This window comes from Aegilops tauschii, chromosome 6 (assembly GCF_002575655.3).
Source record: "Aegilops tauschii subsp. strangulata cultivar AL8/78 chromosome 6, Aet v6.0, whole genome shotgun sequence".
Lineage (NCBI taxonomy): Eukaryota > Viridiplantae > Streptophyta > Magnoliopsida > Poales > Poaceae > Aegilops > Aegilops tauschii.
Window position 1 is genome coordinate 114,149,821 of NC_053040.3, and position 71,163 is coordinate 114,220,983.

The following is a 71,163-nucleotide window of genomic DNA, read 5'->3' on the forward strand; positions in this document are numbered from 1 at the left end:
GAACTCCTTCTTTGCTGATCTATTTTGAACTCCTTCAAAATCTTGTCACGGTATGTATTCATTTGAAAGTACTATTAAGCGTTTTTGATCTATCCTTATAGATCTTGATGCTCAATGTTCAAGTAGCTTAATCCAGGTTTTCCATTAAAAACACTTTTCAAATAACCCTGGATGCTTTCCAGAAATTCTACATCATTTCTGATCAACAATATGTTAACAACATATACTCATCAAAAATTCTATAGTGCTCCCACTCACTTCTTTGGAAATACAAGTTTCTCATGAACTTTGTATAAACCCAAAATCTTTGATCATCTCACCAAAGCGTTCATTCCAACTCCGAGATGCTTACTCCAATCCTTAGAAGGATTGCTGGAGCTTTGCATACTTGTTAGCATCTTTCAGGATTGACAAAACCTTCTGGTTGTATCACATATAACCTTTCCTCAAGAAAATCGTCGAGGAAACAATGTTTTGACATCCTATCTGCAAGATTTCATAAATAATGCAGTAACTGCTAATATAATTCTAACAGACTCTTAGCATCGCTACGAGTGAGAAAGTCTCATCGCAGTCAACTCCTTGAACTTGCCGGAAAACATCTTAACGACAAGTCGAGCTTTCTTAATGGTGACTCTTACCATCATCGTCTGTCTTCCCTTTAAAATCCATCTGCACCCAACAGCCTTACGACCATCAAGTAGTTCTTTCAAAGTCTATACTTTGTTTTCATACATGGATCCTCTCGGATTTTATGGCCTCGAGCCATTCGTCGGAATCCGGGCCCACCATCTCTTCTCCATAGCTCGTAGGTTCATTGTTGTCTAGCAACATGACTTCCAAGACAGGATTACGTACCACTCTGAAGTAGTACGCATCCTTGTCGTCCTATGAGGTTTGGTAGTGACTTGATCTGAAGTTTCATGATCACTATCATAAGCTTCCGCTTCAATTGGTGTAGGTGCCACAGGAACAACTTCCTGTGCCCTGCTACACATTAGTTGAAGTGACGGTTCAATGACCTCATCAAGTCTCCACCATCCTCCCACTCAATTCTTTCGAGAGAAACTTTTCCTCGAGAAAGGACCCGTTTCTAGAAACAATCACTTTTGCTTCCAGATCTGAAATATGAGGTATACCCAACTGTTTTGGGTATTCTATGAAGATGCATTTATCCGCTTTGGGTTCGAACTTATCAGCCTGAAACTGTTCCACATAAGCGTCGCAGCCCCAAACTTTTAAGAAACGACAGCTTAGGTTTCTCTAAACCATAGTTCATACGATGTCGTCTCAACGGAATTGCGTGGTGCCCTATTTAAAGTGAATGCGGTTGTCTCTAATGCCCAACCCATAAACGATAGTTGTAATTCGATAAGAGACATCATGGTATGCACCATATCCAATAGGGTGCAGTTATGATGTTCGGACACACCATCACAATATGGTGTTCCAGGCGGTATTAGTCGTGAAACAATTTCCACAATTTCTTAATTGTGTTCCAAACTCGTAACTCAGATATTCATCTCTATGATCATATCACAGACATTTTATCCTCTTGTCACGACGATCTTCAACTTCACTCTGAAATTACTTGAACCTTTCAATAATTCAGACTTGTGTTTCATCAAGTAAATATTCTCAGCATCTACTCAAATCATCTGTGAAGTAAGAACATAACGATATCCACTGCGTGCCTCAGCACTCATTGGACTGCACACATCAAATGTATTACTTCCAACAAGTTGCTCTCTTGTTCCATCTTACTGAAAACGAGGCCTTTCAGTCATCTTGCCCATCTGGTATGATTTGCATGTCTCAAGTGATTCAAAATCAAGTGAGTCCAAATGATCCATCTGTATGGACTTTCTTCATGCATATATACTAATAGACATGGTTCGCATGTCTCAATCTTTTCAAAAACGAGTGAGTCCAAAGATCCATCAACATGGAGCTTCTTCATGCGTTTTATACCAATATGACTCAAGTGGCAGTGCCACAAGTATGTGGTACTATCATTACTATCTTATATCTTTTGGCATGAACATGTGTATCACTACGATCGAGATTCAATAAACCATTCATTTTAGGTGCAAGACCATTGAAGGTATTATCCATAGTCAGGAAACCATGACTATCTGTTGATCAACGAGCTAGTCAACTAGAGGCTCACTAGGGACATGTTGTGGTCTATGTATTCACACATGTATTACGGTTTCCAGTTAATACAATTATAGCATGAACAACAGACAATTATCATGAACAAGGAAATACAATAATAACCATTTTATTATTGCCTCTAGGGCATATTTCCAACAATAACGTATGTTGTCATTACGATACGACCGATAAAAATCTTCGTAGAATATGTGGGAACCAATATGCGCATCCAGGTTCCGCTATTGGTTTATCGACCGGAGAGGTGTCTCGGTCATGTCTACATAGTTCTCGAACCCGTAGGGTCCGCACGCTTAACTTTCGATGACGATTTTTTATTATATGAGTTATGTGATTTGGTGAGCGAATGTTGTTCGGAGTCCCCGATGAGACCACGGACATGACGAGGAGTCTCAAAATGGTTGAGAGGTAAATATTGATATATAGGACGATAGTATTCGGACACTGGAAGTGTTCCGGGGGTACCGGGTACATATCGGGTCACCGAAAGGGGTTCCGGGCATCCCCCCGGCAACTACATGGGCCTAATGGGCCAAGAAGGGGACAGACTAGCCCCTAGGGGGCTGGTGCGCCCCATGTAGGCCGAAATAAGGGGGGAAGGAAAGAGGATAAGAGAGAAATGAAGGGGAGGGATTCGGCCTCCCCCTTCCTTTCCTCCTCCTTCCTTCCCCCTCCGGGAATTATGGTAAGGAGGCGAATATGATTAGGGCCCCAAGTAGGATTCCTCCTACTTGGGCGCCCCTTGGCTGCCCCCTCTCCCTCCCACCCATATATATATATATATATATGAAGGGGGAGGCGCCTAGAACACACAACAACATCTGTTAGCCGTGTGCGGCGCCCCCTCCACAGTTTACGCCTCTGGTCATATTCACATAGTGCTTAGGCGAAGCCCTGCGTGGATCATTCACCATCAACGTCACCATGCCGTCGTGCTGACGGAACTCTCCCTCGGCACTTTGCTGGATCAAGAGTTCGAGGGATGTCATCGAGCTGAACGTGTGCAAAACTCGGAGGTGCTGTACGTTCGGTACTTGATCGGTCGGAACGAGAAGAAGTTCGACTACATCAACTGTGTTGTCAAACGCTTTCGCTTTCGGTCTACGAGGGTACATGGACACACTCTCCCCCTCTCGTTGCTATGCATCTCCTAGATAGATCTTGCGTGAACTTAGGAAATTTTTGAAATTGCATGCTACGTTTCCCAACAAGGGCGCCATTTGGCCCGTGTGGTGGTGCGTTAGGACGCGGATGTCGAGCCGCGTCGAACCGTGGCGGTGGCCAGACCGGGGCTGTCTCGCAGACAGCGCCAACGTCGACTGCGGCAGGCACCGGAGCTTGGTTGAGGTCGAGCAGGTGGCTAGGGGGCTCGGGAGGACGAGCAGATGGGCCTGTCGGGCTCCTGGGAGCACCAGGAGCATGCTGTTGTTCACGGATGAGGACTGTGACGGCTGCGGCCGTGCCGGTGGAGCAAGGCAATGGCGGCGAGCTCGGGCTCCTACGGCGGGAAGGGCAACGGGCACAGATCTGCGGTGAAACGCGGAGGCTCACCGGGTGGCACACGGTGGCCGATGGGGGGCTTAGTAGCTGCAGAGGGTGCCGGAGTTGAAGATGACGGTGGCGGGGCCCGAGGAGGAAGAAAGGTCGGAGGCGGCATTGTAGTGGTCTCCTGCTCAAACTCGTCGGCGTGGAGGACGTAGGGGAGGACGGCGGAGCCCGTGGACGTGATGGCGGGGCATGGGGTCGACGGTGGCCGCGGCTACGACATGGCCACGGTGACGGTGGTGCTCGGGTTTGACGGATCTAAGGAGGGGGAGAGGCTGAGAGGGCGAGGGGGGGGGGAGAGGAGAGCGAGGGCGTGGCAGAGGAGGGCTCGAGGCGGCCAGGGGGGTGCCTTATTCTCTCGGGGCGTCGCCGGCGAGGTGGTCGGGGGCGACCGCGCCCCTGTAGCGGTGCGGGTCGGATGAATAGGGGGGGAGGGAAAGTAGGTGGGCCTACCTGCCTGGGTATGCCGTGGTGGGTTAAGGCTCATGGGGCAGGGGCCCCCTTTTTCCTTTTTCTTTTTAAATTTTGTTTTACTTTTATTGTTCTGTTTTCTATTTCTTTTTATAACAAATTAGTTTCATAAAATATAAAACTAGCACCATAAATAGTGTTGTTACTTAAGTCACTGCCACAAACTGTTTGACACTTAAATAAATTAGTTTGCAAACTTTTATTACTTTAAAAAACATTTTAAATTATTGTTTTGGCCCTTGTTTTAATTGATTTAGGGCACTTAAGCACTTTAGAAAATGTTGGTTCCACCATGACATTTATCCAGTGATTATTTGCAACACTTTGAACATTTTTGTTTTCATATTTGTGAATTTATTTATTTCACTTATGATTTAAATTTGAATTCAAAGTGGAATTTGAAATGAGATATTGATCAAGCACTGTTTAGCTAAATGATTTAGCTTAAACAGAGAAGGTTACGGTAGCTCATTACATAGGGGTGTTACATCGGTGTGGTAGGCGAGGACGGTGACGGCTTGCAGTGATGGAGGAGCTCGGTGGCTGGTTCGGAGACGAGCCACACGTCTTGGACGGGGGCGTGTCCGAGACGGTGGCGTGTTGGACGGCGGCGGACGGTGCGTGGCCGGAGCTAGGAGACGAAGGAAGGTGTCGGCAAGCGGTGGGGTTGATCTGGTGATCCAGAGGAGGTCTAGGAGGAGCGAGGGAAGCAACAGGAGGGCGGCAGCAGCTCGATGCCAGCGGCTGCAGTACGCGCGCTCTGGCCGTGCTCTGGGCACACACACCATGTGCTCGCCCGAATGCCTGGGTGGGCTACAGTGGTCCAATCAAGCTAAAGTTTGGCAGGGTGATGATTAAAAAGATGGTAAGGATACTGGACATGCTGGTTTAGCTAGACGAGTAAGTTTCCAATACAGTTTAGAAAGTTGCAAAATTTCTTTCATGCACACAACGTGTTCGACAGAATGCAAGGTCTATTTAGAAAATTCTTCTGTAAGTGAAACTTGGCAGGATGGGGTCTCTTTGGATGGTAGAGATTATGGTAAGGTTGGTTTGGCAGGGGAAACAAGTTTCTAATGCAAGTTTTGAGATAATTCAGTTCTGACCCAAAACTTCAGGGAACTATTTGATGGACTTAAAAGATGCAATTGGAGCTGATCTCCTGAACTTAGGAGGTTTGTTGGGAGGACTATAATATGGAGAAGTTTGAGAATTATTTGAGCAAGGAAAAATGATGTTTTGCTCAAACTTTTCAAATGACCAAGGTGGGTTTTTGCATAAAAGTGATCTATAGGCATCAGAGGACCACTCAATTTTTTTGTGTAATTTTAAAAGCATTATTTAAAATAGGTGCAACAGGGGCATTCTAGAGTTTGAAATGTAAATAAAATAATTATTTTGGGACAAATTTATTACGTAAATATTTCCTACTGAATTTTAAAAGTCAAATGAAAGGGTTCACGAAAACTTTCAAAACCCACAATATTTTCAAAAGTTTCTATATGGAGGGAAGGATTTTTGAAAACAGAAAAACAGAAAGGTTCTGAAATTAATACAAGACCTAATGTAATGCAAAATTTTACTTCTGTCAAAATTTTACTTAATAAAAACATGGTTTAAAATTTTGGGGTGTTACAATCATACTACCATATGGTATCATTATCTAAGTTGTTGGTCTACCTCGGTATTGGTGCACATAGTTGTATTGCGTGATGTATTTAGTTTGGTGGCATCAATATGGAAGAATGCCTCTGTCGTTTGTCCATTGTCAATTACTGATGTGACCAAAAATGGTCTTGTATGGTCTCACCGTTGGCAATTTTTCCTGCACCGGAATCATGATCCAGCTCGAGCAGGGTCACAAGTTGTATGTCGTAATTCATTTAATTCCTTATCTCACCTACCCGCACACACTTTGCCCTCCCCCGATCCCCTTCTCCTCCTACTAATCCTTCATCGGCATCCATGTCAGCCTCTTTCTCCTTCAAATCCCAAGCTGGGAACATGGATCTTCTCCCCTTGATCCCATGCCCTCAATGCGGTCCGAAAGTGCTCAGCGACACATCCACTGGGGTAAAAAGGCCCGACAATCGTTACTACAAGTGCATCCTTTTGGAGAAGTGTCAGATCTTTGAATCCAATCCTCTATATGAGTTTTGCTTCAACTATTGCGGGCTCATCGTGTTTCTGTTTTTCTCGATTCTCTGCAGTCATAGTAGTGCCACTTCTTTTGAATGGCGGAGCACATACCCTGCGGGAGGCTGTTCGAGATCGCCGCCGGCTTGCACCACCTTCACCGGCGTTCGTTCGATCTCATCAACTCGCAAGAGGATGGAGGGTGTGTCGGCACAATTGTCCAGCAAGATCCACTATGACGAACAATCGAGGATTGTCCAGCTCCTAACTGCTAACAGGTGGGTCTAGGCTTGCCAGCAAGAGAGAGAGGGGGGGGGGGGGGGGGGGGGGGGGGGGGGCGCTCGAGCACCCGCGTTGGCCTTGTGATCTGGACCGGGTGGCCATGATTAGACGGGCGTGTACCGGTTCGGCATTTTAAGTGCGTTGCGAGTGCTGCTGGGCGAGGCTGAGCAGGCTTAGGATTTCCTTTTTCTTTTATTCCTTCTATTTATGTTTTTCCTTTCCATTTTCAATTCGTTCAAAAACCACACATGCTCTAAGTTCCTTTAGGAATATTTACAGAAGTTTTAACATTGATTTAGGGCCATATGGTAATTTATTTTCTGACAAATATTCCATAGCCTTGTTTTAAATATTTTCAATCTATTTATGGGTTTCAATTGACTCTGAATTTTTGTCAAACCCTTTAATATTTGGATTGCCAACTTATTTATGAATTTTAATTATTTCCTAACTTTTCCTTTTAGGGTTATTTTTAATTTCAAAGGTTTTATTTCGGCCTTACTTTTAGAATAAAACAAACAACTCCTAGTCAAACTTAACTAAAAGCATTCAAACAAAAGTATTTTAGGAAAAAAATTAATTCCTAGTGAAATATTTAAACAATCCGGATTTGGGAAAAATTCTGCTGCCCATCGTATTTCTAAAGGCTATGCAGGCTCAACAATGCTCACAAACAACTAAACAAGCCAAACTAGGATAACATTGTATCGCAGGGGCCTTTTTCACGAATACGCAAAATTGTGTATCATTCCTGAGATGCAATTACAAATGTGCAACTCGTAGAACCACGTATACAAAATTTTACAAACATACGATTAGAGTGCAAATGGAAGGTTTTCTGCACCAGATATCTCCAGTGCACGCTTCGAGAAGAGCCGATGGCAAAACATCAAGTACATTAGCTGATGCTGTATACAGTACAAAATTTCACAAACACAATAGCTGATGCTGTATAGATAATCAATAATAGATGGCATAGGCTTGAGTGCATACGTGCTCTGGTGTCTGATCTAACACTTGCAAGATAAGATGATTTGGGTAGCTCAAGTACAAATGTGATATGCCCTAAATAAAAAGTACAAATGTGATATGTTTAATTGCATCCGGTTAGCACATAAACTAGTTAGCTGCACATATTCTTCAATTCTGAGATAGCTAACAAACACCTAAAATTTGTGATATCTTTAGTCAGAACTTCAACTTTTCATTGCAAGCAATACTTGTGATAAATTGATTGACCCAATAAAAACAAAGGCCACTAACTTCTGGTACAGTCTACAGTGTCCATGCAGAATGGAACTTCCTAAATGTTGTAACATTATATAGGCTGCCAAACCAGGTTATGTGTGCAACGATCAGACGACAGGGCAGCATAATGGTTTATGAAAGTGCAGTTGCTGATGACAATCACAATCAGGTGAGCAACATATATCTGAGAACATCAGCGGGAAAAAATATGCGTGCAGGACAACTCAGTTTGGGGATATCTCAAAAAACTGATAAAAAAAAGCATAACACAAGAATATGGATTACATCGTTTTATCCTTAATTACTTACTCAGGGAATTAACTCTAAATGGCATAAGAAATCTCCCGCAAGAGGTTGACCATCCACCAAAACCGGAATGTACCGGGCTAGACTGACCTATACGGTGGAGGTTTCCATGACAAGATGGGGGTGAGGTTCAGTATGATTCAAGCACAGGTGCATTTGGAACAAATAGACAATGTATTGCCTCCTGATGAGGTTTAGCATAATAGCAGAGTTAAACAGAATAATGTTGTAGGAGCAATATTCTCCAAAGAGATCACAAAACTGATCTGCACTACAGATAGATAGTTGCTGATCTGCACTACAGATAGATAAAGCAGCGCATAATTATGAATTATACATATCGCTGCATAAGAAAGGATCACAGGAAACAATCTTTCATGATCTTTTTTCAAGGCATCTCCAGGTAGTCCCCCGGAAGTTCGTGGCTGCAGACTGGGCACAGACGGTTAACACTGAGCACCCTGAAGATACAGCGCTGATGAAAAGAGTGGGCGCAGGGCATCGCCCTCAGCTTGTCCCCCTCCTCGAAATCATCATGGCAAACATGGCAGTAGGTCTCCCTCGTATCACCCACCCTTGGAGTGGCCAGGAGCGCGATTGCGCTGGTCGCTGCGGGGACAAGTTCGCGCATCTCGCGCTCGAGCGCCTCAAACTCCAAAAGTCCAGCAAGTCCAGCCTCATACTCATCCATCATTTTTCTGCGCCCGTTTTCCAGATCATCGCAAGATCCAGACTTGAGCCACGAATCGAAGGAAGAGTGGAGATCTGCTCGGAGTTGGTACCACCGGCGGAGACGGCCGGATGGGGATTTGCCGCCCTTTTCGCCGAGGTTAGATACTCCCTCCGGTCAATGTAAAAAAATACATTTTACATCTATATAAGAGGTCGCTAACAGTAATCAAGACAAAAGTAGAAGAAGGCGCAGACAGCAGGCAGTTTTGTCTTTTCCTCTCGGGCAGGCGACTAAAAGCCCTAGCTGCCGCCAGGAGAGTCTCTCTGCCTTGTCCTCTGGCGTCTCCCCTCCACCGGCGACCTCGATGGTCGGTAGTGAGGGGGGACGCTGGATTTACGTGTGTGGATCGTGCAGTATTAGGTTAGGCCCTAGTAGCTTAGGTTTTTCGGCTGTTCGTCGTCTTTGTTTCGGCGGCGACGATGTCGACGCTGATTAAAGAAGATTCAGATATGCCCCAATGAGGCAATCAGTCCTATGGTTGGGGACGGATTTGGAAATCAGTCTGTTCAAATAAGGATGGTGTGGCGGCGGCGGCATCCTCCTGGTGGACCTGTGTCCTCGAGCTCCGCCGTTGCGACGGCGTTTGCTCCAACGTTGTGTGGAGCTTGGGAGGTAGTTCAGGAGCGGATGCAGATTATGGTCTGCATCGACGACATCTGAAAGACGGAGCGTGTGCTGGATTCGTGGTTGATGGATGGCGGGCATGGTTTCCTCCTTCGGCGTCTTAGTCGTGGTAGGATGCTAGATCTGGAGTTTGATGGCGTGTCCGGGGTGTTGCCCCGGTCTGATTCATTGAACGGCAATGGCTTCACTTTTGGTGAGCCACCTTGGAGGTACCAAAGTTGCATATCAGCGATGGACCGCGTCGAGCTCGGGTGAGGAGGCGGTCCATTATTTTTTTCCTTTAGTGGCTGTTGTGGTGGTGTCGGAGGTAGGTGACGGACGTTGGTGTAAAGCTCAGATGTCCTACTGTTTTTTCAGTTTTGTCATGTCGGTCTTTACGTGAGTTGTACTTTGATTTTTATGACATGAATGAGACACATATTACCATGTAAAAAAATCAAGGAGAAATTAATGATGCTTTCTCGTACTATCAACTTGTTTAACACATGAATGCATGTAGTCATAATGATACTATGTTATTTCTTTCCCATCCCCTCCTTATATGCATGCGGGTGTATTAATGATTTCGGTTAACAAAAAAAGTTTACTTGCAAAGCAATTATTAAATTTTACCTTGGTAGCTATTATATGAGTTTATGGCCTTGTACAAGGAATGGAGGAAGTATTTAACTAGTTTTAACTAGCATCCAACCCCGGTGTCTCACGATCCCTGGAGTCTTTGTGTGCCCGAAGTCTCCGGCTTGCGGGATGAGTTCTTCTCCCATTCCATGTTCGACTGACCATAGCTCGGTCCTGATAACTTTCCCGGTTTGTCGAGGTGTCGTAGCGCCCACAACACCAATTCTTCGCACCGGGTTAATGACACCCCTCGATTTCTGTGTGCCAGAACGAGTTGGACGGTCCAATAATCTTTAACAGAAACGCCCCTCATGGGACATGGGAAAACGCATATTAAACAGGCCAGGAGCATGACGGGTAGACCATTCCATTCCCAAATTGAGAAGCCAAAACACCAAAAAATTATGGAAAAAAATGGCAAGCGCCCCAAGCTCCTCCTCACGTCCCCATGGCCCTCTTCTGGGCGACTGGGCAAGCTGCTCAGTCTCCCATCTTCAACTTAGCAGACTCGAGACGCAAGGATATCTTCCTGCTTCAGATCTCGTATCCACTCGTCTCGGATTAACTTCCGTGAATGGCGGAGCCCTTGTAGAGAACTTCCATGTTCCACACAAGGAAGAGAGGGTATGTTTCGTGCCCTTCCTCTTACGAGGCCTGGGCTTTCCCATTCACCCTTTCCTAAGGGGTTTGCTAGAGTTCTACGGGATCCAGCTCCATCACCTCACCCCTGGGCCCAATCTGCATATCTCAGGCAACGTCGTCCTTTGCGAGATGTTTCTGGGCTGCGAGGCCCAATTCGAATTATGGAGAAAGTATTTCTGCCTCGTCCCCCGTACCCTGGGAGGGACAATCTCTGAAGTAGGCGAAGCCGAAGTATGGCGCATAGCCGGGACGGGGTACCCCGTTGGGACCCCAAAGAAGGACTCCGAAGAGAGTGGACCTTGGAGTGGTTTTATATTGAAGACGCCCCCCTATTCCAGCCGGCTCGAAGGGGTCTGCCCGAATACTCAGATGCTCCTTTAAAGAAGCGGTTTAATTGGCGGCCAAAAAACCCCTCTAAAGAGGAGAGTGCCGAAGTACAACGTTCGATCGCTAAGGTGAGGCTGCTAGCTCACAGTAAGTTAACCATCATTGACGTGATGGTCACCACCATTACTCGATGCGTGCAACCTCTTCAACAAAGGATGCACCCCTGTGGTGTTATAATGGGACAAGCGACGTGACCTGTTACAACCGGAAGGGGCCCGACAACCATGCAGCAATGGCAGCCATACTGGCCGATCTCTTCAATGGAGAAGAAGAAGAGTTTGCCCGCCTAAGGAACAGGGACGGCTATTCGAGCTATTACCCCATTGGATGGGTAAGTTCGACTTTCATTTTCATAGTCCGGACGTTACGTCTGTAACTACTGATCGGATCTTACATTTTTTCGAACAGAATTGGAGGCATTGGGTCGACACCATCAGCTGCCCTCACCAGAACCAGAGAGCCATCCTGTGATGATGACCTAGGTTTCCATGACGATCCACATACGCCAATTGATTTTGAGGACGGGCTCTTTTACCAGGAGAGTCTTGACGGCTCTAAGGTGGCCCTTCTGGCTGATCACCCTGGGACCCCCCCTCTTCCGCTGTAAGTAGCAAGAAGGCCTCTTCCCAAAAAGGGAGTTCGCCTCATGTCATTCCGAGTATGCTGACGTCTACGCCGAACACCGACGAGAGCGGCGCCGACTGTGTCGGCACCAATCCATGGCAGAGCTCCCAAGCGCATGGTAGCCACGGGAGCTACACCGGCCGCACCCCCGACCAAGAGGTGATACATTTGAGCTTATAGTTCGGTCATTATTGTGGCCGCTGCTAGTACTCATAATCTTTGCTGAGACTTGCAGAAGAAGTGTACCGCCACCACTGTCCGAAGACGTCAAAGAGGTGCCAGGGGGTAATCCCGAACGAGATCTTCGACACGGGCCAGGGTCAATGCGGAGTGCTGCAGACCAGCCTCCAAAGGATCCTGGGGATGTCTCGGTTACCAATTCCGAAGTCGAAAGTGTGATGAATCGCCGACGGTGGAAGGAGTCACTACGCCATCCAGTGTTTTCCAAACAGGAGTTCAATGCACTTAGTTCGGTGGATGCCTACCTCAGAGCCGCATGAACTGGACTTGAGGGAATCGCCCATCTTCTGTTGACCAATATGCAGGTTTGTGATTGGTTTTGATAATCGAACAAAAATCCTGACCCAGAAGCCCCCGAGCCTTAATTTCGGCGGTACGGCGGAGTTAAGGGTCTTAATATGCATATGGTGCGACATGGTGCAGGCCTTGAGGGAACAAAGCAACAAACTGGCCGAGGACCTTGAGATAAACCAGACATAGTTGGTGGTTGCACAGGCCGAACTGGAGGAGGTCAAGAATTTCACACGGGAAGCACATGGTGAGTAGAAAGTTTTACCGTGCATAACTTGTTTGGGGCATTTTTTGTGACAAAAGATTGCCTTTTAGCAGCCGAGTCCATAGGCCAACTGGAGAAATACTTGAAAGCCGCCAAAGAGTCCCAAAGGTACGCCGAATCACAGCATGAAGCCGGCCGCCGAGTACTGGCCCGAAGCCATGAGGATAAGAACAAGCTTAAAGCGGAAAATTAGTAACATGTCGAAGACATAGAGAGATTAAAATCCCAGCTGGCACAAACCCTCGAGGAGAACCAGAGATTGAAAGGTGGCATGTTCAGTAAGTTAAATTTCAACTTGTGATCATGTAAAGCATGTGTATGATGTAAAAAAACCTGCCACATCTCTTGTTAGGTCTCCTGACCGGGCGTCCCGAAGAAGAGGCTGGCTCTTTCGGAGGTAACCTGCTAAAGGAAATGTCCATGATGCACGAGCGAGCTCAAAAAGCTATGAGGAGCATGATCAAGGCGCTATGGCCAAACGAGACGCCTCAAGAAGGGATGGTCGAATTGGCCAATCGATTTAAAGGAGCTCGGCGTCGCTTCAAGCTTTGGAAGATTTCGGCTTGCCAAGGAGGACGGGAGGCATGGGCAATGGTTAAGACCCACTTTACCAAGCTGGACTCGAATCATTTAGCTTAGGTTGGGCTGGTAGGGCCAAACGAGGGGGAAGTGCCACTTCATTTGGTGTATGACCAAGTGATGTGAGCCGCTCGGTTATCTCAAGAAGACTGTGCCCTAGATACTATAATTGATAGTCTTGACCAAAAGCAGGGTGTTTGATTCTATGTATCTATGTACTTTACATCAAACAATCTCCATCCGTGTTGTAAACGTTGTCTTAACCGGCCATCGGCTTCGAGCTCCCCCGCCATTGGCTTGGGAGTGTTCTGAACTGTCTAACCTGTTGTAACAGAAAATCACTTTGGAGAACCAGGCAATCCGGCCATTTGGTACGAACAGATTAAACACGCAAAGGGAGTTATGTTATATTACTGTTTAACGTAAGAAACTTCCAAAGAAAATAGTTCCTCCAAGGGTTCCTTTCTTTGGGTTGTTATGTTGACCATAGGTGTTTTAACCAGACAGTCGTAGTATGCGGGTGATGGTTACTTCGGGAAAATAAATCCGGGTGTTTGGTGATGACCACAAATAATTTTCACTTCCCTCATAGCCGACCAATTATGTTCTTAAGAATGCTAGCTTTCGACTTCACCCGTCTGAGGTACGTATCCAGATAACCCGGTTGTAACAATCGTAGAGGTGCTCCCTTTACCCTCTAGCCGAACAATCGAGAACGTAGAGGGTAAGCATAGGAGCGAGGCAACCCAGCTTGGCCAAAACTTAAGTCAAATCTATTCATATAATGGCTTAAAAACGATATTGGAAGGGTGCAAACACGACAGAGGCGAATAAATGCACGAAAGATATATTAATCGGCTTCATTAGAGAAGCCCCCAGGTATAGTCAGGTTGTACATTTAAAGATGCATGCACGAGGAAACTTAGCATAGTTTGGTTTAGCCGAACACAGACTGGGAGGTGCTATCCACCCTCAAAAAGTAAAAATAAAAGAAAAACTCTAACAAAAGAAAGGCTAGTTGGAGTGGCGACACCAGACTCTGCGTTCCATGGGTTTGGTTTGAGGCGATTGTCCGCTGGGTTGTGGAGACGATACGCTCCTCCTGCTAGTACTTCATCGATTATGAAGGGACCCTCCCATTTGGGTGAGAGCTTATTCTTCCGCTTCTGAGGGAGACCTAGGACGAGTTCACCTGCATTGTATGCCTTCGCCCGAACTTCCCTACTCTGGTAGTGCCGGGCCTGCTGTTGATAAAACGTAGAGCGGGCCCGAGCTATGTCACGCTCTCCTTGCAGGGCGTCCAAGTCGTCTTGCCGATCTAACTCGGCTTCCTTTTATTCATACATGCGCACTCTAGGCACGTCATGAATGAGGTCGCAGGGAGGACTGCTTCTGCGTCGTACACCATGAAGAACGTGTGTATCACGTTGATCGATCAGGGGTTGTGCGCAGTCCCCACAATATGGAGTCGTGCTCCTCCACCCAGTGGCAATCGGATTCTTTCAGGGAACAGGCTAGGCAAGGCTTTATGCCGCTCATGATTAGTCCATTGGCCCGTTCGACCTGTCCGTTGGTCTGTGGGTGATATACCGAAGCATAATCGAGCTTGATGCCCATGTTAGCGCACCAGTCCTTACTTCCTGGGCTGTGAAGTTGGATCCATTATCCGTTATTATATTGTGGGGGACACCGTAACGATGGATCACACCGGATATAAAGTTGATGATCGGCCCAGACTTAGCTGAAGTTACTGGTTTCGCCTCAATCCATTTAGTGAATTTTTTTACCATGACCGGTAGGTATTTCTTCTTCTTGGTCCCCCCTTTAAGTGGTCCGACCATGTCCAGTCCCCAGACCGCGAAGGGCCAGGTAATTGGTATCGTCCGGAGAGCCGTGGGGGCATGTGGCTTTGATTTGCAAAGAGCTGGCATCCGACGCAATGTTGGACTAGTGTGTGTGCGTCCGCGCGAGCGGTGGGCCAGAAGAATCCAGCTCAGAAGGCCTTGTTGACCAAGGCCCGAGCTGCCGCGTGGTGACCACCCATGCCAGCGTGCATATCGGCCAATAGTTGCCACCCCTCCTCTTCGGATATGCATCTCTGGAGGACTCCGGTAGTGCTTTTTTTGTACAGTTCACCATCGTGGACCTTATAAGCTTTAGAGCGCCGCATTATGCGTCGTGCCTCGTTCTGGTCATCGGGGAGCTCTTGACAGAGAAGGTAGGTGAGGAAGGGCTCGGTCCATGGCGCGATGACTGCCATGACTTCATGAGCCGAAGTTGTTTCGTCGAGTGTCGAGCCTCCGATGATTTCTTCGTCTGGTTCGATGACAGGAGGGATGATTTGTTCTCGGCCATTGGCTCCAGCGTCCTTGCCCTCATCCTGCCACACCACGGATGACTTGAAAAGCCGTTCCACAAAGGCGTTCTTAGGGACCGGGTCACGCTTGGCGCCCAATCGAGCAAGGACGTCAGCAGCTTGATTGCTGTCTCTGGAGACATGGTGAAATTCTAACCCTTCGAACGGGGCAGATATTTTAAGGACGGCATTCCAATATGCCGCCATCTTGGGGTATTTAGCATCGAATTCGCTGTTGACTTGGGAGATGGCGAGGTTAGAGTCTCCCCGCACCTCGAGCCGTTGTACACCCATTGATGTTGCCATCTGAAGCCCATGCAACAGGGCCTCATATTCGGCTACGTTGTTGGAATCAGTATACATAATTTGTAGTACATACCAGATGTTATCGCCAGTGGGGGATGTAAGGATCACCCCAGCCCCCAGTCCGGCTAGCATTTTGGAGCCATCGAAGTACATTGTCCAATGTGAGTATGTACTATATTCCCTGGGGAGCTCGGCTTCTGTCCATTTGGCGAGAAAATTGGCCAAAACCTAAGATATAATAGCTCGGCGTCCCTGTTGTTGATGATTTCAAAGGGAAGGAGCTCTATAGCCCATTTGGCAATGCGGCCAGTCGCGTCCCTGTTGTTGATGATGTCCTTCAGTGGTACTTCGGATGCCACCGTGACCGAACACTCTTGAATGTCGGAGTTTTCGGGAGCCATAAAATCCATATAAGCTATCTTATGGTAATGTGAATACCGAGATTTGGACGGGGTAATCACTTCTGATACGTGATGTCTAATATGCAACCTTCTTCTTGTAGACTCGTGTTGGGCCTCCAAGCGCAGAGTTTTGTAGGACAGTAGCAAATTTCCCTCAAGTGGATGACCTAAGGTTTATCAATCCGTGGGAGGCGTAGGATGAAGATGGTCTCTCTCAAACAACCCTGCAACCAAATAACAAAGAGTCTCTTGTGTCCCCAACACACCCAATACAATGGTAAATTGTATAGGTTTACTAGTTCGGCGAAGAGATGGTAATACAAGTGTAATATGGATAGTAGATATAGGTTTTTGTAATCTGAAAATATAAAAACAGCAAGGTAGCAAGTAACAAAAGTGAGCAAAAACGGTATTGCAATGCTTGGAAACAAGGCCTAGGGTTCATACTTTCACTAGTGCAAGTGAAAGGATCGATATAGTTGACTAGAGGGGGGGGGGTGAATAGGCAACTAACAATTTTTAGCTTTTCTTTACCAAATTAAACTTTGCATCAAAATAGGTTGTCTAGATATGCAACTATGTGAACAACCTATATGATGCAATGACAACAAGCACGCAAGCAAGTAAGATATATAACTCGAGTAAACTTGCGAAAGTAAAGGAACGAGATAACCAAGAGTGGAGCCGGTGAAGACGAGGATGTGTTACCGAAGTTCCTTCCTTTTGAAGGGAAGTACGTCTCCGTTGGAGCGGTGTGGAGGCACAATGCTCCCCAAGAAGCCACTAGGGCCACCGTATTCTCCTCACGCCCTCACACAATGCGAGATGCCGTGATTCCACTATTGGTGCCCTTGAAGGCGGCGACCGGACCTTTACAAACAAGGTTGGGGCAATCTCCACAACTTAATTGGAGGCTCCCAACGACACCACAAAGCTTCACCACAATGGACTATGGCTCCGCGGTGACCTCAACCGTCTAGGGTGCTCAAACACCCAAGAGTAACAAGATCCGCTAGGGATAAGTGGGGGGAATCAAATTTCTCTTGGTGGAAGTGTAGATCGTGGCCTTCTCAACCAATCCCGAGAAAATCAACAAGTTTGATTGGCTAGGGAGAGAGATCGGGCGAAAATGGAGCTTGGAGCAACAATGGAGCTTTTGGGGAAAGAGGTAGGTCAACTTTGGGGAAGAAGACCCCTTTATATAGTGGGGGGAACAAACCAACCGTTACCCCACTTCTGCCCCGCAGAGAGCGGTACTACCGCTGTGCCAGCGGTACTACCGCTTGCCACTATAAGCGGTACTACCGCTCCTCAACGCGGTACTACCGCTTGGCCCACAGCGGTACTACCGCGGTGGGAGGGCAGTACTACCGCATACGAGCGGTACTACGGCCCCCCACAGCCGCGGCCAGTACCGTAAAAACCCGACACGAAAAAAGAGCCCTCGAATCGAGGCGGTACTAGCACGAGACCACCGCGGTACTACGGCTGGGGGCTACTAGCGGTACTACTGCTCTGGAGCGGTACTACCGCTTGTGGCACCCAAGCGGTACTACCGCTCCGTCCCGTGGTACTACCGCTGGGACCAGAGAGAGCACACAGTTGGGGGCTACCAGCGGTACTACTGCTCTGGGCGGTACTACCGCTCCAGAGCGGTACTACCGCTTGTAGCACCCAAGCGGTACTACCGGTCCGGCCCGCGGTACTACCGCTGGGACCAGAGAGGGCACACTGAGAAGAGAAACGAGCCCATCATCGAAACGGAAAGGCTCGGAGGGAGGGGCAAAGGAAGTGTACGTGATGATTCCGCCCTAGCCTTTCCAAAACGGACCCCCTCTTGATAGTACGGTGATCCCTATGAAACTAGTCCACCAAACTAATCTGAAAGGACTACACCGACTTCGCTTCAAGCTCCGAGGGGAGGGAATCGTCTCGTGCCAAAAGGATGAATCTCTGAAAAACACTCAATGCACACGATTAGTCCGCAAAAGCATTGTCATCAATCACCAAAATATCTTAGGGATAAATATGCCCTTACAGCAAGTTCTCTCAACAATGATAACATAAATAGATCATATGGCAATCCCTCAACGTGCGACAAAAGTCACTCCAAAGTTCCTATCGCAGAGAACATAAGATGAAATTGCTTGTAGGGTACGAAACCACCTCAAAGTTATTCTTTCCGATCAATCCATTGAGCTATTCCTATAAGTGTCACAAACAGCCCTAGAGTTTGTAGTAAAATAACATCTTATGACACACATCAATCAACCCTAATATCACCTAGATACTCCAATGTCACCACAAGTATCTGTGGGTCAATTATACGATATGCATCAAACAACTTCAGATTCATAATATTCAATCCAACACAAAAAGCTTCATGAGCATCCCGAGATTTCTACCGGAGAAAGGAATATGAAAACGTGCATCAACCCCTATGCAAAGATTACCCTAATGTCACCACAGGAATCCGCAAGTTGATAACCAAAACATACATCAAGTGGATCAACAGAACATCCCATTGTCACCACGGATATCCCATCGCAAGACATACATCAAGTGCTCTCACATCCAAAGATTCAATCCAACATAACAAAACCTCAAAGGAAAAGACTCAATTCATCACAAGGTCGAGAGGGAGAAACACCATATGATTCAACTATAGTAGCAAAGCTCGCGGTACATCAAGATCGTGCCAAATCAAGAACACGAGAGAGAGAGAGAGAGATCAAACACATAGCTACTGGTACATACCCTCAGCCCTGAGGGTGAACTGCTCGCTCCTCGTCATGGAGACCGCCGGGATGATGAAGATGGCCACCGGTGATGGTTTTCCCCTCCGGCAGGGTGCCGGAACGAGCTCCCGATTGGTTTTTCGTGGCTACAGAGGCTTGCGGCAGCGGAACTCCTGATCTAGGTTTCTTTCTGGGGGTTTCTGGATTTATAGGAATTTTTGGCGTCGGTTTCACGTCGGGGGATCCATGAGTCAGCGACAAGGTAGGGGGCGCGCCCTAGGGGGGTGGACGCGCCCTCCACCCTTGTCGTCGACTCGGGACTCTTCTGGCCCAACTCTTGTGCTTTGGGGGCTTCTTCTGGTCCATAAAAAATCACCGTAAATTTTCAGCTCGTTTGGACTCCGTTTGATGTTCCTTTTCTGCAAAACTCAAAAACAAGGAAAAAACAAAACTGGCACTAGGCTATAGGTTAATAGGTTAGTCCCAAAAATAATATAAAATAGCATATAAATGCATATAAAACATCCAAGATGGATAGTATAATGGCATGGAACAATAAAAAATTATAGATACTTTGGAGAAGTATCAATACGTAGTAGACTGGCTTCTGCATCCGGAACTTATGGCCCTCTCCTTCTCGTTCTACCACGAGAACCGCGCTCACCACTTGATTCGTGGCCGAGATGTACAACAACATGGGTTCGCCTATGCCGGGTGCTGCTAGTATAGGATTGCCGGCCAACAATGTTTTTATTTCTTCCAGTGAGGCAGTTGCTTCATCGGTCCACTCGAAGTTTTTGGTCCGTTTGAGCAATCTGTAGAGTGGCAGTGCCTTTTCACCAAGGCGGGAGATAAAGCGGCTCAAGGCTGCCACGTAGCCCGCTAGTTTTTGGACGTGTTTCAGCTCCGTAGGGATCGCTAGCTGGGATAGAGCTCGGATTTTAGCCAGATTGGCCTCTATTCCTCTATGGGAGACAATAAATCTGAGTAGTTTTCCGGCGGGATCTCCGAAGACGCATTTGTCCGGATTGAGCCGTTTATCATAAGCCCGTAGATTATCAAAGGTTTCGCGAAGGTCGTCCAACAACTGGCTTCCGTGTTTGGTTTTGATGACCACATCGTCTACATATGCTTCCACTGTTTTGCCGATTTGATTTTCTAGGCATGTTTGAATCATGCGCTGGTATGTGGCACATGCATTTTTTCAACCCAAAGGGCATTGTGTTGAAGCAGAATGGCCCGTAGGGGGTGATGAATGCGGTTGTGGCTTGGTCAGACTCCTTCATTTTAATTTGATGGTATCCGAAGTAGGCGTCAAAAAAGCATAGCGAGTCATGTCTGGCGATGGCGTCAATGATCTGGTCTATGCGGGGTAAGGGGAAGGGATCCTTAGGGCATCCTTTATTTAGGTCCTTGAAATCGACACATAGCCGCCAGGATTTGTCCTTCTTGGGCACCATGACCAGGTTGGCCAACCACTCAGGGTGCTTGATTTCTCGGATGAATCGGGCTTCGACTAGTTTTGCTAGTTCTTCACCCATAGCTTGACGTTTGGGTTCGGAAAATCAGCGCAGCGCCTGTTTGACTAGCTTAAAGCCCTTGAATATGTTCAGGCTGTGCTCCGCTAGTTTTCGTGGGATTCCTGACATATCTGAAGGGTGCCAGGCAAATATGTCCCAGCTTTCGCGCAAGAACGTGTGCAATGCTTCTTCAACCGCGGGGTCCAACTGGGCTCCAATGGATGTTGTTTTGTTGGAATCCGTTGGATGCGCTTGGATTTTGACGATTTCGTCTGCTGGTCTGAAGGATGTGGATTTGGGCCTTTTACTGAGGACTACATCGTCCCTATCCACCATTAAACGGAGTGTGCTTAATTCATCGGATGCGAGAGCCTCAGATAGTGCTTCGAGGGAGAGCGATGATGTTTTGTTTTCGGCCCAAAGAACTCTGTCTAGATCGCATGGAATTGTGATCATGCCATTGGGCTCTGGCATTTTGAGTTTCATGTACCTGTAATGTGGTATAGCCTGAAACCTTGCAAATGCGTCACACCCTAATAGGGCATGGTAACCGCTATGGAAGGCCATAATGTGGAAGAGTAGTTCTTCGGACCTGTAGTTCTCGGGAGTTCCGAATACTATGTCGAGAGTGACTCGTCCGGAGCAGTGCGCCTCTTTCCTGAGGATAATCCCTCGGAAGGTAGTGTGACTCTGTTCGACGCAAGATTTGTCGAATTGCATTATGTCCAGGGTGTCCTCGTAAATGTGGTTTAAGCCGCTACCCCCGTCCATTAGCACCTTATGAAGTCTAAAGTCGTTCACTATGGGATCGAGGACTAGTGCGGCGGGTGCTCGGACAGGGAGGGCCCTTGGCTCGTCTTCCTTGTCGAAGGTGATTGGTGTATCCGTCCATGAATTTTTTGTTGTCACCTAATGGATTTGATCGAGCTCTCGAAGGGCTCTTTTCCTCTGATTCTTTGAGGAAAATGTTCATAGATCGTCAGGACCTCAGTGTCGTTGTCCGGGGGTGTTGCTGGCCATCTGCTGGAGGGTGTGATTCTGAGGATAGCCTCCCCACTCTTTGCCACTTGCCTAACCACCCAGCAAGCTCGAAGCTGTGGGTTGGGTTTGTATTCGGCAGAACCAAGTGTAGGGCATGGTTTGTCCAGTAGCTCGTTGAGGACTATTCTGGGTCCTGCAAGATGTCTATTCTTCTTCTCGGCGGGCTCGTGTTCGGCCGACCGTCGTGGGTGTACGTGTTTTGCCTAAGCTTTTCTGGGTTCCTCGGCATGTATTGACTCCACGCACATCTGTTGTGCCTTCCAGGCACTTTCCATGGCGCAATATTTGCGTACCAGATCCGATAGCTCGGTGAAGTTTCGGACGTGGCGACGGGCGAGGGCATTCAAGATTCCTTCGTCTCGGAAGTTATACTGAAAGGTCGCTACAATTTCCTGGTCGCAGCAGTCCATCATTCTATCTTTGACCACGAGGAATCTGGCCCAGAAGTGGTGGACCGTTTCTCCGGGCTGCTACTTTACGTACATTAGATCCCATATGTTTGGCTTCCCTGAGTTACTTAGAGAGTACTCAACGTGGGGGTGGGTGGGAAAAACTTTTCGTCCCGATGGGTTGTGGGTCCGGGGCTTTGGCGGCGGTGCCCTGCGCCATCGCGGTATCTGGTGCGCCAGGTTCGGAATCTAGACTATCAACCGGATACTGTTGCTTCGAGTCGGGGCTTGATCCTGGGCTCCTTCCGGGACGAACATCGGATTCCGAGCTAGAGGCCTGTGTCGGATTTCGGGTTCCGGCAAACCCTTGAGGTTCGAACATTGGGGTGCGCACGAAGATCTCCCTCTCTCTAGCTCGCTCTCGCAACGATCTCAAGGCCTAGCTCGACAAACCCGAAGGACAAGAGACACGAGGGTTTATACTGGTTCAGGCCACCATTGTGGTGTAATGCCCTACTTCAGTGTGGTGTGGTGGACTGCCTTGTAGGCTGAGGATGAACAAGTACACGGGAAGAACAGCCTCCTGAGGAGAGGTGTTCTTGGGCTCGATGAGCTGGTGGAGGCAAGGGTGGTCCGAATGATCCGTCCCCTTTCTATGGTGGTGGCTAGCCCTATTTATAGAGGCCCGGGTCCTCTTCCCAAATATTAGGCGGGAAGGGATCCCACAACGGCCAGATTTGAAGGGGGACAACTAGTACAAGCTATCCTGACAAAAGTAGTCTTCGCCTGCCAAAAGGCTCTAGTGGTGACGCCGTCCTGGGCTCCATGATGACCTCCGTCATGCCGTCCTGCTGGTCTTGGTCTTGTTGCACCGATATGGAAACCTTTGCCTGACGCCTCAGGAATCCTCGCCTACGCTTGCCCCCTCGGTACCAAAGGGGAAACTGGTACACTGCGCCCGCTGGCGCCCGCCTGGCCTTGGTCGTCATGGATCACGTCACGCGAACCTCGCGAGGTGCCCCTTGCCTTGATATCTCCGCTCCTCGGGATTCAGCCTAGTGAGGCCGCTCCAGGGGAGGTCTTGCGTCGTCCGCCTCGTGAGGCTCGGCCCCTCGCGAGGGTCTTGAGTGGTCACTGATGAAGACGGGCTGTACCAGGCCGCTGGATGAGCCACGCCCTGGGCCGCAGGCAGGCAAGTCTGGGTACCCCCGTTCCCAGAACGCCGACAATAGCCCCCGGGCCCAGGGCGCGCTCGGACTTGGCTTCGCGGCGAAGCCAAGGGGCAAGTGCGGAGCGCCGCGGGCCCCAATAGCATGCGGCCTTGATTGATGCGTGGCGACTGACGGGACGTGGGCGTCTCCGCTTCCCCACGCTGCCTCGGCAACTGCACAACTTGACGAGTCCCTGCTGCATGCAGAAACACCATCATTACCCGCGACCGTGGAGGTCGGCAGTTGGCCTCCTTCTGGCTATAAATGAGAAGAGGGGCAGAGCCCTCCTCACTCATCTCTTCCTCCGTTCCGCCCGCTTCTTCTTCTTCCTTCTCGCCGCGACACCCATGGCGCCGATACGAAGGTTCTCTGCTGCGGAGAAGGGGAAGGCTCCTCGCGAAGAGCCGGGGCCACTCCCGGCGAAGGAGAGGCTGGCCTGCTCTCGCGATGTCGTCATGAGGCCGGAGGTGACGAGGCCTTGGCATGAATGGCCTCTTCCCGGCTATCCGCTGCCTTTGTACACCCGGGCAGAGGGCTCCGGAGGAGGAGGTAGCAACTGGCGTCGATCGCGCCACGACCGTGGTGGCCGCGCTATGGCGGCGCGCGCCGCCGCCCCGGGAACCCACGCCGAGGGCTCCTCGCGCGAACTCATGGTGTGGGCGGCGATGCCTATGCGCTCTTGGATCCGCTTCCCGCAGTTCTTCTCTGCGGAGATGCCACCGAGGGGGCCACTCGAGTTGTGGCTGCAACACGCCGAGTGCGATGCCCCGGCGACAGGTGCAGAGGTCGAGGTCGTCTCCCCGAGCAAGATCTTTATGACTCGCGGATGGGGCGAGGTCGCCCGCGTCTGCCGCGCGGAGGGGGCCCTCGCCATCCACTTCGAGTACGACGACGCCTCCACGATGTCCTTCAAGGTCTTCGACGAGGAAGGCCGCCGCCTGTAGTACTGCCCTGGAGGGGGCCACTAGGACGGTGGAGCGGCTGGCGCCAAGCCCGCCCTTGGTCCCGCCGACAGCTCCTCAAGCAGCAGTGATGGCACCTGGGGGTACGGCGACTCCCTTGAGCCTGATGGGACTTCGGAGACGAGCGACGACAGCTACGCGCCGCCGAGCTCACGCCGCGCCCGGAGTGCGGCAGCAGCATCCGTTCGTCGTCACCGATGATCTGGATGGGGTTGGTGTCGGCCTGCCGTGGCCCTCTGTTGATGATGGCATCGGCGGCCGTAGCTAGGGCTCCTCGTGTCCTTCCTTCTTTCGTTCCCTGCAAGGAATCAAGACGGGCCCTGTGGGGTTGTGTAAGAAACTTGTAGTTCTTTTGGCTTAATGCGATATAGTCCTTTATCCTTTGTCGTGGTCACGCACTCCGCTTCAACTAGTCGCCCCTTTGCGTCCCTCGTGGTAGCCTGGCGCTCTACGCTGACAGGTCCCAGTCCCCAGGCAGGTTGTAGCCGTCGCTGGTATGCCAGGTCGCGATGACGTGGTCAAGGCCAGGAGGTGAGCGGCTCGAGGTCCGGTGAGAGCCCCCGAGGCGCGATGCTCGGGGGGTCCCCCTTAGCGCGCAAGCAACTACCCAAGGGCCGAAAGGGAGGCAAGGTTGCTCAAGCGAAAGCGCATTAGTGAAGGTGGCTAGGTTTGCAGTGGCGCGCCTTGCCTCGGCTCTGTTCCCCCTCCTTTTCATCCTTGCAGTAGCTTAACGCTCTACGCCGGCAGGTCCCAGTCCCCAGGCAAGCTTCAGCCATCGCTGGTATGCCAGGTCGCGATGTCGTGGTCAAGGCCAGGAGGTGAGCGGCCCGAGGTCCGACGAGAGCTCCTGAGACGCGATGCTCGGGAGGTCCCCCTTGGCGTGCAAGCAGCTTCCCGAGGCTGAAAAGGAGGGCGGCACTGCTGAAACAAGGCAACGGAAGCTAGACATCTTGTGCAATAGCGCTGGGCTCGACTCGAATGCATGACTTATCTCAGTGATCTTGAGTCGTTTCCTTGTACCGCGCCTGATCCATGCGTCAGTGGTGATGGGACAACTGGGTTAGGCTCGTGCTGGCCCCTCTCCCTTTTTCACGTTCTCCTAGGTGCTCTGCGTCCTCGGGTCTCGGCCCTCGAGCGAGCTCAGCCGCCGCTGGGCCAGGTCACGATGCCGCAAGGCCAGGGGGTGAGGGCTGGAGAGCCAGTAGGAGCTCCTGAGATGCAATGCTCAAGAGCCCCCCCTTTAACGCGCAAGCAGATTGCGTGAAAAAGAGAAGGAGCCTGCGGTGCCGCCCGCTACCAGCCTCCCGAGATTCCTGCAGGTTAGCGCGAGGGAGAAAATACAGATTGCACGGTGTCTGCTGGTCCGTCGCTGGTCGCTCCGCAAGAAGATGAAGGCACTGAGGGCCTGGTGAGGTGACGTGTGCGGAGCATGCCGCGAGCCAGAGCTCGACCACTCAGGTTTGTCAGCGCTGCAGGGACGGACCCGAGCACAAGCGCCGTGCCAACATGTGTAGCCCCCGTTACGGGATGAGCAGGAGGCCGGTCAGCAATGCGGGTGGCCGCGAAGGGTGACAGATAAGCAGGTGGTAATCGTGAAATGACTCAAGCAATGAGGTAAGTTAGTTCAGATAGATGCGAGAGCGATACGTGCCACAGGGACGGACCCGTGCGGCCTGGGGATGATGCAGCCCGAGGGGCGCCCCCAACAAGGTAAGCTAAAGATGCGGAAAGATACACGTCGCAGGGACAGGCCCGTGCGACCTGGGAATAATGCAGCCCGAGGGGCGCTCCCAGCTGAACAAAACTGGAAAATGTCACCTGACACAGCTGCTGAAGTGATGTCGAGGCAGCTGAAGGCGCGCGCTGAAGAAGTTGCTCCTTAGATGTCATCCGCTGGCCGGTTCCCGGGAGATCCCGGAGGTTCTGGCTCCTCCTCCCTCAGGACCGCCTGGCGCCTGGCCTCGTGAGCCGCCAGGGCGCCCTGCATGAGCCGTTGGTAGGTGACAGCCGTGCTCGGCAGGCCGTAAGGCATGCGAACGTAGTTGTGAGGGGGGCCCTCGCACCAACCAGCGCGTGATGGCCAGCAACGCTCCTGAGATGCGGCCCTGTTGAGCCCGAGGTAGTCAATGCAGACGCGCAGCTCACCATCATCGCCTGGATGGGGAGCCGCGCCGGGTAGTGGGCGGTGGTCGCCACGCATGGCTCTTGGTTCCTGAAGCTCCTGGATTGTCTTGGTGATGAACTCCTGAGCACTAGGCGCCTCGCACCTCGTGCCCGCTTGGGGGAAGCGTGCGGCGAAGCATGCCTCCACATGGTGCCCGAGTGCCTCCCTCGTGGTGTTGGCTAGGTCTGAGGCCCTGCAGGAGAGAGCCCCCGAGCCCAGCCTGAGGAGGGCGCCAGGCGCGCCTTCCTATGCGAGGGAGGGAGGCGCCCCATCCATGGGCGCAGGTCCTAAGGTGGTAACGCCGCTCTCCTGGGGTCCTTGGTGCAGCAGCTGCTTCTTCTTCTTGGGGACGGCCCCAGGAGGGTAGATGGTGCCTTCATTGTCTGGGTCCTCAACCGCCGCAGCCTGGTAAGCGCGCTCGAGAGAGCACACCGCATCCTTTTCTTTGCAGGCAACTGTGATGACGCCGCCGCTTCCCGGCATCTTGAGGACGTTGTAGCCGTGGTGAGTCACTGCCATGAACTTGGCCAGGGCTGGGTACCCGAGGATGGCGTTGTAGGGAAGACGAATGTGGGCGACGTCGAAGTCGATAAGCTCGGTGCGGTAGTTGTCGCGCTGGCCGAAGGTGACTGGAAGGCGGACCTGCCCTATCGGGATGGTGGAGCCGTCGGTCACTCCTGAGAAGGGCTTGGTAGGCTGTAGCTGATTGTATGGTACTTGGAGGCTATCGAACGTCTCGACGGACAGGACATTGAGTCCTGCGCCGCCGTCGATGAGGGTCTTGATGACTTGAACGTTGCTGATGACGGGTGAGCAGAGCATCGGGAGGGCGCCGGCAGTTGCCACGCACTTGAGCTAGTCTGCTGAGCTGAAGGTGATGGCGGACTTGGACCACCTGAGTGGGCGCGTGGCTTCGAGCCTGGGGAGAGCCGCGTTCACTTCTCGGGCGAACTGCTTGAAGAGACGCTGAGAGGCTGGGGCCTGCGCACCGCCCAAGATGCAGGTGATGGCACGAGGCTCCTGGAAGCCCCCAGCCCCCTCGTCCTGGTCATCGTTCCTTCTGGGTTGTGGCGACAGAGGAGGAAGGCTGGCCTTGCCCTGAGGGCGGTCCTCACGAGGCTGGTCCCTCCAGGCGCCCTCGCGAGGCTGGTCGTGCCAGTGGTCCTCACGAGGCTGGTCGCGCCACTCCTGGCGCGGGCCGCGGTCGTCCCAGCATCCTCCTGTTCGGCCTCCTCCACGGTCGTAGCCTCGGTCGTTGTGGTCGGGGCGTTGGCCGAAGCGCCCGTCGCAGATGGCCCTGAGCTCCTGGCAATCGCTGGTGTTGTGGTTGTGCATGTTGTGGAAGGCGCAGAACAGGCGGCTACCTCTGGACGACTCTGGGTGGTCGCGGCCGCGCTTCACCTCCGGCTCGGCCGCGAGCACGGCTGCTCCCTTGCATTTCACGTCCTTAACCTTGGCCTTCTTGTCTTCTAGGTCTGCTGCTGGAAGCTCGATGAGGGAGAGGCGCCCTTCCTCGGCTCTTGCACACTTGGTCGCTAGGTTGAACAGCTCCAAGGCCGTGCACAGGTCTTCGTGGATGGCGAGCTTTTCTTCATCTTGACGTCACGAACGCCGTCGGAGAACGCGGAGATGATGGCCTCGTCCGTCACCTTGGGGATCTTGAGGTGGACGCTGTTGAAGCGCTGGATGTACTTCTGCAGGGTTTCCCCGGGTTGCTGCTTGATGCGCCGCAGGTCACCCACGGCCGGTGGGCGGTCGCGAGTGCCCTTGAAGTTGGTGACGAAACGCTCGCGCATCTCGCCCTAGGAGGTGATCGATCCCACGGGCAGGTTCAGGAGCCACGAGTGCGCACCATCTTTAAGGGCCATGGGGAACCAGTTTGCCATGACCTTCTCGTCGCCGTTGGCCGCCTCGATACTTAGCTCGTAGAGCTGCAGGTCTCTGCAGGGTCGGGGGTGCCATCGTAGCATGGAGGCAGGTCGGGCTTGAACTTCCCGGGCCAGATGACGCTGCGCAGCTCAGGGGTGAAGGCGCGACAACCCGCTGTAGTCACTGGAGCTCCTTGCAGAGGCGGAGCCTGGTCTTGGTATCCGCGCACAGCCGCCACGGGCGGCGCACGATCTTGACGCGGTGGCGCGGGGAGTGCAGGAGCGTCTTGCCATGGACGAGGGACCTCATGGCAGCATCCTTCTTCACGCGTCGGCGCCCTGCGCGGCGGGTCGCGCCGTGGAGCCGGGCGTCTTGGTGCGAGGGCGACGTCTTGACGTGGAGGTGGCGGAGGCGCTCCATGGGCCATGTTGCCCGCGGTAGGAGGCGGACGAGGCAGCGAGAGGGACAGCGCGGGAGAGCCCCCAGTGGCGCTGACGAGCTCGGCGATGCGGTCCAGCCACTCCTCGTAGAGGTCGTCGACTGGGCGGTAGCGTAAGAGCTCACGTGCCGTGAGCAGCGCAGCCTGCGCGTCCACGGGTCCGCGACGAGCGTGAGACGACGAGCCTGCCGGAGTCAGCGACGGGGTGGCGGTGCGTCCGTCCCGCCGCACGGAGGGGTGCAGCGACGAGGCTTGCTGCTCGGGTGCTGTCGGGCCGGTGGCGGCGTTGGCAGCAGGTGATGGCGAATGACGGGGAGGCCCGCCGGCGGGAGCTGTCTGGGCGACGCGGGCAGCAAGGGCGGCCCGGCGCTCAGCACGAGCTCAGCGAGCGTCGGCCATGGAACTGGTGGGACGATGGAGCGTGGATCGACGGAGAGAAAGCTTCGGCGCACCCCTACCTGGCGCGCCAAATGTCGGATTTCGGGTTCCGGCAAACCCTTGAGGTTCGAACACTGGGGTGCGCACAAAGATCTCCCTCTCTCTCTAGCTCGCTCTCGCAACGATCTCAAGGCCTAGCTCGACGAACCCGAAGGACAAGAGACACGAGGGTTTATACTGGTTCGGGCCACTGTTGTGGTGTAATACCGTACTCCAGTGTGGTGTGGTGGATTGCCTTGTAGGCTGAGGATGAACAAGTACACGGGAAGAACAGCCTCCTGAGGAGAGGTGTTCTTGGGCTCGATGAGCTGGTGGATGCAAGGGTGGTCCGAATGATCTGTCCCCTTTCTATGGTGGTGGCTAATCCTATTTATAGAGGCCCGGGTCCAATTCCAAAATATTAGGCGGGAAGGGATCCCACAATGGCCAGATTTGAAGGGGGGCAGCTAGTACAAGCTATCCTGACAAAAGTAGTCTTCGCCTGCCAAAGGCTCTGATGGTAACGCCGTCCTGGGCTCCACGATGACCTCCATCCTGCCATCCTGCTGGTCTTGGTCTTGTTGCACCGATATGGAAACCTTTGCCTGACGCCTCGGGAATCCTCGCATGCGCTTACCCCCTTGGTACTAAAGGGGAAACTGGTACACTGCGCCCGCCTGGCCTTGGTCGTCATGGCTCACGTCACGCGAACCTCGCGAGGTGCCCCTTGCCTTGATATCTCCGCTCCTCGGGAGCCAGCCTAGTGAGGCCGCCCCAGGGGAGGTCTTGCGTCGTCCGCCTCATGAGGCTCGGCCCCTCGCGAGGGTCTTGAGTGGTTGCTGATGAAGATGGGCCGTACCAGGCCGCTGGATGAGCCACGCCCTGGGCCGCAGGCAGGCAAGTCTGGGTACCCCCGTTCCCAGAACACCAGCAGCCTGGACCGGATGATCGGAAAGCTAGACATAACCCGTTTTTAACTCCGGTGACGGCGAGCCTTCAGCCAAATCCTCGATGGTGGCGATGAGTGTGTGACAGGCGGGATGTAAATTTCCCTGTTATCGGGTTTGAGCCCAATCTGATCATAGACCGAGGATCGAACGTCGGAAATTCCAATGGCTCGGATCCGGTCTAGTAGGGCATTCGAAGTTGCGCCCAGGCAGTATTCGGCCGGAACTAGTTCGGACCAAGCTACGGGGTCGGGCTTTAAGGTCGGGCCCCGGGTGACATCAGTCCCTGCTAGGTTTACCGCTCCCGAAGTTAAAGCGTCGGGATTAGCAAGTCCTTCAAGGGGAGCTGAAGATTTTGTCAGAGTAAGATCTCCCCAGGAGTCGGTGATGAACTCTAGGTTTCCGAACCTGATCTCCTGATCGAGGGCAAAACTTCCGACCTGGCCGAGGCGGCCGATCGGATCGGCGTGCAGCACTAATGTCTATTACGCAACTTTATTCTTGTAGACTCGTGTTGGGCCTCCAAGCGCAGAGTTTTGTAGGACAGTAGCAATTTTCCCTCAAGTGGATGACCTAAGGTTTATCAATCCGTGGGAGGCATAGGATGAAGATGGTCTCTCTCAAACAACCCTGCAACCAAATACAAGAAATCTCTTGTGTCCCCAACACACCCAATACAATGGCATATTGTATAGGTGCACTAGTTCGGCGAAGAGATGGTGATAAAAGTGTAATATTGATGGTAGAAATATATTTTTATAATATGAATAAATAAAAACAACAAGGTAGCAAATAGTAAACGGGCACAAAAACGGTATTGCAATGCTTAGAAACAAGGCCTAGGGTCCGTACTTTCGCTAGTGCAATCTCTCAACAATGCTAATATAATTGGATCATATAACCACCCCTCGATGTGCGATGAAGGCGGAGAACATAAGACGGAATTGTTTGTAGGGTACGAAATCACCTCAAAGCTATTCTTTCCGATCAATCTATCCTAGAGTTTGTACTAAAATAACACCAAGCTATTCTTTCGATCGATCTAACCAAGAGTTCGTACTAAAATAACACCAAAGCAAATTCAGATTCATAATACTCAATCCAACATAAAGAACCTCAAAGAGTGCCCCAAGATTTCTACCATAAAAACAAAGACAAGAACGTGCATCAACCCCTATGCATATATTACCCTAATGTCACCTCGGGAATCCGCGAGTTGAGTGCCAAAACATATATCAAGTGAATCAATATGATACCCCATTGTCACCACGAGTATTCATTTGCAAGACATATATCAAGTGCTCTCAAATCCATAAAAGTATTCAACCCGATAAAACGAAATCTCTAAGGGAAAACTCAATTCATCACAACAAGATAGAGAGGGGAAAACACCATATGATCCAACTATATTAACAAAGCCCGCGATACATCAAGATCGTGACATCTCAAGAACACGAGAGAGAGAGAGAGAGAGAGAGAGAGAGAGATTAAACACATAGCTACGGGTACAAACCCTCAGCCCCGAGGGTGGACTACTCCCTCCTCATCGTGGTGGCCGCCGGGATGAGGAAGATGGCCATCGGTGATGATTTCCCCCTCCGGTGGAGTGCCGGGACGGGGTCTAGATTGGTTTTCGGTGGCTACAGAGGCTTGCGGTGGCGGAACTTCTCATCTAGGGTTACCCCGAGGGTTTTTGGAATATTTGGAAATTTATAGGGCGAAGAGGGGGTGCGGGAGGCCATCGAGGTGGGCACAACCCACCGGGGCGTGCCTGGGGGCCCAGGCGTGCCCTGGTGGGTTGTGCCCCCTCGACGCACCCCCAGGTGCTGCTCTGGCCCATTGTATGTCTTTTGGTCCATAAAAAATCCACAAAAAAGTTTCGCTGCGTTTGGACTCCGTTTGATATTGATTTTCTGCGATGTAAAAAACAAGCAAAAAACAGCAACTGGCACTGGGCACTATGTCAATAGGTTAGTCCCAAAAAATGATATACAGTTGCTATAAAATGATTGTAAAACATTCAAGAATGATAATATAACAGCATGAATACTTCATAAATTATAGATACATTGGAGATGTATCAAGCACGATACTGCCGAACACGAAAATCTGGTCGGGGACGAAGATGCCCCCAGTGTGGATGGCGTTGTTGATGACTAGGCGAGCCATTGACCCTTCGGCGATCCAACAGCGGAACTCTCAATGAAAGCACCAATATCGGAGTCAAAACTAGCGGATCTCGGGTAGGCGGTCCTGAGCTGTCGATCTTGATTCAATGGGGAACAAGGGACGAAGGAGACGATTTTTACCCAGGTTCGGTCCCTCTCAAAGAGGTAAAACCCTACGTCCTGCTTGATTATATTGAAGTGTATAGGATGATTACAGAGTTGATCTACCACGAGATCAGATGAACTAAACCCTAGGTGAGTAGGATGATGGTTCTTCTCCTTTCCTCTATGGACTAAACCCTCCGGTTTATATAGACACCAGGGGTACTAGGGTTACACATAGTCGATTACAATAAAGAGATAAACATGCCGATTCTCCTATCTTGACTTGGAGGACACACCAAGGCTACAAAGGTTTCCTGTGCGGACACGGAGCCTCCTTATAGCTCGGCCTTCTAGTAGTTGCAGAGCGGCCCACCTGCCGGCCCATAAGAGATAGTGTAACACCCCGGATGTAACTTTCCATATTTGTAACTCCGACTCTTGCCATTTTCGGCTATGCGTTATGATATTCCCTCCGCGGTCGGGTTTTGTCTTTCGTTTTGCATTTTGTTCATGTCATGCATTTCATATCATGTCATCATGTGCATTGCATTTGCATACGTGTTCGTCTCATGCATCCGAGCATTTTCCCCGTTGTCCGTTTTGCAATCCGGCGCTCCCATCTCCTCCGATGCACCCCTCTTGTTTTCTTTCGTGAGCAGGTGTCAAACATTCTCGGAATGGACCGAGGCTTGTCAAGTGGCCTTAGTATACCACCCGGAGACCACCGGTCAAGTTTCGTTCCATTTGGAGGTCGTTTGGTACTCCAACGGTTAACCGGGTAACCGCAGATGCCTTTTGCGTGTGCAGCAAAAACCCCTCTAAAAACCAGCCCAAAACCCACCAAACTCTCTTCCATGCTATAGGTCGTTCGATCACAATCGTGTGGGCGAAAACCGCACCTCATTTGGAGCCTCCTAGCTCCCTCTACCTATTTATATGTGACCCTCCCGAAAAACGAACACAGTCCAAACCCTAACCCTCGTCCCTCTCCGCCGCCGGACACGTCCGGGCGGAGCCGGAGGCGTCCACCTCCACCGCCGCCGCCACGTGGCACGCCTCCGTACGCCGCCGTCGCCGAGGCCCACGGGCCCGTCCGCGGCCCTCCCGGGCCCGAGCCGCCGCCCGCCTCCGCGCCCGCGCTGCCGCCTGCCCGCGTGACCGCCGCCGGCCGCCGTGCTCGCGCCTCCGCCGCCGCGTCGCGGCGAGCGCCGTCGCCCCTCCGGCCGCCGCCTCGCCGCCGTCCCCTTCCTCCTCGTCGCGCCCCGCCGCCTCCTCTCCTTCCTCCGTCGCCGGCCCCATCTCCGGCCACTGCCCCGTCGAAGCTCTGCTCAGGCCGCGATCGGATCTGAGATCCACTGTAGCAGGTTGACCCGAGACCCCCCGATTTCTCTGTCTGTGATTTTTTGCAATAAGTGCCCATGTTCATCATTGCATAACTCTTTGCATGTAGATCCGTTTCGCGCGTGTAATATGTCAAATTGTTCGTCTCATGATGCTCTACATTTTGTTTAATTGCACCATGTTCATTAGAGGTTATCTTGATGCCCAAATCTCTGTTGCAAGAGGGCTAGTTGCTGTTATCTGCTGGTTCTTAACAGAACTTGGAGATTTGTCATTTTTGTATCATTAAATCTGTGCATCTTATGGGCATGAGCTGTACATGTGTTTTGTTGTATGTCATGCCATCTTTCCAAGGGTGTATGACATGTATTTTTGTGATCTCTGTGGTGGCTAGCACAAGCATGCAAACTAGGCCCCGTAATGTTTCTGATTTCAGGGACTTGTGATTTCTCTAAGTCCTTGTCTGCTGTTATTTTGTTGCTATGTAAACTTGATGCTACAGAGAGATCCATGCATATTTTGGAGATGTTCAGTAAGGATGTTTTGTAGATATTGTTGTAATTGATCTATTCCTGCCCTTGTTTGCAATTATAGAATGCCATAGCATGACTCAATCTTGCTCTACTTTTGCTATAAAATATTTCTGGCAGATTCTTAACATGATATGCAATTTTTACCAAGCTTATTGTAGTTGATCCATACATGCTATGCTTTTGTTCTTACCATGGATAGCTTCGTAAACATGCCATATTGCTGTAGGTATGCTTGTGTTGTCATGCATTGCCTTGTGGTGAGTGCAACAAGCTCACCAAGAGGCCTTCATATTATTGTTTTCTGCCATGCTCTGTTTTCTGCCAAGTCTGAAACCTGATAACGAAACTTGCTATGTTTACATGCTTGCCATCATATCTTCTGATCCTTTTTGGCATACGGTTAGTAAGGGACTTTTGTCATATGCATTTAGTAGAATACTGCCATGCCTTGTTTTGCTATGTTAAGTTCCTGTAGCATGTTTATTTCATGCTCTGAACATTGCTACCTGATGCTGTTTTCTGCCATGTCCAGTAATTTCACTAAGTCTGTGAACCTGTTATCTTTTGCACTTTTGCCATGCTTGTTTGAGCTTGTTATGTTGTGAACTAACCGTAGCTCAGTGTTCATCTTTTGTCAAGCATCTCCTGTAGATTACTGTCATATGCTCTGTTGCTATGTTGGAATGCTGTAGCATTGTTGTTTGTTGCATTTTGAGTGCTATCATGCTGTTAATCGCAGATTCGTGTCATTCTTGTTTTGCTTGCCATTTGCAAACCGTGCATCCGTTTCCGGTGATCTTTATATCGATTTCGACCGAAATCATCTCACCTTTCCAGTGGCATGCTTGGTTTGCCAAGTTACTGCCTTGTTCATCATTTTTCTCCCGGAGCACGCATATGCATCGCTTATCATATCTCGCATATCATACATGTTTTGCATCATGTTGCTTGTGCATCTCTCGTGATTGATTGTGGTTCCGTTGCTTGTGTTCTTGTCTTGGGTAGAGCCGGGAGACGAGTTCGTGAATGAGGAACCTGTTGAGTACGCTTACGAGGATCAAGCTTTCGACAACTCTGAGAACCTTGCAGGCAAGATGACCACCCCTCGAAATCACTTCTATCTTTGTTTTGCTAGTTGTTCGCTCTATTGCCATGCTGCGCTACCTAACACTTGCTATATCATGCCTCCCATATTGCCATGTCAGCCTCTAACCATCCTTTCCTAGCAAACCGTTGTTTGGCTAAGTTACCGCTTTTGCTCAGCCCTTCTTATAGCGTTGCTAGTTGCAGGTGAAGTTGAAGTTTGTTCCATGTCAGAACATGGATATGTTGGGATATCACAATATCTCTTATTTAATTAATGCATCTATATATTTTGGTAAAGGGTGGAAGGCTCGGCCTTATGCCTGGTGTTTTGTTCCACTCTTGCCGCCCTAGTTTCTGTTATACCGGGATTATGTTCCTTGAGTTTGCGTTCCTTACGCGGTCGGGTGATTTATGGGACCCCCTTGACAGTTCGCCTTGAATAAAACTCCTCCAGCAAGGCCCAACCTTGGTTTTACCATTTGACACCTAAGCCTTTTCCCCCGGGTTTTCGCGAGCCCGAGGGTCATCTTTATTTTAAACCCCCGGACCAGTGCTCCTTCGAGTGCTGGCCCAAACCGAGCGATGTTCGGCGCCCCCTGGGCAACCAGGGTCTATGCCAACCCGACGTCTGGCTCATCCGTTGTGCCCTGAGAACGAGATATGTGCAGCTCCTATCGGGATTTGTCGGCACATTCGGGGGCTTTGCTGGTCTTGTTTTACCATTGTCGAGATGTCTTGTAAACCGGGATTCCGAGACTGATTGGGTCTTTCCGGGAGAAGGTTTATCCTTCGTTGACCGTGAGAGCTTATGATGGGCTAAGTGGGGACACCCCTGCAGGGTATTATCTTTCGAAAGCCGTGCCCGCGGTTATGAGGCAGATGGGAATTTGTTAATGTCCGGTTGTAGAGAACTTGTCACTTGACCCAATTAAAATACATCAACTGCGTGTGTAGCCGTGATGGTCTCTTCTCGCTTCTTGGTCATTGCTAGATGACGACCGTTCCGTTGCTTCTCTTCTCGCTCTCTTTTGCGTATGTTAGCCACCATATATGCTTATTGCCGCTGCAGCTCCACCTCATTTCACCTTCCTTTCCTATAAGCTTAAATAGTCTTGATCTCGCGGGTGTGAGATTGTTGAGTCCCCGCGACTCACAGATTCTACCAAAACAGTTGCAGGTGCCGACGATGCCAGTGCAGATGATGGGATCGATCTCAAGTGGGAGTTCGATGAGGAACGTGGTCGTTACTATGTGTCTTTTCCTGATGATCAGTAGTGGAGCCCAGTTGGGACGATCGGGGATCTAGCATTTGGGGTTGTCTTATTTTCATCTGGATCTTGACCGTAGTCGGTCTATATGTCTGTATTTTGGATGATGTATGGATTATATTTATGTATTGTGTGAAGTGGCGATTGTAAGCCAACTCTTTATCCCATTCTTGTTCATTACATGGGATTGTGTGAAGATGACCCTTCTTGCGACAAAACCACTATGCGGTTATGCCTCTAAGTCGTGCCTCGACACGTGGGAGATATAGCCACATCGTGGGCATTACAGATAGGTCGGCAGCCCGAGGACCCCTTAGTCCGAGACTCCCTCAGTGCTCAATCTCAGTGACAGAAAGAGACATGACACGCATGTATCGTTGCTATTAAGGGTAACAAGATGGGGTTTATTCATACATGATTTTATGTTGTCTACATCATGTCATCTCGCCTAATGCATTACTCTGTTTTCCATGAACTTAATACACTAGATGCATGCTGGATAGTGATCGATGTGTGGAGTAATAGTAGTAAATGTAGAATCGTTTCGGTCTACTAATCTTGGACGTGATGCCTATATATATGATCATTGCCTTGGATATCTTCATAATTATTTGCTTTTCTATCGATTGCTCAACAGTAATTTGTTTACCCACCGTATGCTATTTTCTCGTGAGAAGCCTCTAATGAAAACTACAGCCCCGGGGTCTATTTCCTATCATATTAAAACCAAACATACCTTGCTGCAATTTTCTTTTATTTATTATATTTTGTGTTTTAGTTAGATATATTTATCAAATCTCATACAATTTAATCTATCTGAATACCGTTGAGGAATTGACAGCCCCCTTTACGCGCTGGGTTGCAAGTATTTGTTGTTTATGTGCATGTGTTGTTTACATAGTGTTGCTTGGTTCTCCTGCTAGATTGATAACCTTGGTTTCATAACTGAGGGAAATACTTACCTCTGTTGTGCTGCATCATCCCCTCCTCTTCGGGAAATTACCAACGCAGATTACAAGCAATCAAGGCCTTGCCTTTTCGATACAGTTGTTGTTGTTTGTGCTAGCCTTCTTAAGACGGACTTGTTTACCTTATGTCTGTACTCATATATTGTTGCTTCCACTAACTCGTTGTATTCGAGCTTATGAATTCGAGCCCTCGAGGCCCCTGGCTTGTAATATAAAGTATGTATGACTTTAAATTGTGTCTAGGGTTATGTTGTGATATCTTCCCGTGAGTCTCTGATATTGATCGTGCACATTTACATGTATGATTAGCGCACGATTAAGTCGGTGCATCACACACCGTCCGCCGCCATCCAAAACGCCACCGTCCAAGACGCGTGGCTCGTCTCCGAACCAGCCACCGAGCTCCTCCATCACTGCAAGCCGTCACCGTCCTCACCTACCACACCGACCACCGCCATCCACGCCGACCAAGAGCGCCTCCCGTTGAACCACACCCTGCCACGTGTCTGTCGGGGCCCTCTCGCCTTGATTGCCTGCGGCTCACTGACCGCGGAACGGCCACGCCGACCACCCACCAACCTCTCCACCGACCACTATTCGCGATGAATTACCACCGACGCATCGGTTGGATAAGGCCGCGACGAGCCGACCTTCCCCTGCCTATATAAACCCACCCCGAGCTCATACAAGCTCACCCAACTCCTCCTCAACCTCCTAGTATCCCCCTTTCGGGAGAATTCGAGTTGTGATGCTCATCTTCTTCACCTCCGGCCACCATGCTCGCCACTATTTCTCTGCTGATTTCGGCGTCTCCAGAACCTCCCTCCCCCCAATTCCTACGCCATTAGACTCCTAGTGTTTCATCGAACCCTTTTCAACCATCAACTTCTCTAGAGCAAGCTTGTCGGAGAGAAGCCCCAATTCACCTCCGTCGGAGCCCTTCGGCCAACCTCGCCGTCGGCGACTCCGTCCACTCCAGCGATCCTCGTGAGTACCCATGGGGTTGCCTCGACCTGATCTTCCCCATGTGCCAAGCTCATCGAGAGGTGCAGCCGTTCGCTGGCAGATCTACACTAGCGAGGCTCCTCTGTTCTGCCGCGGGAGAGGAGGACGCGGCGACTGGTCAAACCTGACCAGTGGGCCCATGGGCCCCGCTGTCAGTGACCCCCATGTCGCCACACACTGACTTAAGTGGAAGCGTATTCCACAAAGTACGTGTTCACTTCTGGTTAGCGTATTTCCTTCAAACCATTTTATTTTATAAACTTTAATTAAAATCAGATTTTGGCCTAACTTTGACTACCTCCAACTTTTAAACCACAACTCCAAATGAATTGATTCTTTTTCTGTTATTCTTTATTTTCCATCTAGTTTATTTTAGTATTTATTTCAAAATTTCCCAAACAACTTTTTGTACTGTTTTCAAATTATTTGGCAATTGCATTATTTTGAAAATAGGAAAAATGGAGGGAAGATGATTTTTTTTTCAAAGTTATGGAGTATACCCTACCTTGCCTCTTTACCTAATAATAAAGCAGCTAATGCTTTTGGTCGTCCGTCACGGAAATTGCCCTCGAAATTGTCATAAATTACCCACTATGACATCCATAAGTGAAGAAAAAGATTCATTTTTTATTTCGAAATCGTCACTGAGTTCTGTTCTTATATATGCGTACACTTACGTAACATGAGCATGCAGGCAGCCCAATGGCTAAGACATCAGTCTACCTCACGGGAGGCTAGGGTTTGATCCCTGGTTCCAACCCCTTTTTACTCTGTTATTGCAAGCGTGAAGCGTTCATCCTTCTCCCGCACGCGGTGATGTGCCGGCCCATGTGCAGGTCATGGCGCCCCCTGTTTTCTATTTTGCTTTTTTACTTTTTCATTTCTGTTTTTGTTTTTCCTTCTTTAAATAAATTTGGGATTTACAAAAGAACCAAATTTCAAAAGGTTGCAAGTTTTAAAAATATATTAAAAATGATAAACTATTTATGAATTCAAAAAACATTTGGAAAATCATAAAATGTTCATGATTTCAAAAAATTGTCCGCATATTATAAAGCAATTCATGATTTAAAATAAATGTTCATGAAATAAAAATATTCATGATTTTTTTAAAAGTCCAATATTCAAAACATATTTAGGAATTTGAATGTACATGAAATTTTAGAAATTTGAAAATAGATCTGTAAATAATGAACAAAATGAATCGCTAGTTACATAGAGGTTTTATTAGGGGATATGTAGAGGTTGTTTTATGATTTTATTAAGTCCCTGGCGTTGGGTAAAAAAAGGTTTTCGTGTTTCGTACAACGCTGAGACCCCCCCCCCCCCCCCCCAAAAAAAAACACAACTTCGTATGAGTTAGTTGTTGTAAGCTATATGAAAATGACAAAATATCTATTTGTGTTGATACACAGTTATGTTTATTCTGGTACCACAATACTGGTCATGGTAAACACCGCTACTAGGTCAAGGCGAGACACATCATTCATCAGTCTAGCTCAGGCAGGATCCATCAACGCAGTTTGCTCAGCCAGAAAATATTTGTTGTGGCGCCTTAGGAAATCAAATTGTGATGAGACCATCACATTTTTAGTTTTCGAAATCACTTTTAAATAGTCACTTATCTCATCATGGCATCACTCAGACATAGTTTGTGAATATGAAATTTTAGAATCCTTATCTCATCCTGGTATTTGATTCAAACTCTTTTTAATATATGCCACACCTGCATAATCTGATAGTTTTTCTCCCGTTGCAACGCCCGGGCATATTTGCTAGTCATACCCAAGGCAAGCATTTTTGAACACTTCATATGATGATTGCTTGGTTGATTGCTTGCTAGAATATCTGAAACATGTTATGTTACCTCATATGAAATTGCATATAGATGATCATGCATATGTGGTTTTCACCTAAACATGAAACATTTGTGCCACATATTCCTATGCCTGTTTTGACTAACCTACAGGAAAGGATCTGTCACTAGTGAAAGTGACTGTGAGACATGAATCTCATTGTGACGAGAATGATCAATGAGGGCATGTTGGGACGTGTCAGGTGGTGACCCTGTTCGGTACCACCAAGGATATATATTGTGCTAACCCAATGATAGGAAACTTAAACCTCCTGAGTCGACCGTAGATCGAGTCTTATTCCGGTAACCCCCATATTTGAATTGTGTTACCACTTGTCCCTGCCACGGGTAGGGTACGGTTTAGTAAATTGTTAATCCCTTTCTTGCACACACCGTACAAAGGGGCCGCAATGAGGGTTTCCAGGTACTGGTATAATGCCAGTCATCGGGTCAAAGGAATGGGGTGAACGATCTGAAGATGAGGATTTTGATTCATGGGAGGCTAATGGAAGCACATACGTACTTCTGCTACCCAAAAATCCTAGCTAAAGGCCTCTCATATTTGACCTATAAGGCGGAAGGGGTGGCGGAGAGCTTTGTGCCAGCAACTGTGTGTGCCGCTGCGGCATCACATGTAGCGGATCTGCGACATATCCTTGGGCACGAGCTCACTAAACTCATGTGGCAGCACAAGTCGTTGGTGAGTCGAGGTTCTACATCCGTCAGATGCAACATTCGGTAGTGGGGAATGAAGTCTAGTTACAATGATGATGCATGCTCAACGTCACCATGTCTTTTTAAATGTCACCATGTTTTTTCTTAGATATCGTCATAAAGGCAAGCTACAAAAGTAAACAATAAGAAACATGTGACCATCCACAAAAGATCCGACGACAATATCCTCATAAATCCATCACGAACATGACATGTGATGGAACGACGAACAAAGTACTACTTCACTAAGCTTTGGGAAGTGATCACACGTACATCGATATTGACTGATCCAACCAAAGGTTCCAAATGAGATCCTCATCTCCGAAGCCGAGTTTTGAGGCAACATCTTCAACATAGGTACAACACATGCATGTCGACATTGCCTGATAAAGTCGGAGGGGTGAGATCATGGGTTTTTTCTCTGGAGCATGCACATCTTTATAATGAAAGTCATTCCTGAAGGTAACCATTCTAGCGGTTTGACGACTCCCTAGCTAGATTTTGATGATATGAGATCCCAAATCCCACCCTTATTGTGGGGAAAAACAATAAAAGCTTGCAAACACTTTCACACCACCTTCATCTATGTTGATGAGAGAGAGAGAGAAGAAGGGCTGTTTGGTTCGCTTCCACAAAACCAGCTTGAGTCAAGTCCGATTTTGGTGGCCTGAGGCTGAGATCTATGCCTGGCAAAGGAGCTGCTTGATAGGCCTCCATCCAAACAACCCATGGATGTAGGGTTATTCAACCGTCGGTTTCACTGCCCGCGTGCACCAATACCATATTGTCGCAACACCACTATACCTCCAACCACCTTCGCCCATGTCATTATCCTTTGCCACCGCGCCAGTGTTGCTCGTCGCTGCTGCGAGCAGGTCAAGCCTGGCGGTGCCATCTCCACCCAGGGCCGCCACCTCGATTTCCGGCGTCCTCCAAGAGGGAGCAACAAGGGCCTCGCCACCACCTTCAGTGGTGCCATTTCTACCTATATGTAGTGGTAATGGCTCCTTTTTTGTTCATTGTTTTTGATAGCTTACTACTCATGCCAAGTGGTGTGGTAATGCCTCCTCATGACTAGTCGCGTCACGGCTAAATTTGCTAATATGCGCCATCGCTATGTTTTTTTTTTGATAATTTTTTAAACTTTCAAATGCATTTAACATGTTTTTTCATTGTATCTTTGGTATTCACGGGATATTCACTCAGTTGCTGGGTGCTCCTTGGAGTGGGCCCGCAGGTTCGTGAATCGTGGCTTGGTCCTCGTTTTCCCCTTCGCCAGTTTCTACAGTTCTCCTCGGCCGCGCCGTCGTGTCCTCCGGTGACGCCACCGGCGCCGCCGGTTTCCCCCTTCGTTTCCACGGACGCCGCGCGGCCTTCTCCCGTGTCAGAGCTACGAGAGGGCGCATTGCTTCTTCGTGGCTGGCCATCTCCTTAACCAGAGATACCCCACGGGCGGGGAGAAGATGCGACTCACGTTGCCCTTGCTCGCTCGCAGCCGCCGACCTCCTCCACGCTGGTTTCAACTTTCAAACTTCCCGATCCTTTTATCTCGAAAATACATTTGCAATTTGAAATCCCCAAATACGTTTGATCGAGAAAATCCCCAAATATGGCGTGCGTTTGTGCAACTGTAGATTTGCCGTGCTAACGAAATATTGGTCTGAATTGTTTGCGTAACCGGATGATTCAGACACAGCCGCATTCAATCATGGAGATCGACTGGCTGATGCATCTGGACAGCTGGTTGGCTCTGTGTTAGCGGGCAACCACACCCGCATACACAGTCAGTCATCAGTCATCACCTTGCTCACGACCAGTATCTTCAACAGTGAGGGTGTGTGGCCGCAGAACACTACACAATTTATGATTTGATATTTCTCCAACACGATTCCAAGTCTGGAGTCTCTAGTATGCACAGCCAAGGAGATCAACCCGGAAGCAGAGGCACTACTCCGATGGAAGTCCAGTTTGATCCGCGCCAACTCGCTGTCCTCCTGGTCGATATCCTATCCAACATGTTCTTGGTTTGGGGTCACTTGTGATGCTTCAGGGCATGTTACCGAGCTCCGCCTTCCCATCGCGGGCATCCATGGTACGCTACACGCCTTCTACTCTCTAGTGCTTCAAAACCTCACTGTACTTGACCTTGGGACAAATAACCTTGGTGGTGTTGTCCCAGCAAATATCTCTCTGTTTCGCACTCTCACTGTTCTGAACTTGAGCAGCAACAATCTTGTTGGTGCCATCCCCTACCAACTCAGCAAAGTACAAACGATTGTTAAGTTAGATTTGGGAAATAACCACCTGACCATCCCAGAATATGCCAATTTCTCACCTATGTCCGCTTTGAAGCTGTTATCTCTAGCTAATAATGATCTCAATGGTACCTTCCCACAATTCATCCTCAACTGCACGAGTAAATTGCATAAAACCACCACTTTGAAGGCTCGGTTTGCGAAAAACACTAGGATACAGTTTCTCTGCAGAAAACATCACATCTTGCGTAATGGTTTTGCAAAAACCACTGATCGGCGGATCTGACCATGTTAAGTGAGTTTATGACAGGTAGGGCCCGCCAGTCAGGCTGACGTGGCATCAATTTCTCACACCGTTACATCAAAACGTTTTGCTGGACGCGGGACCCGCTTGTCAGCGAAACACTCCTCCCTCTCTCTCTCAAACCACTTGCTCTTTGCGTCATTTTGTCGAGCAGGTGGCGTGCAGGTGTTGTGGGGCGCGGGAGGTTCATGGAGGCGGTCTCCAGTGACGCTGGAGCAGGCCGTGACGACGTCGAAGTACAGGGGCGCGGGTGGCAGGGGTGCGCTGCCGGAGTTCGTCGGCGCGAGCGGGGACGAGGGCATCTTCCGCGTGCCGCTACAGCGGCCATGCACCTTGGCTGCTCGCCGGAGTTCAAGGTGCGGCTCCACCCGGCGCTGGAGACGCAGGTGAGCTCCTTCCAGCGGACGCTCGCTTGCGAGCCGCACCTTCGCCAGCTATGGGCAGGGGCGGAGTCCGGGCTTCGGGTATGCGACGAGCGGGGATGCCTCTATCCGACTGGATCTGGACGAACTTGGCGGCGGCGAGGTGGTTCCAGGCGAGAAGGTGCGCGGCGGCCGGTTGGTGAGTTGCGGCTGGTCCACGTGCGCGCGCGCGGGTGGGGTGGGGGGCAGCGCCAGCTCCGAGAAGATCGAGACCCACCGGCGCATGACGGCAGGCCGCTCCTCGGCCGGGCGCAGGGGCGGGACAGGCGGCGTCCCCTGCCTCGCCCTTGGTGCGGCAACGGCGATGACGGGCCTCTGCCTCAGCCGGGGTCGGGACGGGCGGCGGTCGAGGTCGGGCCGGCCGGTGGCTGTGGTCGGGACGGACGACGGCGCGGCTCTGCCACGGCTCGGGACGGGCGGCGGTGTAGTGAAGATAAGATGAACCCTTTTTCTCTTCCAATGACATGTGGACCCCATAAGGCCACACATGATGATATAATAGTACCAAACGTCGCCGTTACATGTGAGATGTTAAGCGGTGCCACGTCAGCCTGACTGGCGGGCCCTACCTGTCATAAACTCACTTAACATGGTCAGATCCGCCGATCAGTGGTTTTTGCAAAACCATTACGCAAGATGTGATGTTTTCTGCAGAGAAACTGTATCCTAGTGTTTTTCGCAAACCGAGCCTTCAAGGTGGTGGTTTTATGCAATTTACTCTCAACTGCACCAATGCGAGGATGAGATCCCTTGATTTATCAGGTAATGCCTTCTCAGGTCTGTTACCGGATTCACTGCCGGAGATGGTCCCAAGGTTGAGGTATCTAAATCTGTCCGCTAATGCATTCTCTGGCTCCATACCTTGCTCCCTCTCAAAGCTCCAAAAGCTAGAGATACGATGTCTCGAGAGAAATAACCTTGCAGGAGGTATCCCAGAGGTGCTGGGGATGATACCTGGACTGCGAACTCTTTCACTACACAATAACCCACTTGGTGGGTCGATCCCAGCCTCACTTGGGCAGCTTCAGTTGTTAGAGAAGCTCAACATCGCAAATGCTAGCTTGGTTTCTACTCTTCCGCCCGAGCTGGGGAACCTTACTAGCCTGCGGTATATGGTCCTGGCAGGGAATCGGTTATTTGGAAGCTTGCCACCATCTTTTGCCATGATGCACAAGTTGCGGTCTTTTATAATAGAGGAAAACAGTATCAGTGGTACCATTCCGCAAGAGATGTTTACAAACTGTACCAAGGTTAAGTATTTTGATGTAAATGGCAACTTGTTAGGTGGAAGCATACCTTCGCAGGTCAGCAAGTGGAAGGAGCTAACGGGTCTCATCCTCTCTGGCAACAAATTTACTGGCTCGATCCCAGTGGAGGTGGGAAGCATGCCAAATTTGCAAGTATTGTTCTTGTCCTCGAATCACCTCACTGGAATTATGCCACCAAATATCGGTAATGCATCATCTTTGAAACTCCTTCGTGCCAGCTTCAACCATCTTGAGGGTGAGATTCCTGCAACCATCTCCTCGCTGGTAAACCTTGTTGCTCTCTTCTTGTCTGACAACAAGTTTACGGGTATCGGTCCTAATCTTGACAGCAAGCAGTTGCCAGTTGTCAAAGTGGCCAAGAATAGCGGGTTCTTGGGAAAACCATTGTATGCCTTTTGTCAACTAACACTTCTGCGAATCTTGGATCTATCGAACAATCAGTTGTTTGGTGAGCTTCCTGGTTGCTTGTGGAATTTGAGAGATCAACAATTCTTGGATTTGTCGAGCAATGCTTTTGCTGGGGTAGTTCCAACCTCAGCTAACTACAATTCGTCGCTAAGTTTGTTGCACTTGTCCAACAACAAGTTCACAGGTTGCTTTCCAGCAGTGTTGAAGAACTTCAAAAGCCTTGTTATTTTGGATCTTGGGAACAATAAGATGTCTGGTGCACTCCCTCAGTGGATAGGGGAAAGCAATCCTTTGCTGAGGATTCTAAGACTGCGATCAAACATGTTCCATGGAAGTATTCCCAGTTAGCTACTAAAACTCTCTCATCTCCAACTCCTTGATCTCTCTGAAAATACTTTTGTAGGTTCCATAACAGAAAATTTCATCAACTTCCCATCGATGAGTCAGGCATCCATGGTGCAGCCGGTTACAACAACTTACATAGTGTTGGGACCCTTTCGATTTCCTGGTGATGGTAGCATAGATATACTTTGGAAGAGAAGGGAGTACACCTTTAAGGAAAAAGGTGCATTTGTGACTGGTATTGATCTCTCCGGAAATTATCTATCTGGTAGCATCCCGGAGAACATTGGCAACTTAAAGTTATTAGAATCGCTTGACCTCTCGTGGAACAAACTATCGGGTCCTATTCCCGTTACCATGTCAGACTTGATGTTCCTGAGCTCTCTTAACCTCTCGAACAACCGTCTATCAGGCGAGATACCTACAGGAAGTCAGCTCCAGACACTCGAGGACCCATCGATCTATAGCAATAACCTCGGACTTTGTGGTCCCCCATTGAGCATTCCATGTACAAACAATTCAGATACTACGACACCAGCGGATGGGGCAAAGGAACATCACCATGAACTTGAAACATTATGGCTTTACTACTCAGTGATTGCTGGAACTGTCTTCAGTTTTTGGGTATGGTGTGCAGCACTGTTTTTCTGCAAGATCTGGAGGTTTGCTTTCTTCAGCTGCATCGATGCGCTGTACCAAAAGTTTATACTGAAGATGAAGCGCACCTGACAGTACGGCACTCTGCTTTGTCCTAGCGCTAGAGTGCCTCTTGAAGTTTCCTCAGACTTGCAGTATCTGCAGTGGACATATATTGTATCGTCCATGATCCTTGTCTTAGTTTCTTATAAGTTGTAATGATCTGTTCCTCTATGAGCAGCAGTGGCTTATATTTGTTCTGAGCTTCTCATGAGGCAGTTTTCTAGAGACTTGTAGTAGGTGTAATTCTCCGAATTTTGTGAGTTGCAGTCATGTTTCGTCGTCGTCGTGTGTATATTTTTCGGAGCTTGCTGGTACCTATGAATACAACTTCAATCTTTTAAGTAGTGCATACACATGTCATATCTTCTCTGTTCACAATTAACCTGAAGACTCGGTTGTTCTATAACAAAAATATGATCCGAACAACACTGGTTACAGATGACCAAAGAATAAGAGCAAAATGACAGCATCCACCAACAGTTTCCAGGGAAAGTCACCCCTCGATGCCCATCTATGTTCGATCTAGCTGTTGACGACGGCGCAGTGCTTCCTGATCTCCATCTCCCCCTGAGAGCCGGTCTTGACCTGCACGGCCCCGAGCCTCGCCATGGACCGCGAGAACACCTCGAAGAACACCTCTGACGGGCTTGACATGACGCCGGCGATGTCGGCCCGTGCCACGGCATTGGTGACCAGCGCAGCGTCGGACCGGAACTGGGCCCTGTGCTTGAGCACAGTATGGTAGTAGCCAAGGTCGAACGTCAGGAAGCTGCCGGGGTCCATCTCCACCACGATGGTTGGGAGCAGGTTTTACATGATTCGAAACAAATTAATACTACCAAATACTCTTTTGCTAAATGTTTGGAACATTTTACTGAAGTCTGGAAAGTGTCTGATTCGGTGTGGCAGTGCTCAGAAACTACGGTTTTGGTGAAATACTAGTATCACAGTTTTGTGAATACGGTGTGTCTGATTGGGTGTGGTTTCAAAATTCCCAATCCGTTTGTCACAGTTTTGCATTGTGAAATACTAGTATCTCCAAGATTATTTGCTTGTAAACTGAAATCCCCAGATATGGCGTGCATTTGTCATCCCCTAGACACAGTAGACCTGCAGTGCTAACGAAATATGGGTCTGAATTGGTTGCGTAATTGGTCTGCATTCGATCGTAGAGAGATCGACTGGCTGATAAGCTGATTTGATTTGGCCGTTGTAGTTGAGTGATGCATCTGGACAGATGGTTGGATTTGTGTTAGCAGGCAACCACACCCAATCACCTTACTCGTGAGTTCTAAAAACTTCAGTGAGAAGCTGGCTATTTTTCAACGGCGCGTGGCCGCAGACCATTGACACAATTTATGATTTGATAATTCTCCAACAAAACCCCAAGTCCGAAGTCTTTAATCAAGTCTTCATACGCAATGACACTGACATGATTTGATCTGTCTGCACTCTAGCTACATGTGTAAAGCCAATACATAGATCATCCTTAGCCTGCCATTTTCTCATAAACGCTGTAAGCCGCTGAAATGGCTCTGCAGAAACTCTTCTATATCTCAATTTTCCTGCTAGTATGCACAGCCACGGAAATCAACCCAGAAGCAGAGGCACTACTCCGATGGAAGTCCAGTTTGATCCGCGCCGACTCGCTGTCCTCCTGGTCGGTTGCCAACTCTACATGTTCTTGGTACGGTGTCACCTGTGACACTGCCGGACATGTTACTGAGGTCCAACTTCGTAGTGCGGGGATCAATGGTACGCTACACGCCTTCTACTCTACAGTGCTTCAAAACCTCACAGTGCTTGACCTTGGGGCAAATAACCTTGGTGGTGTTATCCCAGCAAATATATCTTTGTTTCTAACCCTCACCGTTATGAACTTGAGCAGCAACAATCTTGTTGGTGTCATCCCCTACCAACTCAGCAAGCTACCAATAATTATCAAATTAGATTTGGGAAATAACAAGCTTACCAACCCAGAATATGCCAATTTCTCACCTATGTCCACTTTAAAGCTGTTATCTCTAGCTAATAACAATCTCAGTGGTACCTTCCCACAATTCATCCTCAACTGCACCCATGTGAGGATGAGGTTCCTCGATTTATCAGGTAACGCCTTCACAGGGCCGTTACCAGATTCACTGCCGGAGATTGTACCAAGGTTGAGGTATCTAAATCTGTCCATTAATTTATTCTCTGGCTCCATACCTTGCTCACTCTCAAGGCTCCAAAAGCTAGAGATACTAACACTCAAGAGAAATAATCTCACAGGAGGAATCCCAGAGGTGCTGGGGATGATACCTGGACTCCGATATCTTTCACTATCCGTTAACCCACTTGGTGGGTCAATTCCAGCCTCACTCGGTCAGCTTCAGTTGCTGGAGACGCTCGGCCTCGGATATGCTAGCTTGGTTTCTACTATTCCACCTGAACTGGGAAACCTTACTAGCCTCCGGGATATGGTCCTGGCAGGGAATCGATTATTTGGAAGCTTGCCACCATCTTTTGCCATGATACGAAAGTTGCAGACTTTTATAATAGAGGGAAACAGTATCAGTGGTACTATTCCGCAAGAGATGTTTACAAACTGGACCAAGCTCAAGCATTTTGATGTAAGCGACAACTTGTTAGCTGGAAGCATCCCTTCTCAGATCAGCAAGTGGAAGGAGCTACTGTGTCTCCTCCTTTCCCGCAACAACTTTACTGGCTCGATCCCGGTGGAGGTTGGCAGCATGCCAAATTTGCAAGCATTGGACTTGTCGAAGAACCACCTCACTGGAATTATGCCATCAAATATCGGTAATGCATCATCTTTGAAACTCCTTCGTGCCAGCTTCAACCATCTTGAGGGTGAGATTCCTGCAACCATCTCCTCGCTGGTAAACCTTGTTGCTCTCTTCTTGTCTGACAACAAGTTTACGGGTATCGGTCCTAATCTTGACAGCAAGCAGTTGCCAGTTGTCAAAGTGGCCAAGAATAGCGGGTTCCTGGGAAAACCATTGTATGTCTTTTGTCAACTAACACTTCTGCGAATCTTGGATCTATCGAACAATCAGTTGTTTGGTGAGCTTCCTGGTTGCTTGTGGAATTTGAGAGATCTACAATTCTTGGATTTGTCGAGCAATGCTTTTGCTGGGGTAGTTCCAACCTCAGCTAACTGCAATTCGTCGCTAAGTTTGTTGCACTTGTCCAACAACAAGTTCACAGGTTGCTTTCCAGCAGTGTTGAAGAACTTCAAAAGCCTTGTTATTTTGGATCTTGGGAACAATAAGATGTCTGGTGCACTCCCTCCGTGGATAGGGGAAAGCAACCCTTTGCTGAGGAATCTAAGACTGCGATCAAACATGTTCCATGGAAGTATTCCCAGTCAGCTACTAAAACTCTCCCATCTCCAACTCCTTGATCTCTCTGAAAATACTTTTGTAGGTTCCATAACAGAAAATTTCATCAACTTCCCATCGATGAGTCAGGCATCCATGGTGCAGCCGGTTACAACAACTTACATAGTGTTGGGACCCTTTCGATTTCCTGGTGATGGTAGCATAGATATACTTTGGAAGAGAAGGGAGTACACCTTTAAGGAAAAAGGTGCATTTGTGACTGGTATTGATCTCTCCGGAAATTATCTATCTGGTAGCATCCCGGAGAACATTGGCAACTTAAAGTTATTAGAATCGCTTGACCTCTCGTGGAACAAACTATCGGGTCCTATTCCCGTTACCATGTCAGACTTGATGTTCCTGAGCTCTCTTAACCTCTCGAACAACCGTCTATCAGGCGAGATACCTACAGGAAGTCAGCTCCAGACACTCGAGGACCCATCGATCTATAGCAATAACCTCGGACTTTGTGGTCCCCCATTGAGCATTCCATGTACAAACAATTCAGATACTACGACACCAGCGGATGGGGCAAAGGAACATCACCATGAACTTGAAACATTATGGCTTTACTACTCAGTGATTGCTGGAACTGTCTTCAGTTTTTGGGTATGGTGTGCAGCACTGTTTTTCTGCAAGATCTGGAGGTTTGCTTTCTTCAGCTGCATCGATGCGCTGTACCAAAAGTTTATACTGAAGATGAAGCGCACCTGACAGTACGGCACTCTGCTTTGTCCTAGCGCTAGAGTGCCTCTTGAAGTTTCCTCAGACTTGCAGTATCTGCAGTGGACATATATTGTATCGTCCATGATCCTTGTCTTAGTTTCTTATAAGTTGTAATGATCTGTTCCTCTATGAGCAGCAGTGGCTTATATTTGTTCTGAGCTTCTCATGAGGCAGTTTTCTAGAGACTTGTAGTAGGTGTAATTCTCCGAATTTTGTGAGTTGCAGTCATGTTTCGTCGTCGTCGCGTGTATATTTTTCGGAGCTTGCTGGTACCTATGAATACAACTTCAATCTTTTAAGTAGTGCATACACATGTCATATCTTCTCTGTTCACAATTAACCTGAAGACTCGGTTGTTCTATAACAAAAATATGATCCGAACAACACTGGTTACAGATGACCAAAGAATAAGAGCAAAATGACAGCATCCACCAACAGTTTCCAGGGAAAGTCACCCCTCGATGCCCATCTATGTTCGATCTAGCTGTTGACGACGGCGCAGTGCTTCCTGATCTCCATCTCCCCCTGAGAGCCGGTCTTGACCTGCACGGCCCCGAGCCTCGCCATGGACCGCGAGAACACCTCGAAGAACACCTCTGACGGGCTTGACATGACGCCGGCGATGTCGGCCCGTGCCACGGCATTGGTGACCAGCGCAGCGTCGGACCGGAACTGGGCCCTGTGCTTGAGCACAGTATGGTAGTAGCCAAGGTCGAACGTCAGGAAGCTGCCGGGGTCCATCTCCACCACGATGGTTGGGAGCAGGTTTTACATGATTCGAAACAAATTAATACTACCAAATACTCTTTTGCTAAATGTTTGGAACATTTTACTGAAGTCTGGAAAGTGTCTGATTCGGTGTGGCAGTGCTCAGAAACTACGGTTTTGGTGAAATACTAGTATCACAGTTTTGTGAATACGGTGTGTCTGATTGGGTGTGGTTTCAAAATTCCCAATCCGTTTGTCACAGTTTTGCATTGTGAAATACTAGTATCTCCAAGATTATTTGCTTGTAAACTGAAATCCCCAGATATGGCGTGCATTTGTCATCCCCTAGACACAGTAGACCTGCAGTGCTAACGAAATATGGGTCTGAATTGGTTGCGTAATTGGTCTGCATTCGATCGTAGAGAGATCGACTGGCTGATAAGCTGATTTGATTTGGCCGTTGTAGTTGAGTGATGCATCTGGACAGATGGTTGGATTTGTGTTAGCAGGCAACCACACCCAATCACCTTACTCGTGAGTTCTAAAAACTTCAGTGAGAAGCTGGCTATTTTTCAACGGCGCGTGGCCGCAGACCATTGACACAATTTATGATTTGATAATTCTCCAACAAAACCCCAAGTCCGAAGTCTTTAATCAAGTCTTCATACGCAATGACACTGACATGATTTGATCTGTCTGCACTCTAGCTACATGTGTAAAGCCAATACATAGATCATCCTTAGCCTGCCATTTTCTCATAAACGCTGTAAGCCGCTGAAATGGCTCTGCAGAAACTCTTCTATATCTCAATTTTCCTGCTAGTATGCACAGCCACGGAAATCAACCCAGAAGCAGAGGCACTACTCCGATGGAAGTCCAGTTTGATCCGCGCCGACTCGCTGTCCTCCTGGTCGGTTGCCAACTCTACATGTTCTTGGTACGGTGTCACCTGTGACACTGCCGGACATGTTACTGAGGTCCAACTTCGTAGTGCGGGGATCAATGGTACGCTACACGCCTTCTACTCTCCAGTGCTTCAAAACCTCACAGTGCTTGACCTTGGGGCAAATAACCTTGGTGGTGTTATCCCAGCAAATATATCTTTGTTTCTAACCCTCACCGTTATGAACTTGAGCAGCAACAATCTTGTTGGTGTCATCCCCTACCAACTCAGCAAGCTACCAATAATTATCAAATTAGATTTGGGAAATAACAAGCTTACCAACCCAGAATATGCCAATTTCTCACCTATGTCCACTTTAAAGCTGTTATCTCTAGCTAATAACAATCTCAGTGGTACCTTCCCACAATTCATCCTCAACTGCACCCATGTGAGGATGAGGTTCCTCGATTTATCAGGTAACGCCTTCACAGGGCCGTTACCAGATTCACTGCCGGAGATTGTACCAAGGTTGAGGTATCTAAATCTGTCCATTAATTTATTCTCTGGCTCCATACCTTGCTCACTCTCAAGGCTCCAAAAGCTAGAGATACTAACACTCAAGAGAAATAATCTCACAGGAGGAATCCCAGAGGTGCTGGGGATGATACCTGGACTCCGATATCTTTCACTATCCGTTAACCCACTTGGTGGGTCAATTCCAGCCTCACTCGGTCAGCTTCAGTTGCTGGAGACGCTCGGCCTCGGATATGCTAGCTTGGTTTCTACTATTCCACCTGAACTGGGAAACCTTACTAGCCTCCGGGATATGGTCCTGGCAGGGAATCGATTATTTGGAAGCTTGCCACCATCTTTTGCCATGATACGAAAGTTGCAGACTTTTATAATAGAGGGAAACAGTATCAGTGGTACTATTCCGCAAGAGATGTTTACAAACTGGACCAAGCTCAAGCATTTTGATGTAAGCGACAACTTGTTAGCTGGAAGCATCCCTTCTCAGATCAGCAAGTGGAAGGAGCTACTGTGTCTCCTCCTTTCCCGCAACAACTTTACTGGCTCGATCCCGGTGGAGGTTGGCAGCATGCCAAATTTGCAAGCATTGGACTTGTCGAAGAACCACCTCACTGGAATTATGCCATCAAATATCGGTAATGCATCATCTTTGAAACTCCTTCGTGCCAGCTTCAACCATCTTGAGGGTGAGATTCCTGCAACCATCTCCTCGCTGGTAAACCTTGTTGCTCTCTTCTTGTCTGACAACAAGTTTACGGGTATCGGTCCTAATCTTGACAGCAAGCAGTTGCCAGTTGTCAAAGTGGCCAAGAATAGCGGGTTCCTGGGAAAACCATTGTATGTCTTTTGTCAACTAACACTTCTGCGAATCTTGGATCTATCGAACAATCAGTTGTTTGGTGAGCTTCCTGGTTGCTTGTGGAATTTGAGAGATCTACAATTCTTGGATTTGTCGAGCAATGCTTTTGCTGGGGTAGTTCCAACCTCAGCTAACTGCAATTCGTCGCTAAGTTTGTTGCACTTGTCCAACAACAAGTTCACAGGTTGCTTTCCAGCAGTGTTGAAGAACTTCAAAAGCCTTGTTATTTTGGATCTTGGGAACAATAAGATGTCTGGTGCACTCCCTCCGTGGATAGGGGAAAGCAACCCTTTGCTGAGGAATCTAAGACTGCGATCAAACATGTTCCATGGAAGTATTCCCAGTCAGCTACTAAAACTCTCCCATCTCCAACTCCTTGATCTCTCTGAAAATACTTTTGTAGGTTCCATAACAGAAAATTTCATCAACTTCCCATCGATGAGTCAGGCATCCATGGTGCAGCCGGTTACAACAACTTACATAGTGTTGGGACCCTTTCGATTTCCTGGTGATGGTAGCATAGATATACTTTGGAAGAGAAGGGAGTACACCTTTAAGGAAAAAGGTGCATTTGTGACTGGTATTGATCTCTCCGGAAATTATCTATCTGGTAGCATCCCGGAGAACATTGGCAACTTAAAGTTATTAGAATCGCTTGACCTCTCGTGGAACAAACTATCGGGTCCTATTCCCGTTACCATGTCAGACTTGATGTTCCTGAGCTCTCTTAACCTCTCGAACAACCGTCTATCAGGCGAGATACCTACAGGAAGTCAGCTCCAGACACTCGAGGACCCATCGATCTATAGCAATAACCTCGGACTTTGTGGTCCCCCATTGAGCATTCCATGTACAAACAATTCAGATACTACGACACCAGCGGATGGGGCAAAGGAACATCACCATGAACTTGAAACATTATGGCTTTACTACTCAGTGATTGCTGGAACTGTCTTCAGTTTTTGGGTATGGTGTGCAGCACTGTTTTTCTGCAAGATCTGGAGGTTTGCTTTCTTCAGCTGCATCGATGCGCTGTACCAAAAGTTTATACTGAAGATGAAGCGCACCTGACAGTACGGCACTCTGCTTTGTCCTAGCGCTAGAGTGCCTCTTGAAGTTTCCTCAGACTTGCAGTATCTGCAGTGGACATATATTGTATCGTCCATGATCCTTGTCTTAGTTTCTTATAAGTTGTAATGATCTGTTCCTCTATGAGCAGCAGTGGCTTATATTTGTTCTGAGCTTCTCATGAGGCAGTTTTCTAGAGACTTGTAGTAGGTGTAATTCTCCGAATTTTGTGAGTTGCAGTCATGTTTCGTCGTCGTCGCGTGTATATTTTTCGGAGCTTGCTGGTACCTATGAATACAACTTCAATCTTTTAAGTAGTGCATACACATGTCATATCTTCTCTGTTCACAATTAACCTGAAGACTCGGTTGTTCTATAACAAAAATATGATCCGAACAACACTGGTTACAGATGACCAAAGAATAAGAGCAAAATGACAGCATCCACCAACAGTTTCCAGGGAAAGTCACCCCTCGATGCCCATCTATGTTCGATCTAGCTGTTGACGACGGCGCAGTGCTTCCTGATCTCCATCTCCCCCTGAGAGCCGGTCTTGACCTGCACGGCCCCGAGCCTCGCCATGGACCGCGAGAACACCTCGAAGAACACCTCTGACGGGCTTGACATGACGCCGGCGATGTCGGCCCGTGCCACGGCATTGGTGACCAACGCAGCGTCGGACCGGAACTGGGCCCTGTGCTTGAGCACAGTATGGTAGTAGCCAAGGTCGAACGTCAGGAAGCTGCCGGGGTCCATCTCCACCACGATGGTTGGGAGCAGGTTTTACATGATTCGAAACAAATTAATACTACCAAATACTCTTTTGCTAAATGTTTGGAACATTTTACTGAAGTCTGGAAAGTGTCTGATTCGGTGTGGCAGTGCTCAGAAACTACGGTTTTGGTGAAATACTAGTATCACAGTTTTGTGAATACGGTGTGTCTGATTGGGTGTGGTTTCAAAATTCCCAATCCGGTTACAACAACTTACATAGAATTGAGACCCTTCCATTTCATTGGTGACGGCAGCATAGGTATACTTTGGAAGAGACGGGAGTACACCTTTGAGGAAACAGATCTATTTGTGACTGGTATTGATCTATCCGGCAATTCTCTCTCCGGTGAAATCCCTTCAGAGTTGACAAATCTTCGAGGGATCCAGTTACTAAATATGTCAAGAAATAATCTGTCTGGTAGTATCCCAAAGGACATTGGCAATCTGAAGTTGTTAGAATCCCTTGACCTCTCGTGGAATAAACTGTCTGGTCCTATTCCTCCTAGCATGTCAAACTTGAAGTTCCTGAGCTCTCTTAACCTCTCAAACAACCGTCTATCAGGTGAGATACCTACAGGAAGTCAGCTCCAAACACTCGATGACCCGTCAATTTATAGCGATAATCTGGGGCTATGTGGTCCCCCATTGAACTTTGCCTGTACAAACAGTTCAGGTACTACAACACCCGCGGATGGGGCAAAGGAACATCACCATGAACTTGATACACTGTGGTTGTACTACTCAGTGATTGCTGGAACTGTCTTCGGTTTCTGGGTATGGTTTGGAGCACTGTTTTTCTGCAAGATCTGGAGGTTTGCTTTCTTCAGTTGCATAGATGCAGTGCACCAAAAGTTCATACTCAAGATGAAGTGCACCTGACAGTACGGCACTCTGTTCTATGCTAGCGCCTGAGTGGTTCTTGAAGTTTAGTCGAACAGTCTGCCATGGTCGTATATGTATTGTCTATGACTCTGCTATCTGTTTCTTAAGCTGTAATGATCTGTTGCTATGTGAGCAGAAGTGGTTGGCTTATATTTGTTCTCTATTTGATGAGACAATTTCAAACACTTGTAATACTCTTTGAATTCAGTGAGTTCGCAGTTACGTATGTTTCATCGTCGCTACTTGTATATTTTTCGGAGCTTTCACATACCTATGAATACAACTTCAATCTTGTAAGTAGTGCATACACATGTCATATCTTCTGTGAACCACAGTTAGCCTGCAGACTCAGTTATTCTACCACCATTCTCAACAAAAATATGATCCAAATAGCACTGGTTACAGATGACCAAAGAATAGGAGCAAAATCATAGTATCTCCGTTCGATCTAGCTGTTGACGACGGCGCAGTGCTTCCTGATCTCTCCCTGAGAGCCGGTCTTGACCTCCACGGCGCCCAACCTCGCCATGGACCGCGCAAACACCTGGAAGAACACCTCCGGCGGGCTTGACACGACGCCGGCAATGTCGGCCCGCGCCGCGGCGTCGGTGACCAGCGCGGCGTCGGACCGGAACAGGGCCCTGTGCTTGAGCACAGTGTGGTAGTAGCCGAGGTCGAACGTCAGGAAGCTGCCGGGGTCCATCTCCACCGCGGCGTCGCGGCCGCCCATCCTGCACTTGCGCTGCCGCAGGTTGGCGGCGTAGGCGGCGTCGAGGGGCGGGACGGTCCCGGTGCCGTTGCCGGCGCTGGGGTAGCTGTAGAGGCGGTCGGCGAAGGAGGAGCAGTGGGCGATGCCGATGGTGTGCGCACCTGCAACTCGTCAGGTTGGATTCAGAAACACGTTCCAACGTGGAAGAAATAGTTCAGTAGTAGTATTTGTTTCCACGCAGATATAAATTCCCTTTTTCATGCTCGTCGTAGATTCAAGTAATTTAATCGCTGAACTCCTCTCGATGAACTTTTTTTTTGGTGAAGTCGGTAGAGAAAAAGATATGGTTTTTGTTGGATCTCAGCGTAGCATTGGTAGAGTCTATTTCGAAAGTTGGCCCTACTTAAATGTTAAAGTGTGGAATAGGAGACAGGATATAAAGCAAAGGACTATCGGTTTGGACTTGATTGATAATACAGGTGAAGTAGACATGTAAGCATGAGCTTGCCATCGTCAGAAATGGATGCCGTTCACAGGCAAGCATCAGTGACTCCAATGGCTTCCAAAACTAGAGGAAGCAAAACGATGGGTTTACATTTTACTGAAGTCTGGAAAGTGACTGATTCGGTGTGGCAGCTGGTGTTCAGAAACTACGGTTGTTGGTGAGGGAATATCAGCCCATCTGGCTTGAGGCCGACAGATAAAGCAACGATTCTTCTTGCTGCTTTGCAATGCCCGATCGGCACACAAAGAATGGGCGATAACTGACGGCCTTTCATCGTGTCGGTGGCTGCCACTTCTCAGATAATTTGGGGTCATTTGTCTCTGTTCAATCTTTTTAGCAGATGTTTAGTTTAGTAATCCATATGATCAGACTACGTACTACATGCATGCAGAGCTGGTTGATTGTTAAGCTAGTGTAGTGTGTGTACGTTGGGCACGCACCTGACAGCCAGACGAGGTCGCGCACGTCGAGGCCCTTGCCGGCGAACAGGGCGACGAGCTGCGGGAAGGTCATCGACGGCGACGGCAGCTCGCGGACCGCCTCCTGCATGGTCGACACCGTGCCGTCCCTCCTCCCCGTCGGCACGCGCCACGACGGACCGCCCTGCACCGCAGTACGTGTGCACGTCAGTGCCGGCTATGGACAGACGACCAGATGGCGTACGTGAGCTGCGCTGAGCAGAGCGCGGCGTACAATGGCGGCGACGGCGTCCCGGGCGGCGAGCGCGAGGACGTCGGCGCAGGAGACGACGCCGGGGCAGGCCTCCTCGACGAGGCCCTTGACGCGGTCGATGAGGTCGAACCCCCGCAGCGTCAGGTTCGGCGGCGCGTCCTTCTCCGCCGCGCCGGCGGCCGTGGAGTTGAGCAGGATGGAGCCATCGCAGCCCTGCATGCACGCACACCACACCACACCACACCAGCGCGCGACGGTAAATTAATTCATAAGCACAGAACTGATGCAGCATTTGCATGGAGTCACGCGCACGTATGGAATGGAATGCTCGTGTGCACGTGCGTGCGTGCGTGCGTACCCTGACGAAGCAGTCGTGGTAGTGCGTCCGGAGCAGCGCGGGCGCGACGGTGGGCACGCGCCGGACGTGCAGCCGGACGTAGTCGCCCACGATCCGCTCCGCCGCCGGGCAGCTCTTGTCGTAGAACCCCATCCTCAGCTGCTGCTGCCGCTGCCGCCCGCCGCGCACCCCGGCCGCGCCTGCGCCGGCACCGACGAGCATAACGGCCACCGCGACAAGGAGCATCACCGGCAATGGCAACGGCACGGCGGCGGCCATGGCGCGTGTGCCTGGTGATCACAACTCACTCTGTTCGCTGGTACTCTGGTCGACTCTCTGAAGTGGTATGTAGCAACAGAGGCGCAGTACAGTAGAGCAAGGTCAGTACGCCGATCGACGCTCGACTTGGGCTGCGTTATATACGCATGGCAGTGGAGGCAGCAGTACATCTGCGGGTATCGTTGTGTAGGCCCCTGGCTTACTTGCGAGTGAAACCAGTGGCGTGAGGCCAGGCGTGGCGGTACTGTGCATTGCTACACATGCACTCGAGCCAATGAGATGCCAACCTCTTTTTATCTCGTAATTTCTTCTCGAGAAAAGCACACCTCGCACATTGGCTCACACGACGCATGTTGCACAACTTGCACAGTTTAATAATTTGGATGCGCCCCGTTATCATTATTAGGGAACGTAGTAATTTCAAAAAAAATCCTACGCACACGCAAGATCATGGTGATGCATAGCAACGAGAGGGGAGAGTGTTGTCCACGTACCCTCGTAGACCGAAAGCGGAAGCGTTAGCACAACGCGGTTGATGTAGTCGTACGTCCTCGTAGACCGAAAGCGAAAGCGTTAGCACAACGCGGTTGATGTAGTCGTACGTCTTCACAATCCGACCGATCAAGTACCGAACGCACGGCACCTCCGAGTTCAGCACACGTTCAGCCCGATAACGTCCCTCGAACTCTGATCCAGCCGAGTGTTGAGGGAGAGTTTCGTCAGCACGACGGCGTGGTGACGATGATGATGTTCTACCGACGCAGGGCTTCGCCTAAGCACCGCTACAGTATTATTGAGGTGGACTATGATGGAGGGGGGCACCGCACACGGCTAAAAGATCAAACGATCAATTGTTGTGTCTCTGGGGTGCCCCCCTGCCCCCGTATATAAAGGAGCAAGGGGAGGAGGCGGCCGGACAGGGAGAGGCGCGCCAAGGGGGAGTCCTACTGGGAGTAGGACTCCTCCTATTCCTAGTAGGAGTAGGAGAGGGGGAAGGAAAGGGAGAGGAGGAGAAGGAAAGAGGGGGCCGGCCCCCTTGCCCTAAACCAATTCGGTTTGGGCCTTGGGGGGGCGCGCCCCACACTCCCCTTGCTGCCCTCTATTTCCACTAAGGCCCATGTAGGCCCATTAAGCCCCCCGGGGGGGTCCGGTAACCCCCGGTACTCCGGTAAAATCCCGATTTCACCCGGAACACTTCCGATATCCAAATATAGGCTTCCAATATATCAATCTTTATGTCTCGACCATTTCGAGACTCCTCGTCATGTTCGTGATCACATCCGGGACTCCGAACAACCTTCGGTACATCAAAACATATAAACTCATAATATAACTGTCATCGAAACGTTAAGCGTGCGGACCCTACGGGTTCGAGAACTATGTAGACATGACCGAGGCACGTCTCCGGTCAATAACCAATAGCGGAACCTGGATGCTCATATTGGCTCCCACATATTCTACGAAGATCTTTATGGGTCAGACCGCATAACAACATACGTTTATCCCTTTGTCATCGGTATGTTACTTGCCCGAGATTCGATCATCGGTATCTCAATACCTAGTTCAATCTCGTTACCGGCAAGTCTCTTTACTCGTTCCGTAATACATCATCCCGCAACTAGCTCATTAGTTGCAATGCTTGCAAGGCTTAAGTGATGTGCATTACCGAGTGGGCCCAGAGATACCTCTCCGACAATCGGAGTGACGAATCCTAATCTCGAAATACGCCAACCCAACAAGTACCTTCGGAGACACCTGTAGAGCACCTTTATAATCACCTAGTTACGTTGTGAAGTTTGGTAGCACACAAAGTGTTCCTCCGGTAAACCGGAGTTGCATAATCTCATAGTCATAGAAACATGTATAAGTCATGAAGAAAGCAATAACAACATACTAAACGATCGAGTGCTAAGCTAACGGAATGGGTCAAGTCAATCACATCATTCTCCTAATGATGTGATCTCGTTAATCAAATGACAACTCATGTCTATGGTTAGGAAACATAACCATCTTTGATTAACAAGCTAGTCAAGTAGAGGCATACTAGTGACACTCTGTTTGTCTATGTATTCACACATGTATTAAGTTTTCGGTTAATACAATTCTAGCATGAATAATAAACATTTATCACGATATAAGGAAATAAATAATAACTTTATTATTGCCTCTAGGGCATATTTCCTTCAGTCTCCCACTTGCACTAGAGTCAATAATCTAATTCACATCACCATGTGATTTAATACCAATAGTTCACATCACCATGTGATTAACACCCATAGTTCACATCATCATGTGACCAACACCCAAAGGGTTTACTAGAGTCAATAATCTAGTTCATATCGCTATGTGATTAACACCCAAAGAGTATTAAGGTGTGATCATGTTTTGCTTGTGAGAGAAGTTTAGTCAACGGGTCTGCCATATTCAGATCCGTATGTATTTTGCAAATTTCTATGGCAACAATGCTCTGCACGGAGCTACTTTAGCTAATTTCTCCCACTATCAATATGTATCTAGATCGAGACTTAGAGTCATCCAGATCGGTGTCAAAGCTTGCATCGACGTAACTCTTACGATGAACCTTTTGTCACCTCTATAATCGAGAAACATATCCTTATTCCACTAAGGATAATTTTGACCAATGTCCAGTGATCTACTCCTAGATCACTATTGTGCTCCCTTGGCAAACTCAGGGCAGGGTATACAATAGGTCTGGTACACAGCATGGCATACTTTATAGAACCTATGGCTGAGGCATAGGGAATGACTTTTCATTCTCTCTCTATCTTCTGTCGTGGACGGTTTTTGAGTCTTACTCAACTTCACACCTTGCAACACAGGCAAGAACTCTTTCTTTAACTGTTCCATTTTGAACTACTTCAAAATCTTGTCAAGGTACATACTCATTGAAAATCTTATCAAGCGTCTTGATCTATCTCTATAGATCTTGATGCTCAATATGTAAGCAGCTTCACCGAGGTCTTTCTTTGAAGAACTCCTTTCAAATACTCCTTTATGCTTTCCAGAAAATTCTACATCATTTCTGATCAACAATATGTCATTTACATATACTTTATCAGGAAGGTTGTAGTGCTCCCACTCACTTTCTTGTAAATACAGGCTTCGCCACAAGTCTGTATAAAACTATATGCTTTGATCAACTTATCAAAGCGTATATTCCAACTCCGAGATGCTTGCACCAGTCCATAGATGGATCGCTGGAGCTTGCACACTTTGTTAGCATCATTTGAATCGATAAAACCTTCAGGTTGCATCATATACAACTCTTCTTCCAGAAATCCATTCAGGAATGCAGTCTTTACATCCATTTGCCAGATTTCATAAAATGTGGCAATTTGCTAACATGATTCGGACAGACTTAAGCATCGCTATGAGTGAGAAGATCTCATCGTAGCCAACTCCTTGAACTTTGTCAAAACCTTTTTCGACAAGTCTAGCTTTGTAGATAGTAACACTACTATCAGCGTCCGTCTTCCTCTTGAAGATCCATTTATTTTCTATGGCTTGCCGATCATCGGGCAAGTCAACCAAAGTCCACACTTTGTTCTCATACATGGATCCCATCTCAGATTTCATGGCTTCAAGCCATTTTGCAGAATCTGGGCTCATCATCGCTTCCTCATAGTTCGTAGGTTCGTCATGGTCAAGTAACATGAGCTCTAGAACAGGATTGCCGTACCACTCTGGTGCAGATCTCACTCTGGTTTACCTACGAGATTCGGTAGTAACTTGATCTGAAGTTACATGATCATCATCATTAGCTTCCTCACTAATTGGTGTAGTAGTCACAGGAACAGATTTCTGTGATGAACCACTTTCCAATAAGGGGGCAGGTACAGTTACCTCATCAAGTTTTACTTTCCTCCCACTCACTTCTTTCGAGAGAAACTCCTTCTCTAGAAAGGATCCATTCTTAGCAACAAAGATCTTGCCTTCGGATCTGTGATAGAAGGTGTACCCAATATTTTGGGTATCCTATGGAGAAGCACTTCTCCGACACTACAGGAAACAGCTAGTTTGCCGTCAGTGAGCATCTTTGCCGTCAGCTTTTCATCGGGGTAGACGGCAAAGAGCTCTTTTGCCGTCAGCTGCTGTCGGCAAAGAATGACTGACGCCAAAGAAAACTTTGTCGTCTGCTATTTTTATTACAAACAGCAAAGAAAAGTTTGCCGTCTATGATTTCTATTACAAACGGCAAAGAAAACTTTGCCGTATGCCGTTTTTATTACAGACGGCAAAGAGTGCTCTTTGCCGTCTGTAGTAAAAACCGCATATGGCAAATAACTTTGCCGTCTGTAATATAAACAGCAGACGGCAAAAAAGAAACACACCTCGCGGATCGACCTCCCGGATCGATGAGGTGGCACGATCCACACCCCACGCTGTATCTCTCTCCCACGCCCCCAACACGTTCTCTCTCTCTCCCCCACGTTCTCTCACCCTCAGCCGACCCCACCACGTTCTCTCTCCCTTATCCCCATGTTCTCTGTCTCGTACGCATCTCTCTCTCTCTCCCGTAACTCCCCAGCAGCCCCGCCCCGGTCGCCGCCGGCCACCCTGGCACCCAGCCACGCTCCCCTCCAACTGCCCCGTCCTCTCTCCTTCCTCGAGCCGGCCCGTCCCCCATCCCCGTCGAGCCGGCCCCGTCCCTCGTCGCCATGGAAACCGCCGCCGTCCTCCTGCCTCGCGGCGCCGCCCGTTCCCCAGCGCCCCACGCCGGAGGCCTCGCGCCGCCGCCCACTCCCCAGCACAGGCAGGCGAGGAGCGCGGCCCCTTCCCTTCAGCGCTTCCTCACTCCACGCAGCGCAACCTCCTCCCTCTGGCGCCTCCTCTCTCCGGCGAGCAGCACGGCGCAGACGGCGTGAACAGCGCGGGCGGCACGGTGACTTCCTCACTCCGGCGAGCAGCGTGGCTTTGTCACTCCCGCGAGTAGCGCGAGTGGCGTGGGTTCCTCCCTCCATCGCCTCCTCACACCGACGAGCAGCGCGGGCGGCGCGGCGTGGGCCGGTGAGTGGCGCGGCCTCCTCACTCCGGCGAGCAGCACGGGCCCGCGCGGCGCGGGCTCCTCTCTCCGGTGCCTCCTCACTCCGGAAAGCAGCGCGACCTCCTCCTTCCGGCGCCTCCTCGCTCTGGTGTGGCCTCCATCCAGCGTGGCCTCCCTCCGGAAGCGGTGCTTTTCTCCGGTGAGGCCGGGCGCGGCCAACATCTCTTCTCCGGTGAGGTCGGCATGGTGAGCAGCTTGGCTGTTGGGCGCGTGCGGGCGGCAAGAATCTCTGCTCCGGTGAGCTTTGGACGAGATGATGTGGACGTGCGGTGACGAGACTGTTGATCCAAATTTTTTTAATAAAAAAGAACGCTTTGCCGTCTGTGATGTTTCTGCCTAACGGCAAAGAAGTAGTATGGCTCACGGCAAAACACTAACGCCGTCCGTCAGGGTCGATAGTCTGTTAGGTTGCTTTTCTTTGCCGTCTGGACGATCTAGTTGACAGCAAACAGTATAGAATGACGGCAAAATCTTTGCCGTCATCCAAAAAAATAGCAGACGGTAAAGTATTCTTTGCCGATTTATCTTTGCCGTCTGACTTTGCCGTCTACTTCCTGACGGCAAACTCTTTGCTGTCTGGATTTACGTCTTTGCCGTCTGTAATCCACAGACGGCAAATTACCTGTTTCCTGTAGTGGATTTGGGTTCAAGCTTATCAAGTTGAAACTTTTTCACATAAGCATCGTAGCCCCAAACTTTAAGAAACGACAGCTTAGGTTTCTCGCCAAACCACAGTTCATACGGTGTCATCTCCACGGATTTAGATGGTGCCCTATTTAACGTGAATGTAGTTGTCTCTAATGCATAAACCCCAAAAACGATAGTGGTAGATCGGTAAGAGACATCATAGATCGCACCATATCTAATAAAGTACGATTACGACGTTCGGACACACCATTACACTGTGGTGTTCCAGGTGGCGTGAGTAGTGAAACTATTTCACATTGTTTTAACTGAAGGCCAAACTCGTAACTCAAATATTCGTCTCCGCGATCAAATCGTAGAAACTTCATTTTCTTGTCACGATGATTTTCCACTTCACTCTGAAATTCTTTGAACTTTTCAAATGTTTCAGACTTATGTTTCATCAAGTAGATATACCCATATCTGCTCAAATCATCTGTGAAGGTCAGAAAATAATGATACCCGCCGCGAGCCTCAACACTCATCGGATCTTATACATCAGTATGTATTATTTCCAATAAGTCAGTCGCTCACTCCATTGTTCCGGAGAATGGAGTCTTAGTCATCTTGCCCATGAGGCATGGTTCGCAAGCATCAAGTGATTCATAATCAAGTGATTTCAAAAGTCCATCAGCATGGAGTTTCTTCATGCGCTTTACACCAATATGACCTAAACGGCAGTGCCACAAATAAGTTGCACTATCATTATTAACTTTGCATCTTTTGGCTTCAATATTATGAAAATGTGTATCACCATGTTCGAGATCCAACAAACCATTTTCATTGGATGTATGACCATAGAAGGTTTTATTCATGTAAACAAATCAAGTGAGTCCAAACGATCCATCTGCATGGAGTTTCTTCATGCATATATACCAATAGACATGGTTCGCATGTCTCAATCTTTTCAAAAACGAGTGAGTCCAAAGATCCATCTACATGGAGCTTCTTCATGTGTTCTATACCAATATGACTCAAATGTCAGTGCCACAAGTATCATTACTATTTTATATCTTTTGGCACGAACATGTGTATCACTGCGATCGAGATTCATTTTAGGTGCAAGACCATTGAAGGTATTATTCAAATAAATAGAGTAACCATTATTCTCCTTAAATGAATAACCGTATTGCGATAAACATAATCCAATCATGTTTATGCTCAACGCAAACACCAATCTCGATAGTAGAGGGAGCATGCGATGCTTTGATCACATCAACCTTGGAAACACTTCCAACACATATCGTCATCTCACCTTTAGCTAGTCTCCGTTTATTCCGCAGCTTTTATTTCGAGTTACTAACACTTAGCAACCGAACCGGTATCTAATACCCTGGTGCTGCTAGGAGTACTTGTAAAGTACACATTCATATAATGTATATCCAATATACTTCTGTCGACCTTGCCCGCCTTCTCATCTACCAAGTATCTAGGGTAGTTCGGTTTTAGTGATCGTTCCCCTCATTACAGAAGCACTTAGTCTCGGGTTTGGGTTCAACCTTGGGATTCTTCACTAGAGCAGCAAACGATTTGTTGTTTCATGAAGTATCCCTTTTGCCCTTGCCCTTCTAGAAACTAGTGGTTTTACTAACCATCAACAATTGATGCTCCTTCTTGATTTCTACTTTCGCGGTGTCAAACATCGCGAGTTGCTCAAGGATCATCATCTATCCTTGATATTTATAGTTCATCACGAAGCTCTAATAACTTGGTGGCAGTGATTATGGAGAACCATCACTATCTCATCTGGAAGATTAACTCCCACTCGATTCAAGCGATTGTAGTACTCAGACAATCTGAGCACATGCTCAACGATTGAGCTTTTCTCCCTTAGTTTGCAGGCTTAAGAAACTTGTCAGAGGTCTCATACCTCTTGACGTGGGCACTAGTCTGAAATCCCAATTTCAGTCTTCGGAACATCTCATATGTTCTGCGACGTTTCAAAAAACGTCTCTTGTGCCACAATTCTAAACCGTTAGCATTACGCACTGAACTATCACGTAGTCATCAAAACATGTATGTCAGATGTTTCGTAACATCTACAGACGACACTGAGGTTCAGCACACCGAGCGGTGCATTAAGGACATAAGCCTTCTGTGCAGCAATGAGGACAATCCTCAGTTTACGGACCCAGTCCGCATAATTGCTACTACCAACTTTCAACTAAATTTTCTCTAGGAACATATCTTAAACAGTAGAACTAAAGCGTATGACATAATTTGCAAAGACCTTTTGACTATGTTCATGATAATGAAGTTCATCTGATTATTGAACTCCCACTCAGATAGACATCCCTCTAGTCATCTAAGTGATACATGATCCGAGTCAAACTAGGCCGTGTCCGATCATCACGTGAGACGGACTAGTCATCATCGGTGAACATCTCCATGTTGATCGTATCTACTATTCGACTCATGTTCGACCTTTCGGTCTCTTGTGTTCCGAGGCCATGTCTGTACATGCTAGGCTCGTCAAGTCAACCTAAGTGTTTTGCATGTGTTCCGAGGCCATGTCTGTACATGCTAGGCTCGTCAACACCCGTTGTATTCGAACGTTAGAATCTATCACACCCGATCATCACGTGGTGCTTCGAAACAACGAACCTTCGCAACGGTGCACAGTTAGGGGGAACACGTCTCTTGAAATTTTAGTGAGGGATCATCTTACTTACTACCGTCGTTCTAAGCAAATAAGATGCAAAACATGATAAACATCACATGCAATCAAATAGTGACATGATATGGCCAATATCATTTTGCTCCTTTGATCTCCATCTTCGGGGCACCATGATCATCTTTGTCACCGGCATGACACCATGATCTCCATCATTGTGTCTTCATGAAGTCGTCACGCCAACGATTACTTCTACTTCTATGGCTAACGCGCTTAGCAATAAAGTAAAGTAATTTACATGGCGTTATTCAATGACACGCAGGTCATACAAAAAATAAAGACAACTCCTATGGCTCCTGCCGGTTGTCATACTCATCGACATGCAAGTCGTGATTCCTATTACAAGAATATGATCAATCTCATACATCACATATATCATTCATCACATCTTCTGGCCATATCACATCACATAGCACATGCTGCAAAAACAAGTTAGACGTCCTCTAATTGTTGTTGCAAGTTTTTATGTGGCTTGTATAGGTTTCTAGCAAGAACGTTTCTTACCTACGTAAAACCACAACGTGATATGCCAATTTCTATTTACCCTTCATAAGGACCCTTTTCATCGAATCCGTTCCGACTAAAGTGGGAGAGACAGACACCCGCTAGCCACCTTATGCAACTAGTGCATGTCAGTCGGTGGAACCTGTCTCACGTAAGCGTACGTGTAAGGTCGGTCCGGGCCGCTTCATCCCACAATGCCGCCGAAACAAGATAAGACTAGTAGCAGCAAGAAGAATTGACAACATCGACGCCCACAACTACTTTGTGTTCTACTCGTGCATAGAAACTACGCATAGACCTAGCTCATGATGCCACTATTGGGGAACGTAGCAGAAATTCAAAATTTTCTACGCATCACCAAGATCAATCTATGGAGTAATCTAGCAACGAGGGGAAGGGGAGTGCATCTACATACCCTTGTAGATCGCGATGCGGAAGCGTTGCAAGAACGCGGATGAGGGAGTCGTACTCGTAGCGATTCAGATCGCGGTTGATTCCGATCTAAGCGCCGAACCACGGCGCCTCCGCGTTCAATACACGTGCAGCCCGGTGACGTCTCCCACGCCTTGATCCAGCAAGGAGAGAGGGAGAGGTTGGGGAAGACTCCATCCAGCAGTAGCACGACGGCGTGGTGGTGGTGGAGGAGCGTGGCAATCCCGCAGGGCTTCGCCAAGCACCGCGGGAGAGGAGGAGGAGGGAGAGGGGAAGCGCTGCGCCGAAAGAGAGACGTTCTCATGTCTCTTGGGCAGCCCAAACCTCAACTATATATAGGGGGGGAGGGGGCTGCGCCCCCCTCTAGGGTTCCCACCCCAAGAGGAGGCGGCCAGCCCTAGATCCCATCCAAGGGGGGCGGCCAAGGGGAGGAGGGGGGGGCGCCACTAGGGTGGGCCTTAAGGCCCATCTGGACTAGGGTTTGCCCCCTCCCACTCTCCCATGCGCCTTGGGCCTTGGTGGGGGGGCGCACCTGCCCACCTGGGGCTGGTCCCCTCCCACACTTGGCCCACGCAGCCTTCTGGGGCTGGTGGCCCCACTTGGTGGACCCCCGGGACCCTTCCGGTGGTCCCGGTACATTACCGATATCACCCGAAACTTTTCCGGTGACCAAAACAGGACTTCCCATATATAAATCTTTACCTCCGGACCATTCCGGAACTCCTCGTGATGTCCGGGATCTCATCCGGGACTCCGAACAACATTCGGTAACCACGTACATGCTTTCCCTATAACCCTAGCGTCATCGAACCTTAAGCGTGTAGACCCTACGGGTTCGGGAACCATGCAGACATGACCGAGACGTTCTCCGGTCAATAACCAACAGCGGGATCTGGATACCCATGTTGGCTCCCACATGTTCCACGATGATCTCATCGGATGAACCACGATGTCGGGGATTCAATCAATCCCGTATGCAATTCCCTTTGTCTAACGGTATGTTACTTGCCCGAGATTCGATCGTCGGTATCCCTATACCTTGTTCAATCTCGTTACCGGCAAGTCTCTTTACTCGTTCCGTAACTCACATCATCCCGTGATCAACTCCTTGGTCACACTGTGCACATTATGATGATGTCCTACCGAGTGGGCCCAGAGATACCTCTCCGTTTACACGGAGTGACAAATCCCAGTCTCGATTCGTGCCAACCCAACAGACACTTTCGGAGATACCTGTAGTGCACCTTTATAGTCACCCAGTTACGTTGTGACGTTTGGTACACCCAAAGCATTCCTACGGTATCCGGGAGTTGCACAATCTCATGGTCTAAGGAACTGATACTTGACATTAGAAAAGCTCTGAGCAAACGAACTACACGATCTTGTGCTAGGCTTAGGATTGGGTCTTGTCCATCACATCATTCTCCCAATGATGTGATCCCGTTATCAACGACATCCAATGTCCATGGTCAGGAAACCGTAACCATCTATTGATCAACGAGCTAGTCTCCTAGAGGCTTACTAGGGACATGGTGTTGTCTATGTATCCACACATGCATCTGAGTTTCCTATCAATACAATTCTAGCATGGATAATAAACGATTATCATGAACAAGGAAATATAATAATAACTTATTTATTATTGCCTCTAGGGCATATTTCCAACATTTGAACGTAGAGCCTATCACACCCGATCATCACGTGGTGTCTCAGCACGAAGAACTTTCGCAACGGTGCATACTCAGGGAGAACACTTATACCTTAATAATTTAGTGAGAGATCATCTTATAATGCTACCGTCAATCAAAGCAAGATAAGATGCATAAAAGATAAACATCACATGCAATTAATATAAGTGATATGATATGGCCATCATCATCTTGTGCTTGTGATCTCCATCTCCGAAGCACCGTCATGATCACCATCGTCACCGGCGCGACACCTTGATCTCCATCGTAGCATCGTTGTCGTCTCGTCAATCTTATGCTTCTACGACTATCGCTACCGCTTAGTGATAAAGTAAAGCATTACAGGGCGATTGCATTGCATACAATAAAGAGACAACCATATGGCTCCTGCCAGTTGCCGATAACTCGGTTACAAAACATGATCATCTCATACAATAAAATTTAGCATCATGCCTTGACCATATCACATCACAACATGCCCTGCAAAAACAAGTTAGACATCCTCTACTTTGTTGTTGCAAGTTTTACGTGGCTGCTACGGGCTGAGCAAGAATCGTTCTTACCTACGCATCAAAACCACAACGATAGTTTGTCAAGTTGGTGCTGTTTTAACCTTCGCAAGGACCGGGCGTAGCCACACTCAGTTCAACTAAAGTTGGAGAAACTGACACCCGCCAGCCACCTGTGTGCAAAGCACGTCGGTAGAACTAGTCTCGCGTAAGCGTACGCGTAATGTCGGTCCGGGCCGCTTCATCCAACAATACCGCCGAACCAAAGTATGACATGCTGGTAAGCAGTATGACTTATATCGCCCACAACTCACTTGTGTTCTACTCGTGCATATGACATCTATGCATAAAACCTGGCTCGGATGCCACTGTTGGGGAACGTAGTAATTTCAAAAAAAAATTCCTACGCACACGCAAGATCATGGTGATGCATAGCAACGAGAGGGGAGAGTGTTGTCCACGTACCCTCGTAGACCGAAAGCGGAAGCGTTAGCACAACGCGGTTGATGTAGTCGTACGTCCTCGTAGACCGAAAGCGGAAGCGTTAGCACAACGCGGTTGATGTAGTCGTACGTCTTCACGATCCGACCGATCAAGTACCGAACGCACGACACCTTCGAGTTCAGC

General features: G+C 49.0%; 5 protein-coding genes and 3 pseudogenes across 5 annotated transcripts; 3 read left to right on the top strand and 5 right to left on the bottom strand.

Moving 5' to 3' along the window:
* Nucleotides 1–15,159: 15,159 nt before the first annotated feature.
* LOC109781322 (uncharacterized) lies at nt 15,160–15,981 on the bottom strand. The gene has a single exon (XM_020339924.2). The coding sequence runs from the start codon at nt 15,979–15,981 to the stop codon at nt 15,160–15,162; it is 822 nt and encodes a 273-aa protein (XP_020195513.2).
* A 12,887-nt stretch (nt 15,982–28,868) lies between these two features.
* LOC109781323 (uncharacterized) lies at nt 28,869–46,878 on the top strand (annotated as a pseudogene).
* A 103-nt stretch (nt 46,879–46,981) lies between these two features.
* LOC123494469 (peroxidase 39-like) lies at nt 46,982–47,450 on the bottom strand. The gene has a single exon (XM_045230347.2). The coding sequence runs from the start codon at nt 47,448–47,450 to the stop codon at nt 47,190–47,192; it is 261 nt and encodes an 86-aa protein (XP_045086282.2). The 3' UTR covers nt 46,982–47,189.
* A 746-nt stretch (nt 47,451–48,196) lies between these two features.
* Nucleotides 48,197–50,531, top strand: LOC109781328 (uncharacterized; annotated as a pseudogene).
* Nucleotides 50,532–50,921: 390 nt separating this feature from the next.
* On the bottom strand, nt 50,922–51,514 carry LOC123494470 (peroxidase 39-like). Its single transcript, XM_045230348.2, has one exon. It carries the CDS (start codon nt 51,512–51,514, stop codon nt 51,254–51,256), a length of 261 nt encoding a protein of 86 aa, XP_045086283.2. The 3' UTR covers nt 50,922–51,253.
* A 746-nt stretch (nt 51,515–52,260) lies between these two features.
* On the top strand, nt 52,261–56,245 carry LOC123494471 (uncharacterized; annotated as a pseudogene).
* Nucleotides 54,986–55,578, bottom strand: LOC109781329 (peroxidase 39-like). Its single transcript, XM_020339929.4, has one exon. The coding sequence runs from the start codon at nt 55,576–55,578 to the stop codon at nt 55,318–55,320; it is 261 nt and encodes an 86-aa protein (XP_020195518.2). The 3' UTR covers nt 54,986–55,317.
* A 503-nt stretch (nt 56,246–56,748) lies between the features above and the next one.
* LOC109781342 (peroxidase 3) lies at nt 56,749–59,099 on the bottom strand. Its single transcript, XM_020339943.4, has 4 exons — nt 58,723–59,099; nt 58,386–58,577; nt 58,133–58,295; nt 56,749–57,348 (listed from the first exon to the last, which is right to left on the bottom strand). The coding sequence occupies exons 1-4, from the start codon at nt 58,978–58,980 to the stop codon at nt 56,927–56,929; spliced, it is 1,035 nt and encodes a 344-aa protein (XP_020195532.1). The 5' UTR covers nt 58,981–59,099; the 3' UTR covers nt 56,749–56,926.
* Between the last annotated feature and the right edge of the window lie 12,064 nt (nt 59,100–71,163).

Coding starts and splice junctions, on each gene's coding strand:
- LOC123494469 (XM_045230347.2), bottom strand. CDS start 47,450: ATGGACCCCGGCAGCTTCCTGACGTTCGACCTTGGCTACTACCATACT.
- LOC123494470 (XM_045230348.2), bottom strand. CDS start 51,514: ATGGACCCCGGCAGCTTCCTGACGTTCGACCTTGGCTACTACCATACT.
- LOC109781329 (XM_020339929.4), bottom strand. CDS start 55,578: ATGGACCCCGGCAGCTTCCTGACGTTCGACCTTGGCTACTACCATACT.
- LOC109781342 (XM_020339943.4), bottom strand. CDS start 58,980: ATGGCCGCCGCCGTGCCGTTGCCATTGCCGGTGATGCTCCTTGTCGCG. Junction 58,296..58,385: donor GGGACGCCGTCGCCGCCATT/GTACGCCGCGCT, acceptor ACTGCGGTGCAG/GGCGGTCCGTCGTGGCGCGT. Junction 57,349..58,132: donor CGACCTCGTCTGGCTGTCAG/GTGCGTGCCCAA, acceptor GACGAGTTGCAG/GTGCGCACACCATCGGCATC.
- LOC109781322 (XM_020339924.2), bottom strand. CDS start 15,981: ATGTACTTCGATGGCTCCAAAATGCTAGCCGGACTGGGGGCTGGGGTG.